This window comes from Diadema setosum, chromosome 13, assembly GCF_964275005.1.
Source record: "Diadema setosum chromosome 13, eeDiaSeto1, whole genome shotgun sequence".
In the NCBI taxonomy this organism is placed as follows: Eukaryota; Metazoa; Echinodermata; class Echinoidea; order Diadematoida; family Diadematidae; genus Diadema; species Diadema setosum.
This window is the reverse complement of record NC_092697.1, coordinates 38,354,859-38,426,947: the sequence shown is the minus strand read 5'-3', so window position 1 is coordinate 38,426,947 and position 72,089 is coordinate 38,354,859. Positions and strand designations below refer to the sequence as shown.

Genomic DNA, 72,089 nt, shown 5'->3' with positions numbered 1-72,089 from the left:
TCATTTCATTTTTGTTTATTTCTAGAATTTTTTTTTTTGATGTCTCAGCCTTTCCGGGATCAATTTTCGTCAAGTGTTGAATTCCTCATGGAATTACATGCTCTTTCATATTTCATAAGAGGTTTCTCATTATCTTACCAAAAATGTTAGAAAAATGAAATTAAGTCTCAACCAACGCTGTACTATCCCTTTAAAGATTTACATTATTTGTTCTGCGTGTGTATAATTGTTCCGTTCCTTCCTTTAGTTAAACAAAAATGGTTACAAGGCATATTATGTTCAGAGGCCGTTGTCCAAGTCAAGCGTTTTGCTTCTTGATAACGGTCTCCTCCACCTGTACACTTAAAGATCTGAAATGATACTCATGTATTATTTCACATGATGATATATTTGTAATGCGACATTTTGTTTATATTTTCATGACTTGTGAATAATATGTTCGATATTGTTATACTTATCTTCTGTTATGTACAAGTGGAGAAATAAAAACTTACTGAAACTGAAACTGAAACTAAAGAGGCCGGTGGCCACCCCCCCCCCCCCCGATCCGCCACTAGATAGAGTAAAGGTCTGCTGCACTTCCTGACGAGTACAAAGTACAGTGCACATCACGTTTACACTCCATTCAAAAACCTAGCCACAGCGACTCTTCAATATTATATACCCATCGTTTCCTCCTACTCCGACTGTAAACAAAATTTGTAAAGTTGCTGGTCTTCAGGGGATTAACCCTTTCGTTACGAGATTCTGAAACCCAAAGAGACTTTTGAACAAGATCCACGAGGTTTGCACCGGCAATGGGTTCACTGAAATGAATGGGGACAAGTGAAAGTTATCTTTTGTGTGTGTGTGTGTGTGTGTGTGTGTGTGTGTGTGTGTGTGTGTGTGTGTGTGTGTGTGTGCGTGTGTGTGTGTGTGTGTGTGTGTGTGTTTTATCTTTTGTTTTTCCTGGAGAATGGGATGCCGGATAAAATGCTGGAAATTATCATGGTATCAACTATATACTCGGGGTAGGCTCTCCAATACATATAAGCGTGTCTTTCCCAGGGGATCAAGACACTCATTCTCCTGAAATGGCGCGTATGTGTTGTCACGTGGATCGCAGAGAACGTAAATAGTGACAGTTGAAACAAAAACATCGTCTCCAAGGCTGTTCGCATCGGGTGAGGATTCGAACCCGAGACCTCTTGAATCCAGAGCCTCATTCCATTCTGGAATGCTCCTACGCTGGCGGGGAGTATGGAGTCAGTGGTCAATGGCTTGGGGGTCAGCAGAATCAAGGTGGACAGAGAATGCCGGGAGAACGAGTAGAACGATCAGTCCGAGAGATCGAAGATTAGCTTTGTTGTGGAAGATAACGTCAATGACTGTGAACTATTATCATCAGCGACATCTCGGCCCCATTTCATGAAAAAGTTAGGATGGCAACTCTTGCTCGAATGCCAACTTCCAGTAGCAACAGCCAATCAAGAAGCTGAATTCTTGCCATTACCATGACAATTGCCATTCCAGCAAAAGTTGCTACCTTTTCAACTTTTTTATGAAATGGGGCCCTGGATGATAACAAATATCAGACTAAACCATGTTTAGAAAATTTAAATCAGATAAAACCTTCATCAGCTGGGTGGATTCACTGCATCGCACTCTCCTGAGAGAGGACAGTGTGTTGTCAAACTCATCTTTAGAAATCAATTATCTTCCCAAGATCAGGATGACCAATGATATTGTGCGAAATTACAGCATCATTTATAGATGGAAGTTTGAAGATGGAAGAGGGGGAAATGGCATGCAGAACATTTTAAGAAAATTTGCTGGTGAGGAAAATAAGAAGAAAGTTAAAAATATATCAGTAATCAAGAAACATTGGCAGTCTGTAACTCTGTCATGACGTCAACTGAAAATTCAAGCCACCTTGAAGAGAGACCCGTGGCTGTCAGACCACATATCCGACCCGCTATTCTCCCGTAAAGCCGTCAAGTGACTAACGTGGCAGACATGAACTTGGGGGCCCCCTTCCGCCACCATCTCTTTACTCGGCTTTCCTGGGGCTTGCCATGCGACTGAACACGTGCCGTCAGGGTCGGTTCAGCTCCTTGGAGCTGCTCAAACTCATTTCTTTAAAAAAGCGGCGAAAAAAGTAAATAATATACAGGGAATAATTTTCGGGACTGATTTCTGTGTGACCCTGTCGGCTGATGATGCGTCATCCTTCAAACATTACAGTGAAACAGATGCACAAGACCTCACAGCTAGGATTAATTGTACAGATCGCCGTATGAAGACATAGTCGGGCCATAATGCAATTAGCCTGATATGAGTTATTCGGTTGTTACTTTCCATCATATTTCAAGATCTCCAACATGAGCAGTCAAAACTTTCGACAACAACAACAACAACAACAACAACAACAACAAAACGGCTAAAGCGAACTTTCAAATACAAAGGGTTGGGAAGTTTGTATAATAATGTACTTAACTCAAAGAATCAAGGAGAAGAATAGGAGGAAGGAAGGAAAACAACCTTTGTTGTGTTTGTTTGTTTGTTTGTTTTGCTTTGTTTTGCGTGTATGTACTTGTATTCTCCATTAACAATGTTTGGAGGAGACGATACTTCTAAAGAATGATATAGGTTCAAACGTCAACCAGGGTGCCCACGTTGCGTCTGGCCCGCGAACGTCCGCTCGAAGCATCGTAAGGGCCCGGTGACTGGAGAAACATCATAGATCGTGCGAAACACGAAATAGAGGGGAGGGGGAGCGGAATGTTGCATGGAATGGCACGTGATCGTAGGATTGGGACATGAGTAATGATACTTATCTGGAGCTGATTGTCTCGTTTCCTTTCCGACATCCGCATTTGACATGCTATGTAGCGGAAAATAAACAGAGAGAATGGCAAAATGTGGCCATAGAGTGGCCAAAGAGTAGGCCGATAATAATGATATTAGGGGATGCTTTGTATAGTCTTGCGGGCTTTTATTAATTTTTTTTTTGTGCATTAGTTTGCGTTTTCTTGTTGCTTTTTTTTTCTTTGATAAGACAAAATGAACTTTGTCCCATTTTTTTTCAATCCTGAATTAAAATCGCTTTTGCAGGTGGCACATGAACTTCTTTAAACGTGACATTTCAATTTGTTCTATTCACTGTAATCACTACCAAACACAATCGTAGACGACCTCCAACAACCAGAAGGCGCGAAAGCATTGTTTGCCCATGCAACGCGGCACTGACATGGAAGGTAGACGCTGAATGTTTCTCACATTCTAAAAAACTAAAAGTAATGATAAAAATACACGGTTGCAATATTTTACAATATAAGCTGCGCTCGTGTGGAATCGTTTGTTAAGTTTGCTGGTCTTAGCTAGCAGACTAATTAAAGTTTGATCGCCGAACACACGCATTGCAAGAACTCACACTTACTTATCACCGGATAGTGTTGATATACTGAAGTCCATTGGTTCTCATTGAATTACGAGGCAAAGTAGAATGCAATTGACCAAGAATTTAATCAACCGAGAAATGAAGGAGTGCAGATTAAAAAAGGATAACTATACATTGTATTACCTTAACACTTTATCAACAATGAAATCACGAATTACCATGATGTTATTGTTATAGTAGAACTACTAATCTTTGTGTCTGCTGAGGAGTCAGTGGAGACGGTATTTGGTGATTTACCGGTGATGGTGATGATTAAAAAAATGTCATGGAAACCATGACAATTTTCCTCTTCTGTCGTGGCGTGCTCTAAATTCCAAGAGGGACGAAAGAGTGAATTTTTAACCACTTTCCCCCATGAGTTCAGGTATAATTTCACCACAGACATGACTAACTTCATCGCATGGGATCTTAGCGGACATTGCATTAAAGCAAAGAGGTCGTAGCTGATAATATGTGAGTCAGGATTGACTAAGGATTCCCATTTGGCGACATATCCCCCATAATACGCAACTGCGCTATCTTCTTTTCTATGACAAAACGTGACTTCTGTAGGGGGCCCCTTGTGATTTGTATCCAGACTAGGCGCCGTACTTCCGGGTTTTGCTCTGCGGCGAGGGGTGTGTCGGGGGTGTGTAGGGGGGCAGAGGCTATGAATGAGTGGGGAGTGAGTTCGGGGGCAGTGAGTTCGGGGGCAGTATGTCAACAATAAGTACTACGCAGTGATAAACACAAGCGGCTTTCTAGTTTTGTTGACAAGTGTCGTCGTCGCTACAGCCTGGGAGGTGGTTGTCCATATCAAACAACAATGGAAGATTGTATATGCGTATATTCTCCTTTGTCTGTCCACATTCATATATATTATTATTATCACTTATGAAAGAAGTGGATTATTACTGTGTGTTTATGTGTATATGTATCTTGGGTACTTGTGTATACGTGGCTTCTCCATTCGGTCATTAACTCTTTGTGTGCTTTAAGTGTCCTCTTTTTTTTTATCACAGAATTCCCATGACATTGTGTACAATGTCCAAAGTCCCTGTGGCACAGAAAGGGTTAATGGCCGAAATGATAAAAGATTGTGATCGCCATTCCGATGTCCTCCTGTGTCGATTCTTTGTTTGTTGTTATTTTTTTTTCATAATCTGAGTATTGTGTTGGGGGGAAACAAGATCAATTTCTGATTCAACTGTCTACCTATCCACAAAAGCAGCAATAAAGTGGATAGCATTCAGGTGTTATGGAGACAGGATAACAATATGAATACAATCCTCATGTAGATTTGATCGGTGGCTATAGGTTATATAGTGTGAGGATAGCTATATAGATAGATAGATAGATAGATTATTATGTAGATAGTTAGGAGGGTATATGTAGATAGATTATATAGAAATATAAACAAATAGAGAAAGAGAGAGTGATGTAAAGAGACATAGGGAACGTTCATTTTTCCTGATGCCCACGCCCTTTTAGCACCTTCTAACCTTTTGAACTCCCATCGTCTGAGCCGCCGTGAGTAACACGAGTTTCGGGCCCCCGTCTCCTCGCTGCGACACTCGGAGTTAGAAGGATTAAACCAGGCTGCCAGCTAATGCCCTGTAATGCCCCTTTGCCGCTCTATGACGAAACCCGATTAACACTTCCCCCGCTAAGTTGGCGCGTTGCCAAGTGAATTCCTGAGACAACCTCCAAAGCAGTCTCTCAAATCAGCCCCCTACACAGAAATTTCCCCCTCCTAGCATTCACAAATAAAATCTTGTCATTATGAATACTTTGTACGTAGGCCAACTTTCCAAGGTGGCAGCTTGGCCCAGTGAAATATCAGATGGACATAATTATCGTATCAAAGAAATACTCTATGCAAATTACCAAAACAAACAAAGTAATACAAGTGACATAATTTGTTCAAGTCAAAACAAGACTCTATTTCTTACATGCATCAGCAAGAAAAACGCGGTTTGCAGAAGTCGATTTCAAAATCTTTATGATCTGAAATGGCATACAGCTTTCACTTACGTTACCGACTTTATAAGGTTTGACTTGACAGGTCAACTTGCATAACCACTCTGTGGTGAGAAGTATAAACTATATTCAGTATCATTATCGCTGTTGACATATAGGTTGATATATCTCTGATTCACACAGAACATAATCAGGTGGTTGTCGTTTTCATCGAAAAAAAAAATGATTACGATAGTAATGGTAATCTCGCCATGAAATTATCACCCAAAAGCTTTCAGATGTTGTGTTGATATGGACCACCGCCAAAATTCAGTAAGGGGGTAACGTGACATTCCTCACGTAAATGTAATCTTTGAGGGGGGTTGCTGAACCCCCGTCAATTCAACACCGTGAACTCTGACAGTCTAATTCACCAATTCAAAGTCATTCATTCATATCGTATATGAACCACACCGGTGTTTGACGTACTATAGTTGGCCCTCTTCCAATATCCAACAAAATGTATAGATTTGACCAAGGTAGGAAACCGAGCTGCATAGTAGGCCATATACCTGATTGTAACATAATTAGAAATCTGAATATCTGAATAGATGCAAAACAAAAACAATAAAAGCGTCAAGAGGAGTCCACGGGGAGCGTTGGAAACAGTTACTTTGATATCTAATAAAAAAAATAGTCTGAACATTTTCCCCCTTGCAAACCAGACTGCAGTAAACATATTTCTTTTTTAACTGAAATAACAAAAAAACATTTTTTTTTTAAAATGAGTTCCCGAATTACAATTTTTTGAGGCTGTAAAATGTTCCGTCTTGTATTTGTAAACGGAAAAATAATGAGGCGATATAAGGAATGTTTAATTTTTGAATTTTGCATCTAGTCTATGATATGTAAAATGGTGTATTATACAAGATCATAAAATCAATACGAGGATATCAGGTTCTGTTCACTGATCAACGGCATTTTTATGCCGTGATCAAACAAACAAACACAAACACACACACACACACACACACACACACACACACACACACACACACACACACACACACACACACAAATAAACAAACAAAAATCAACTGTGCCGGCTCACATGAATGAGTATACAGCGGGTCTTCTCTGACGACAAGTGTTATGGTGATGATGGCGACAGAAATGTTGCAAATTGCTTTCGGCTTGTTTGCTAAACCCTTCCCTCTGACGTCATGCATGACACCTCACAGTCATGTGACAGTGAAAATATAACGAGAGAGAGATTATCATAGTCTGATATTAATGGGTATTTTTAGATTGGCCTAGGCCAGACAGATCTCAAACAATAATTTTGGCGCAATGACAAGAGAAATAGAGGAATCAATTCCGAGCTAACATTGACCAAGTAACCCTCAAAATGAACGATGAGTGTTCCTGAACATAACATGTTGGACTGCGCAGGCTGTCTCATTCAAAACGTCCATGGTATACAACAGACGATATACGGCCGTGCTAATACATACAATGAAGTCATTTTCATACAAGGAGCCATGATTATTCCGGTTCTGCTCTTGGATGTAGACGAGACGAAGCCCCAATATAGTTTTCGAAAGATTTGGTACTAATATAATTTGACTAACGATTCATAAGCAAACTGACGAAAGAATCAATACTATGACCTCCTCTTTAATAACAAAGATTGTGATTCCGGTCAACCAAGAAGCTTGCATGACGTTTGCTTGACATGGCATTAAAAAAAAATGCTGGTGATTTATAGTGTTCCATGACATTTGCTCCTGGGGCAATTGCTCCCATGAAATATCTGCATGCTAAGCCAAACATGGATTCTACCAACAAACATAACCCTAACCCTAATCTTAATCCTTACATCAAACTAAACCTAAAACCCTATCACAACCCTAACCCTAACCCTAAGTCATTGGAGAAAATGAGACCGGAGCAACTGTCGCAGGAGCAAATGTCTTGTCACCGATTTATAGATGTGTAAAAACGCGGTGTATTTATGAGCTCATTACCAGAACCTCGTGGAAATTACGGTAGGCCTAATCTTTGTGTTTGACACTATATAGAGGACCGTCGACGCTCAGTCGTCTTCGATCACAGCTTTCGATCAAAGACTTCGATCACACATTAATTGTGGACGAGTTTCGTCATCATCATTCTAATCCATGAATGCCTCTTTCGTGCAATTCTTGTGTATCCCTTGTAGTTTTGTATATCTTTGATCAAAACCTTACTCTGATACAAATTGCGTCCATCCTCTTGCTGCTAGAGAGGATAGGGTTGGGCAAGCTTGTCTATATTACTATTAGGACAACCTTAAGCATAAGATTTGAATACATAATGAAGTTCCCTTGTTGAATATCTTAGCAATAGCCATTGCAATGCGACAACCCTCATGTATAGGCGGGAATTCATGTTCCCACCCCGCTGGGCGCGAGGAAGCGGGCCGCTGGGCGCGAGGAAGCGGGGAAAACCAGCCATGATCATGATAATGCGAGGCACAACAGCATTTCCCATGCTCGACATAGTGTTACAAGACAAAACACGAAGGCAGCACTCTCTATGTACGATATCAATAGGCCATTAGTTCCCCTTGATTAATTGCCACCTCTGAATAATAACTTATCGTCCTTGAATTTCTATTCCATTAATTCATGGCTATAACTCCTCCCCATTTACGTTTTTGGCCCTTCCTTATTCTTCTCGAATCCTTTTTTCTTTTTCTCCCGTTGCAGCTCTTTTTCCCTCTGTTTGCGTCACGGAATAAAGTGCATTCACCTGTATCGAAAGAAGTTCTCCCAGGCGAGCAGCGTCACACAAACGTGATCTTTATTACCTCTTCAAGATCGAGTGATTCTGCAATTTTGCCTATATGCGCTGGATCTGTCATTCATTTTTTTTTTTTTTTTCGGCCGAATCACTGGAGACATTATGTCAACATTGAAATTTATAAGGAAATAAAATTAGTGAGGTATTGTGTTGAATTACATTTCCACACCTTGTTCCAGTTGGTATACATAAACTCTGCAAAAACATACGAAAATAACGCTTGAAGTTAGCAGTAGATAAACATCTTGCTTTGTTCTGCATGTAAAAGACTGTTATTTATGTATGTAGATTGTGTATTTTTTTCTTTTCATTTTACTCATGAGCATGTTCTGTATTCCCACGCACTGTGATATCCTTTATATCTTTTGTGTCATTATCTATAACAATTTTAATCACTGGTCTGTTATGCTGTTATGGACTCTCATAACCCGAGAGGTGTCAATAACATTCCACAATTAAACAATCAAAATTGAATTGATACGAGAAAATCGTGGAATTTCAGATATTTTACCTGTTTATGATATGTTTTTACTGCATAAGATAGTGATATTGTCGATCCCACTATATGCAAATACGATGTGGTGGGTGGTGGTGGTGGCCATGTCATTAAAGGGATGGTCACAGTACTGGTAGAGATGAAATTGGGCTTTTAACTTTTTGCGAGATACCAAGAAAACACTTATGAAATAGTACCATTTTAAGAGGAATTCGAAATCTATTTGATGAAATTCGGGTTTGGAATGACTGAAACATCCAAAAACAAAGTAAAACAAAGCGATCGCAATAAAGTGTGGGTCCCACACGTATTAGAATCGCTCTGTTTTGGATATCTCAGCCATTTCAAAACCAATTTTCATCAATAAACGTTGAATTCCTCATGGAATTACATGCATTCTCATATTTCACAAGAGGTTTCTCATTATTTCACCAAAAATGTTAGAAACCTGAAATTAGGTCTGAACCAAAACTATACGATCCCTTTAAGCTTCGGGCTCACTCACTGTAACGCCATAATAATGTCATGATAATGTCATACAAATCAAATGTTTGGGTGGAAGAAAAAAAAAACAATCCTACGAGCCCGACACCCACAAGTCATACGGTCTACGAGTTCGACATTGGAAAAAAAAAAGGTCCATGGGTCGTACAGCCCATATAAGGTCGTCAATAAGGCCCATGAGTCCGACACAAATAAAAAAGGGCCCAAGAGGCCGACACTTCGTAGTGAGTGGAAACTACTGTCAATGTTTACATTCGCTATTTATGTTCTCCAGAACTATCCCACCTCCTGACCTCCACAATACCTTTACAATCTTGTGTGTGTGTGTGTGTGTGTGTGTGTGTGTGTGTACTTAGTGTTTGTGGTTAGTTACTTCATTTACATGAATGATTTCATTCCACCATTGTACAATGTATTTGTTTGTTCTCATGACATGTACACGTTCTTATAAGTGGAATATGATTTATCATTATGATCAAATATATTCAAGGGATATACTAATAAGTATGTTGGCATATGTCAATATTTTCTCGAGAAGAATTCACCAGTGGGACTGATTTATTGCTGAGTTGTTATCCATGTTGAAGAAAGAGATTGTTTACAGTATTTTATGTTGAGAATTGATTTCTTTGTGTTTTTTAATTGTATTTGTATTGTTATTGTTTATGTTATACCCAAAATGGGTTAATTCATGAATGATTTGACTGAAATCAATAAACATCAAGGAAAAGTTTTTAAAAAGTTAGCTGTGTACACCTTTGGACAAAATTATGAAAATAACAATATGGATTAATATAATCAAAACGAATATACGTTCATAATTGACATAGAATGCTAAAAGATTGATATCAGATTGAACAAAAAATGTCATTATTGCATAAGTAAATTGCCCATGATTACGTAACAAGTACAGAGCAATTTCTCCAAATTATAGGATCAAATACTCAAGGCAGTCTTTCGTTTAATACAAATTACCTTTCATTCTGACCTTTGAAAAAAAGGTCTCTACATTGAGAGCAAACAGAGTATATTCAAACATCTATATGCGTTTGTTTGTACTGCATACAAATTTGAATTCCAAGAAAACTGCACTCCACGTGACCCCTTTTTCATAATAGCAAACAAACGGAAGAAGCAAACTCTTGAGCACTTACACACCACGGGTTCAATTCCTGATGCCAAATATTACAGCGGACATGAAAAGCTGTTCTCATGACATTGTTATGTTCGATAACGCCTGCCGACGAAATTGATTTCAGATAACACCTGTCTTCATCGGCGTACTCCAGGAATCGGGGTGATAGGGGGAGGGGAGCCGTTGGAGGAGGAGGTGACAGATCATTTCCCGACACTCCATGAAAAGTAGGGTGCAATCCCTTAATTTTTAAGCAAGAATAAAAAAAAAAAACAACAACAAGCAGGCAAACAGGATCATGAATAACATGAAAAGGCGCAGATAACAGCTTGTTATGAATAAATCATGTTTACGCTATATATTCACAATGGCAGCAATCTTGTTTTCTGTTATTGTATATAAGCAACCTGTTTTTTTTTTTATGCTCATGAAGTCTCAGCAAAAACAAGTAAAAAAGAGGAACTGCATTTGGAATAAGCCTTCGCCCGTGAATTATAATCATTGAACATAGACAAAGAACGGGTCACGAGAACAGTGTGAAATGTGGGTTGTGCTTTTTTGTAAATTTGTATTGTTTCTGGATTTTTTCTTCTCGTCCTTGTTTTGTCTCATTCTCTCACTATTCCATTCTGTACTTGAATCAGGAATTTCAAATATTTGCCTCTCGGAAAAAACACGAGAAACAATGAATACAGAATTCACGTTTTGCTGTTTTTCTCAGCCTCAACGCTTGGCTGAAGATGATTCGAGGTGTGTTCAGTGCTTCTACATGCCAAAACACTGCAAAATATTTACATTTTGCAGTATTCATTTCTCTGTTCGCAACCTGTAACTTCACTGTTGTCGTATCGTTTAATTACATGTCATTATATTCCGCAGGGTGCAATGTCTGCTTTTAAACTGGGCAAATATGTTAGCGCCCTCTACTGTTCAAGTTTTACGTTTCTTTATTGTTCAAACCTTGTTAAGGCACAAGAACATGGTAACAATCTCGAAGGTTTATAAACAGCGTAACATGTTTCAATAACAAATTACTGCAATGAAACTAGTGGTATACAGTACGTGAAATGCACTGTTGACATGAACAACATTGACTCTGCAGAACAAAAAACAACAAATGATTGATTTTCGAAATTAATCGCACAAAAATTACTGTTGTTGTTTTGAAGAAAGGAAGAGAGAAAAATGGGACCCTTTTTTAACTGAATTACTGAACGATCTATTCGTTACACTATGTCTGTCAAAATATCAGTTTATCTTACACTGACGCCGTGGAATTCTACCATGATTGCGTAGTCAGACTGAACGCAGACTTACCCATCCACGTTCTTTTCCACGTGTGAGAACTCACAATATTATTACAATGTCACATATCAGACAAGTGTGTATTTCTTTCATCTACCGAACATCTGTCGAACATCGAGACCTCCACACCTATCTTACTCCTGTCTGTGAGCACACCTGACGACAAATACCAACAAACGTTACCCTCTGCTCTAGTTCCTCCCTATCCTTTCTTTAGCTGACGTCTGGCGCCAAAGCACGCCATTCAAACGCCTGCTTATGACGTACATACAGTTGTCTCGTTTTATGCGCAGGCACTATAGGCCTACCCGCCTACACACTTTAAAGGAGACCTCCGGATGATTTTTAGACTTTTATATTCGAACATCTATAAATTGGTTATACTGGGTACAGAGTTTCAGAATGTATAGTGATTGGGATGAGGAATAAAAAGTTTTAAAAATTCATGTCAAATCACAATGAACAAGGATGATGACATAGAGCATCACATAAGAAGAAAGCATGCATAAAATTCTACACAGATAAGGTTGTTACGCGAGTGGTATTGTAACGAATTACATTGCTTCATTACTTAAATATTTTTATGCAAGCCTCTTGATATGTCGTCATCCTTGTTCGGTTTATGGGTTTGTTTGTTTTTTCAGAGTATTGGCTTATCTGTTCAAGGACCACAATAAATTCCACAAATCGATGGCACCATCGATTTATGTATACTACATGATGTGAATTTAGTATATAAAATTGTCCAGACCCTCCATTTAAGCCAAAGAGCCGCACTAGCCAGGGACATGACAACCATTTCGCTGCATCCACCGCTGCTTGCTGCCTCATGAACACTTACAGAAAAGAAAAAAAGTTCGACAAGCAAAATGTCTCTTGCAAGACAACAAGTATGTAATGTACCACACCCACTCTGACAGTCATATTTCAGTTATAAAGCGTCGTCTTACCGCGTATCTCTTTTAATCCAGTAATATCCCCTCAGAATATGAACGAGAAAAAAACCCCACAAAAACAAAGGCAAAATAAAAACAAAATACAATACAATTATTAATTTTTGTATGACGATAGAGGTTACAGGAGCTCCCTTGAATGAGCATATTAAAACCTTAGTTTACAATCATGTTGTCATAGAGATATTAACACATATTTCACATATATTACTTAACTTAAACTAAACCAGAACACAGGAAGGCGGTCTCCACTCCACCCCCAACCCCCACAAACACACACACACACGCACACAAACACACACACACACACACACACGTACAAATAAAAACACACTGACACAGCGATCAGTGCAGAAGGCAAGATGGAGCTTCTTTTTCTAACAGAAATAACACTTTACCTATTAGGTAGCCTATATAGGCCTACAATGAAGGGGTACGCTGTCTTGACCCCCCCCCCCCCCACATTATACCAACCCCAGATATTCTTGTGACTTTATATGCTGTATGTTTGTACAAAATATAAAAGAAAACACTATTATTGTGGGACCATTAAATGATCATGAACACAAATTACTATCAGGCTATTCACATATAAGTTCCTTTTACAGTTCGTTATTCCGAAGGTTCGTTAATCCGAAGCTTCGTTATTCCGAAGGTTCGTTAATCCGAAGCTTCGTTATTCCGAAGGTTCGTTGATCCGAAAATGTGAAAAGGTTTGTTAGTCCGAAGGTTCGTTAATCCGAAAATGAAACAAAGGTCGTTATTGCGAAGGTTCGTTACGGACCCTATTTCATTTCGGATCAACGAAACTTCGGAATAGCGAACCCTATTTCATTTTGGGATTAACGAACCTTCGGAATAACGAACCCTATTTCATTTTCGGATTAACGAACCTTCGGAATAACGAACCTTCGGAATAACGAACCTTCGGAATAACGAACAGCACCCATATGTTCCTTACACGCAATATAAAATTACAATGTGTGTGTTTGTGTTTAATAGGTCATAACTGTCGGGTCGTTGATGTTTTCCTGACCCAAATACCATTCCACAGGATTATCATTGATTTCATCGATTCTGAAGTTTTTGCGACATTGAGTAAACAAATAAAAACGTAGCAAATTTTGTGTTAAATCCCAATGTACCATATCCCGATGTATCTTTTGTAAAAATGTATGGTCAGGTGTTGCTTTGTGTAACAGAAGGCCAAATAGTCCTTTGAAATTTCACAAGTACCAATGACAAAGTTTATGCTTAACGTTTTCTTGTCTTTGGTTTCCACAGAAATCGTAATTACCGCAAAAATTGATAGCGCCCAGATATCATAAGACCCTTAGTGATTCACTGGAATTTCATATTAAAGGACAAGTCCACCTTCATAGACATGTGGATTGAGTGAATGCAGCAATATTTGTAGCACACATCAGTGAAAGTTTGGGGGAAATCGGACAATCCGTTCAAGAGTTATGAATTTTTAAAGTATCTGCACAGTAACTGGATGAGAAGACTAATAGAGTGTATGACGTCACATGCGTAAACAACGATATAAGGAAAATATAAAGAGAATTTCACAAAATTTTACTTTTTGAAAAATGTGCTCATTTCCTCGACTCGAAACTGACTTAATATTAAGGGTAATATTATTTCCCCTTGCTTTTGGAAAGAGGGAAGTCAAGTGTTCTTCTATTCCCCGAGAAAAGTGAAAACATGTTAAATTTTCTTTATTCTTTCTTTATATCGTTGTACACATGTGACATCACAAGCTATAGCAGTCTTCTCATCCAGCCGCGACTGAGCAGAAACTTCAAAAATTCATAACTTTTCCGATTTTCCTCAAACTCTCGCTGATTATGTTCTACTAATAGTGACTAGACTTTTACCATGTTTATCAAGGGAAACTTAAAAGCAAATACCTGTAGTGGAGTTCTACTGGCAATTGTGATTAATTTTACTCTTTCTTATTTCCATGGGAAAACCATACAATTATTCAATAGAAATGAAACCTTTGACACACAGAGAGAGAGAGAGAGAGAGAGAGCGAGAGAGAAATATATACACAAAACTATGATAGGGTTCAAGCAGGGAGATGCATGGGAGAAATATAGGACTGCTTCCGATCTTGCAGGTTATTGACACAACACGGAATAGCAGAGGATGTTAAGACAAGGCACTCTAGAACATTCTTTTTTCATAAATTAAGAAATCGCATCCGATTTGTGCATCAAGTTTCCTATCTGACTTCCTTGCCAGTTTACCTCCCGGCTATCTCGCGTCCGGTTTGTTTCAGCTAGATCAATTTTCTCGAGAAAGATCCTGTATTTCGCTTCCTATAAAGTTTTCTGCTTTGGACCACTGACCTTGCCCTACGTGTGCCATGAACAGTTCAGACGTTGTCTGTTTAATCGCAGTTACACGTGGTTCATTCATCACCTTCATTTCCCTTTTTATTGTTTTAACATAATGTGAAATACCGTGTGATGGAATGATTGCAAAATGCTGGCTTAATTACTTGATAGTATACAGTACCTGGAAATTCCAAATTGGTTTGACAGCTGGGCTAATTGCAATACAATGCCAGATACACCTCGAGGGATGAAGGGATATTGGTCCAAAATCACGGAAACTTCATAATACGTATGAACTCTCCTTTCCTTTAACGTGGTTTCTATGCCTCTAATTCCTTTCTGTATTTAAAAGATGCGTTTCTAGAATGTTGAAGTTGCTTGCAAACACCAGAGCAATGTCATATAAATCGATGTATACAGGTCAGGAAATACGAGCTTGCTTGAATATCGAAAGGAAATAACGATTTTATGTTCTGCAAACGCAGACCGTGAAAACAAACATTGATATCGTATAAGAATTGATAGGACATACATGGTTAATTTTAAATATTGCAAACGCTTGATGTACGACCGTTAGACTTAAACATACAGTTAAACAATACTCAATATTATGATGTACATTTTGACAAGACAAACTAGACAAACAATCATAATGAAAAAAAAAAACAAATTGTGTGGGAAGAAAGAGAGTTTCATTAGACTTACAAAGCGACATAATTGTCGGAAGAGTATTGTTAATTGTGTCATCACATGACCTTTTTTGGGGTCATGCTGTCGGAAGTTCAAAATCAATGGAATGTTGATTTCTCACACCGTTTTGCCTTTAGTTTTACACCGAAATATCGACATCATTTTTTGTACCAAATAATCGATTGTATTTTTTTTTCCTCCCTAGAAACAGCTGTGGTGTTGATATTCGATGAAAAATGGGCGGGTATATCAATCAATACACATTCTGTGGGAATTTTCCGTTTGCCTTTTCACACGCAGTAACACGAGTGCACACACTTGACCTGGACAATGTTTACACATTGGTGGCGCTATTTGGAAGACGCAAAGCGTCGCTTGCGACACTGCATTCAACAAACCTTTGGTCAATACCGAAGGTCACCCAATCACTGTCCGTCATAATATGGGGCGATTTTGTTTACTTTCATTTGATTTCTGTAGGTTCGTGGGCAAGACCTTACATACAACGGACACTGACTTTGTCATACATGACTTGACAAAAACATTCAAAACTTTAGAATGAAACAAAACTCCAATCACACGAGCGTTTAGAACGATCGACATTGACGATTGGATGGATTTTTTTTTTTTAAATCTTAAACTGATATAAAATAACTGCGTTGTTGGGACAAGCTAATTCTTATATAAAATTATTACGTAGTTAGTCACTTCTTCAGAACAAAACGATGCAGGTGAAGACTTCTGTTCATTTGGTACAGCTCTACACATATACTGCACACAAAAACGCTGGGGGAAAGCTTTCCAAACACTTTGTGAACCGAAAGGGTTGGGGTAGAACCGTTATTTCCGATGTGTTAGGAAAGGGCAGCGTGTGGTGGTGCAACCAACATTGTTTGATTTCAAATCGACGCAATGCCAATACATGTATTTTGATAAGTGTTTGAACGCAAATACTGTGTCGCCCCCGTTTTACTCATAAGTGTCGTGTGCAAAAGCGTCCCCAGCCCCCGACGCGACTGGGGGAAAACGGAAATCAATCACAATCAAATAATAATCTAATCATAATAAAACATCCTCTCACCTCCTTGTCTTACACCCATTTACGTCATAATGTCTAGTCTTTGTATGCATTCCCGATTAGGTCACCAGTATTATCTTTCACCTATCCAGCCCCTTCCCGTGGGAACGCACATTCGGTTATATATTATCTTTGTATGCAATATCTTTATCAATTCCTGGCCGTTTCTTTCTCTTCTGGCTCTCTCTCTCTAAATGATTGACTACACCAGCATCTCACTAGGTGGCGCTAAAGCACAACTTCTCACTATCGTTATTGTGTGTGTGTGTGTGTGTGTGTGTGTGTGTTCCTATTCTTCATCTTTGGCTTCTCATTATCATCATTTAACATTTAATTCCGTTTCCTGTCACAACTACAATCATTATTATAATTGCCATTTTATCTATCATCATAACTGAGTACCTTTCAATATACAAAAAAACTAGAAATGTCGCTTTGGCGACTGGTATGCCTCCGCCATAATGCATGATTTTCCCAATAGGTCTAGATAGTACATGTGGACAATGTGTGATTACATTTTCACAAAATTGGCAAAATATTGAAATGACAAGTTTGTCACAAATGTTTTGAATGTTCACCTTCCTTGACCTAGGTTTAATTGGATGAATAGGAGAGCATGTATCTAGGGATTTAAGGACTTTAACTCGACTTTGACCCATTCATACATTTAGGCATTGAGTAATTTTCAAGTTACAGGTGTGAAGAAAAAGTGCAATTTCTGAATTGAATAGTGAATTGTTACCATTTTCATCTGGCCCTTGACCCTAAAATTAATAAGATAATCACTTTCAGGTAGAACATGCATAATATGTACTATGTTTCAAGATAACTTGAGCCACTTCCGAGATATGGAGGAAAAAGTTAGTTCAGCACTTTTACTTGATCTTTGACCTTTTGACCTTTGAGGCAAAAAAAGAAGAAAAAAAAAAACTTTCCAGAGAATTTCTATTAGGTTACACATGTATGCATACACCAAGTGTAAAAAAAAAATAACCCTGCTGGCATTGCATGATAGGAGGGAAATAGTAAACTTTTGAAGTGTTGCACTTGACCTTTGACCCCTGACCTTTGACCCCATGAACCCTACATTCTCTAGATAATCACTTCCAGTCAGTATATGTATATACTATATTCCATGAAGATACCTTGAACAATTTTCCAAGGTATGGAGAAAAAAAAAGAAGTTTTAATATTTTTACTTGACCTTTTGACCTTTGACCTCATGACCCAAACTTTCACCAGAGAATCTTAATTGGGTAATACATGTATACACTAAGTTTCAAGAAAATATCTTCAGGCATTCAATGGATATGGTGGAAATAGTGAAATTTTATGTATTTGACCCTGACCTTTTGACCTTTGACCTTTGACCTCATGACCCAAACTTTCATCAGAGAATCTTAATTGGGTAATACATGTATACACTAAGTTTCAAGAAAATATCTTCAGGCATTCAATAGATATGGTGGAAATAGTGAAATTTCATGTATTTGACCATGACCTTTTGACCTTTGACCTTGAGCATGTGCACCCAAAAGTTGATAGGCACAACTTCACTTCCTAATACACATACATGCCAAGTTTCATTAGGATACCTCAACAGGTTTTGATAGTTACCTTGTCCACAAAATTCATTACGGACGGACGGAAGGACGGACGGACGGACGGACGGACGGAAGGACGGACGGACGGACGGACGGACGGACGGACGGACGGACGGACGGACGGACGGACAACCCGAAAACATAATGCCTCCGTCACCACTTCGTGGCGGAGGCATAAAAATGCAAAAAATCATATTCTTTAGCTCTGACTGACGTCAAATGATGAAGAGAGCAATGATAATGTCATAACTATTTTGTCGACTAACATAGAATACGGCGGTACTGGCGGGAATGTGTTGAGGAAAGATGGTGATGATGTTCTCTGGAAAGAATGAGCCACGAAAGCGAGTGTGACTGAAGGAGACGTAAAGGAGACGGGTGGAAGAAGAGATTGGGAAGGTTGGCTAGAGGAAGAAGGGCGCCCCCAAGTGGGCGAGATGGGGAGACGGTGTGAAGGCGTTTTGCTGGTAGAGTGAGGTAAATCCAACCACCCCCGTTATCGGGACCGCCCTGGATCATAACTGGATGATGATGATGATGATGGTGATGATGGTGATGATGGTGGTGATGGTGATGATGATGAAGACGATAATGATGATGATGATGATGATGATGATGATGATGATGATGATGATGGTGATGGTGATGATGATGATGATGATGATGATGGATAAATCACTCTTCGTCAATGTGTTTTCTGCTTTTACTGATGGAAAGGTATAAAAAGTACCAACACAACAGAATGCACAAAGACTTCTCAAGATAGAGTAACCTAGGTCCAATGTGGCTCAATCTATAACACTATCCACAAAGATCAATTCAAACTTATTCCTTCCAATTGAATCCAAGCCAGCAAAGTCAGTTCCGACATCGCAACTTCAACATACCACCATCTGCTAGATATCTTACAACCACATGGATAATCAAAATCTATAGGACCTACTAAACTATCATCTAAAGGAGTGAATACTGGTATGTACATGTGTACACTGTATAGCTTCTCCATATACAAGATCACGATTGAGAATGAAGAAAATTCTTGAATAAAAGTGGATTCTACCCCCTCTGAAATGTATGGGTGTAACACACACTAGACTCAACATTATTTGATGTCAAATATTAACTTTTATTGCAAAATGTAATTTGTGAATAACATTCACCATACACAAACAAATGAAATTTGATGTCATTGCACAGATGAACAGAAGAGACTACACGATAAAAACATCATATATGCAGCATAATAGCAGGGCCAGCGGAACTTGGGGGGGGGGGGACCCGGAAGTGGCCCCCCTCCCTTTTGCAAACATGCCGCCAGCCATGTATAGCATTGATGAGCACGGCTATCACTGAAAATGTTTACAGTGTACGTTGTATTTGGAAATTTTAATGTGTTGACCCACTGAAGGGACAGTTCTGCTGCAGTGGAAAATACTGAAGCACATTGGAGTACAATATCTTGAAAATGCTAAAATGTGAAAATATTAAAATACACCTGTTTTTGTATTGACATCAGTAGAAACTTATGTGCTTGATTGTACAACTGTGCATCTACTTGGAGGAGGCTTAAAACCACAAATTAGATAACTAGTATAAACGCCTGTTGCTCCAGTTATCTGTTTATTCATCTGATGAAGTCTGTGACACCACTCATTATTGTTAAGCATCTGGATTTTTTTTTAAAGTCGTTAAAATGACCAAGACTCTCTCATTAAAAATTAAAATCAAAATCAAACTGAATTCTGCACACCTGCCATCTCTTGGCACAGTGCCTTAGGAAATATTATTCCTAATATGTAGATGTACTGCAGCATAAACTTGCGATGCTTGATTAGTCTGTCAAACTAGTCATTAAAGAACTTCAATGACTTGAAGAAAAGCATCACCACCATTACACTCTCAGTCCTCACAGAAATTTCCTTTTAAAAACCTTATTTCAAAGCAATTTATGAGGTTAAAATGTTATATTTGAAAGAAAAAACTTTGTATGTATTTTTGTTTAGATAACTATTTCAGTAAGTAAATTTCCCTAGAAAAAAAGAAAAGTTAGCATTCATGCAAGCAATAGGGAGAGAAAACAAAGCAGGGTAACCTGGAAAAACAGAAAGACAGGCAGAAATAGATTGAAAGTTCTGCAATTAACATCAGCTCTCCTTAGTACCATTTTTACTGTTCGGTTCAGGTTAAGTCATGAGTACATGTTTCATGTGATGCCCTTTGGAAGAAAAGGTCTTGCCAGGCACTATCTACTAGTCACCTGTTTAAACACAATGGCAAATACAGAACCCGTTTACTCTGGTGGGGGGGGGGGGGGGGACAACCTGGAGTGACGGTGTCGTAGCTGCCGTAAGAGAACACTAACTATGGGAGGATACTATGGTAGTACACAATTCTGCAACAACTAATGCAAAAAATCATCTGATATGTACTTCAAAAACAGAAAAACTGACAGGTGATTTCAAGGCAGAGATATGAAATTTGGCATTAGGTGACAAAAATGTTGTGGCCGAACAAATGATTCAAGAATCCGTCTAACTATAAAATGGATAAAAATATATTCTGAGTACTATAGGGTAAAGCATATTGGCCTTTACTGCAAAATAAACATCAAACAGAACATACTTTATCATTATTCTTGACTATTGTATTTGGTAAGTTGACAAATTGCAAAATAGATGTACTATGTATGCCTACGCACATTTTGATTTCTTCATTTGCAGCTTGCACTGATAAAAATTGTTCAAATTTGGGCAAAAAATAGCATTGTTTTCTCTCTGTATGTTTTGCTCACTCAATCATAAATTTTGGTTATTTTAGACACAATCTTATAATACAAACTCAACATTTACTACTCTGGAATAGTCATAAATCTTGTCAAGCATAGTTAAACAACAGTAGAGTCTATTATTATAGTAGCTGCACAATATAAATGTCCATTATTATTATTATTATATATCTCTGAAACACATACAAATACAAACTTGAACATCACAGAATTTGAGTCTGTTTCTCTCACAAGTCATTCTTCTCCAAAAGTCATGGAAGAATATTTCTCCATTAAAAAAAGCAGAAGAGGATATTGGCATATTCCTTCCCAGCCAATCAGTTTATCCCCTTGTTATGAAGTACTATGCTCCATCTTCATACACATCAGGGCTTGTCATCTAAGACTATGGTATGCTGCCATAGTAACTTGTTGCCATAGTAACTTGTGCAAAGGAGCACAGAGATGAATTTCTTCCTCCACAGTTTCCCTAGATCAAGTATGGCTTGATGGAAACAAAAAATATTGAGTTGTATATCCACATTCAATAATTTACTATTTACTCACTTCAGTTTACTGTAAAACAAGAAATATTCAAAACATCCAAAACATCCGATGGCCTTTTCCGCAGCATGAAATTTTTACGATTAGGCACTGGCATTTAATGCATTGAGTATACAAAAACTGTATTTTACTTTTGCGAATCTTGGCTCCTTGTGAAAGTTTCATGCATGCAAAAATTTCTGGTTTCAGAGTTATCATGCTTACACAAGGGGCCCGTTGCATAAAAGTTACTACATGTATTATGGTAACTTTGCCATCCAATGGTAACTACCATGGCAACAATACTCAACAGCCAATAAAAATCAAGAATTTCATGGAAGTTGCCATTGGATGGCAAAGTTACCATAATCATAACTTTTATGCAATGGACCCCTGATTTACTAGCCCAATGGTGGAAATGATTTATTTGAAGATCATCAATGATCATTTGACAACTTTACTAGGAACAAAATATTCTTGAGACAAAGTATTGGAAGCCTACTGACAGTCTCTCTGAGTGTCTAAAACATGGCACACTGCAAACAATCCACCCATGAATGCTAACTCTCGGATATATATTTTGTGGAAACCACAATGACTTCCATGAGAGGATATAGCACTTTATGAAAATATGAAACAATGAATACTTGTGTTAAAATGATGATGAATGAACACAGCATTCTTATTGTTTCCACACAAAGCAGTTACAAAACTTGTTAGGACTGAATACAACAGTATTACATTCCTTGTCATATAGGCTAATTTTGATTTATAAGGAACTTTGGCAAAAGCCTCTGTATAAACAGATTATATGGCACAAAATATCTTGTGTAATGTTTGCATTTAAGGTATGCTGCTGTAAAGTAAAAACTGCTTGAATAAAGGTTATTAAACACTCCGATGGTGTGAATATTTCATGAGAGCCTCAAATGATGTTGCAGTTGATAGAATGCAGCATCATTGCATGATTGCACAATTCAGCATAATATCTTTAGTCGCATCACCTTCTTCCATAATAGAATATCTTAAACATAATAGGGCTCAACATCAGTGGTGGCTGGGCGGCCTAGGGTCACTAAAAATTGATATCAGGCCACCAAAATTCCAAAAAGGCTACCTTTCAGTAGCCCAACTGGGCCATCAAAATTTCAGATTTTAAGATTTTAGAGGCCTGAACGCGCCACCAGAGAGTTCGTGTTGAGCCCTGTGTAATACATGATTTTGAGAGGACAAGCATTCAGTAACTCCTTTATTCAAAGAATTCATCAAAGACAATCAACCCTCCACGCATTACCTACCACCAATAATCACATGAATGATTGGATCACCATCATCAGTTCAATAGGTCAATAACTATCAGTGGATCGTTGAGGGGACAGGTCTGTATGGTAACCACCAGCCCCACCCCAGGGGAAGCGGACAAAGATGAACCAGGGGCATCACACGGGGAAGATGCCATCTGTAGTCTCAGTCTCAGCTCTCACTGGATGCTGCGACCTTGTAACGTTTGGTTGGTGGCACCGTGCCTTTGACTGTCGTCCGATGAAGCACCCTCAGACCAACCTGCTCCACAGGAAGCTGGGTCTCGGGTGTGGCTTCATGGCCCACAGCCAGGTTGTCTGAAATGATGAAGTCTCCAACCTCCCACTGGGCAAAGACAGGGATAAAGTGGTAAAGAACAAACATGAATGGGCTGAGAAGATGACAAATGCACTGTTTTGATGCCCGATGATGATGATCCACAGCATTTGTATGGCCCCATATATCTGTTATAGAAACATTCAAAGGCACAGATTCCTCCAAGAGAGTTAGCAATTGAATGCCTGGTGAAAAATGTGTGAGTTTTGAGTGAGGCTTTGAAGTGATTCAGTTTGTCAGTTTCACAGAGAAAAGATGAGAGGGACTTCTATAGGCAAGGAGAAATATATGTAATGGTAGAAGTCCCACTGGGGATGATAAGTCAGTCTCAAGCAAGGGAAGTCCATCTGGATCAACAGCTTCCTCTTAAAGTAATTAAACCCTTGTTTGTGTTGGTTTTCACCTATCTATTCCTTCTAAAGGGAAAAAGCACCAGGGCAACAAGCAACATTATGGAGCACTGGCTTGGGAACAGTTTCCACCTGTCAATGGTTAACTGGTTGCCTCTGAAATATTGTGCTGATATATACCATAGATTCCTGGCAGGGCTCATCCAGCTTCTGTTGGTAATGGGTTAATTAGGAAATGAATGCAAAGAATTATTTATGCCTGGCCTGTCTATTGTGAATTAATTCAGACTTGACATTAATTGTGACAATGAAGAATCAGTCCAACATCTATGGAAGTCAATGTATTAGCCATGGTCCCACCCATACTAGCCTGAGTCTGCTTTTAATTTTAATGAATTATCATTCATAGCCATTAACCACATCAGCAGCAGCAGTGGATGTAAAATTGCTCATGAGGCTGGAAGTAGAAAGTTACCTTTTGATTCCAAATAAATTCATTACATCCTGGACAAATGATCATACCAATTTACATTTGACATTATGACTCCTTAATTTTTGCTTACATTGTATCTTCATCACATAATGTCATGTCCCAAGAATATTGATGGCTACCATTTAATGTCTGAAAAGAGAGAGAGAGAGAGAGAGATCTATTTAGGGCTAAACCTGAAGCTATCATGGCTGAATGACAAATCAACCTGAACACCTTTTTTTTTTTTTTTTTTGATTTGGGGATATCTGCCCGATTTGTTTTGTTGTTTTTTCATCAGTAGCTGAAGAATCTCATACTGTGGACAAAACAGCATTCTTTGCTGTCTTGAGTCAGCTCAGATACTTCAAAATGACAAGAAATATGACTCACCTTGTGCGAGTACTGTATGGCTTTGTTATCTTTCACAAACTCGTGATGTATCTCCTCCAGAATCCTTGCTGTCTCCTCGTAATCAGTGAATCTCTCTCGCTCCGTCCCATAGTCCCAGATGAAAGCTTCCGTCATTCCAAGATGGAAACACATCGTCTGAATCATCAAGAAACATTCCACATTCAGCAGCTACCTAGACATTCAGATTGTCAGAATACTGTACTCTGAATGGCAGTAATGTTCCTATGCCATTCACATTCCATGATACTGTCATACAAATTATTTTGAGCACTACCAATAAGGCATTCATAGATTTTGCAAATTGTATGATTTTAAACTAAAATGAAGATACTATTTCAGAAAGAGAAATAAATAAATTTCAGAATGCTAATATGAGCTACCACTGACCTGCTTTTGATGAAGATTCATTCATTCATTCATTCATTCATTCATTCATTCATTCATTCATTCATTCATTCATTCTTTCTTTCTTTCTTTCTTTCTTTCTTCATCAGTGGTTTATACACTGTTATTCTTGGAGGCCCTGCAACAGAATAACACAATACAACAGTTAATGCAACATACACAAAATAACAAATCACGGACATCCCATTATGCATCATAATATCAAAAACAATATCAATGCTGTATATAGAGTCTTTTGATTTATAGGTTCTTTGAACATGAGGGCTATTACTCTCAAAAGGCCCCAGAAGGATGAACATTTGACATCACTCACCTTCAGGAGTGTCTTGGGATGAGAGTAGACCAGTGGATGGACCAGGCCTCCCCGGCGGTCACTGACCATGTACAGCCTTTCCCATCTGGCCAGTTGGTCACTCGGAAGTCCCATCAATATTTCATGGAGTGGAGCAAAGACTGTTTATTTGAAATTTGAGCAGGCAAACACATTCAATGCACATTAAGCCTTTCAGAATTTGAAGATGTATCTGTATAGGAACTTGCATCTTCTTGATCTGTGGCAAAAAAAAAGTAAAACTTGCCAAGTCTCTCCTTCACAGGTACTTAGAATAGAGTTGACATTATAATTTAGAAATATGAAATTTTGTAATTACATATCCTTGCTCTTATCTGTCTTCAGATGATAAGAATAACAGAAAAAAAAACAAAAAAAATAATAAATCTTTTCCAGGTTACCTTGTTCCTGAAGTCATTCTACCTGGTCGATTAACATACTTATTATCCTTGCTCTGTTACAGACAACATCATCTTGTAACTATGGCAACTCATCCATGTCTCTCTCATAAAATAGCTGTTCATGCTAATATTAAAGCCTACATCAGCTGGTTACCACAACAACTGACCTGTGTCACCCTTAAGTGGGACGGCATGCATGTAGTAGAGTGAGTAGCCAAAGGGGGCAGGCTGGAAGCTACCGTCTATGTGCCATCCAGTCCGACCCACTCCTCTGCAACCCTCGCTCTCAACATTGGACACTCGGAAGACATCGGGGTGGGGGGACCGAGGGTGCTTGTAAAAAGTTGACTCAAGCTCCCCAAACCAGTGACTGATCTCAACATGCCTCTCACCAGATATTGGACTTTGCTTCTTGAAGATCAGCAATCTGCACTTATTGAACAAAAGGACATTAAAAAAGAAACAAAGGAACAATAAAAATTACTGGCCTAACACATAAAGGTGGTCTGAACTGAAAACAAAGGTTTAAGAGCAAAAGAAGCATATCTTGTTCTTGCACGCAATCATTATTGGACTTATGCTTATGTGTGTGCTAAACCACAGTAGAGAAATAAAAAACTGCTATAATCATACACTCAATGAGAAAATGTATTAAAAATGAGTTACTTTTCCCCCGAGTATCATGTATGTGGGTGGGTGGAGCATGGGATCAAATACAGAGGTGAACAATGGCAATGATGATTTTATTTAATTTCAAGACACAACTTGTTATCATTCTTTGCTGTGTGTAATGTGCTAAAATAAACACTGCCAAAGTTGATCGTGCATATGAAATAAAGCATAGTTTCACGTTCTTTTCTTTTTCCTTGCTTGTACTAATTCTGTAACAAGACACTTTATATCTTATTTACTTTGGAATTGAGATTGAAATGAATACTTCTAAACATATGCCAAGAATTCAGTCAATCCATACAAATTAAATTTGAACAATTTGTAGACAATTCATGGTATGTGTCAGCAAAGTCCATAACAAATATGCTCAAGGTCAACTTTTGCAGTGGGGCATGAATTCAAACCTGTGCTCTGTGACATCTGACTTGACCTTTTCAACGACCTCTTGAGGAACAGATTTGCCGAGGTCAATGCCGGTCACCTCTGCACCCAGACGACGAGGTATCAACTGGTACGGCACTCGCAGCATCCTTGCTGTAGACACCTTGTCGCTCAATACTGTATTCAGCAAGGCTGTTTCTCTGTATAGTAATACATGTAGATGATGTTAAACACACAAATAACGGGACAATACACACATCTTACAATCCACCAGTTAAAGGGTGTGTACAGTTCTGGTCGGGGTGAGGATTTAGCATTTAACGTTTTGTGAGATATCCAGAAACCACTCTATGAGATGTCAAAGAGCATGCAATTCTAAGGGGTATCAAAAGTTTATTTGATAAAAATCAGTTTTGAAATGGCCGAGATATCCCAAAACAAGCTGAAACAAAGAGATCCTAATAAAAGGCGTGGCCTGTCGTCTTCTATTATTATCACTTTTTTGGATATCTCAGCCATTGATATGAAAACCAATTTTCATCAAATAAACGTGGAATCCTGCTTAAAATTACATGCTCTTTCATTTTTCATAAGAGGTTTCTCATTATCTTACTTAGGAATGTTCAAAACATGAATCCCCACCTCAACCAGTACTGTACAGTCCCTTTATTAACTTTACTTTAAACACACACACAAAGCAGGTGTGTTTTCCATTTCAGAGCTTGTTCTTCCTCTTCCTCTGGCTACTGCAAACAAGACTCCACAGCTGGGATCCGGATATACGGATATTTGGTTGAATGCGCAAGGTGTCTAGCAGTTAGTATAGCACTGTAGCAGTGCATTAAAATGCCCCCCCCCCCCACCTGCATGAAAGATGAAATATCCAAATCAAATCCCGAAATATAGGCCTATTACGAGACTCGACTCACTGCTCGTAAATCACCTCCTAGCTCCTTGTATACAAACATTAACAAGTAATTAAACTTACGAGTAAAACTAAAAGGCAATAACTTTATTGTAGGTAGTGATATCACGATCACCTTGACAAAGATTCGGGGCATCTTTCTGCCCACTTAAACTAACTAATAACGTTGTGTAAAAATCTTCAAGGTTGAAGGAAGCAGAGTAGATTTCTACGTGAACCCGCAAACATACCGAGAAATAGAGGATGCGACGGCTAGCGGCTAGAGCCTATCGATCGGCTGTGATTAACTCCTAACCTACTACCTAGCATTAAACTATACATAGTAACGCAAAAGTCTATACATGGGACTGTATTAATCTATTATCGCGACATGACACAGACTACTGGTGATAAATGCTTCAAATCTCATTCAGACACATTCCTAATCGAATGAAATTCGATTCGAATTCGATTCGAACCCTATCATAATGATTTTAGGTCTTACCGATCGCAATCTAAACACTGCACATACGATACCGACCGCGACCGGCGGGAGTACTAGCTAGCAAAGCTACACTTGTCGTACTGTGTATCTTTTGCATGCATGCTATGCGCATGCGTATGCATGCACACTACCACACATGCACAGATTCTGCAGATAGGGAAATCCCCCCTTTACTCTATCTCTTGTAGTAGAGGGAGGCTCCCATCACAACCTTTTGATATTTTATTTAACCACAAATTTCACACACACAAACGATGCTGTTACTGATGTTATGCTATATCTTTGATATTTCCCTTTTCCCCCTCTTCATATTTGCAACTACACTTAATTTAAATCATAAATCGCGTTTGTTGGCTGTGTAATACCAAAAATAAGCCACAAACACAAACAAGCTTGAGCAGGTTCAGAGAAGTGCAGCTCGATTTGTCACGGGCGACTTCGAAAGATCTAGCAGCGTCACAGCCATGCTGGATCATCTCAAGTGGCCTTCGCTGCAGGAGCGTCGCTCCCAAAATCGTCTGCTGATGATGTATAAGATCAGATATCACTTGGTTGACATCCATTGGCAGACTTACCTGACCCAGCTCTCAACATCTACCAGAGGACACTGTTCCCGATTCACTATCCCCCACACCAGTACTACAGCGTATGCCAACTCATTCTTCCCACGCACCATCCGGGACTGGAACAGCCTGCCTGTTGATCCTGCCACATACCCATCCCTCATCGCCTTCAAAACTGCGCTGAGGGAACTCTGTAGGATGTAACTCTTCATCCAGAGATTTTTACTCGCACCTGTAACCTGATTTCAAATTTCTGTTGCCCCGGTGCAGCGTATGCGCATGTTCTCGCAGTGCGTTCATCCTCGACCATTTGAGGGCAGCACTTTATCGGAAGAAGAAGAAGAAGAAGAATACTATTATGTGCGCTGTCGCCAATTTTACGGGGCATTATCAAAGCATAAAAAATATGCGATTTTATATATATATGTATATATATATATATATATATATATATATATATATATATATATATATATATATATATACATGTATATATATATATATATATATATATATATATATATATATATATATATATATATATATGTATATATATATATATATATATATGTATATATATATATGTATATATATATATATATATATATATATATATATATATATATATATATATATATATATATATATATGTGTGTGTGTGTGTGTGTGTGTGTGTGTGTATTCCTTGCTTAGCATGGTTACATTATTTTAGACCCGCATATTTATTTACACTTATAGTAGGAGATGTAGTATCATGTCAAGTTTTCAACTCAAATTTTTTCTGATGTATTACTTGTAAATACATGTATGTTCACGTTTCATATATTTTCAAACTACAATTTGTAGAGCTATTCATTGTACTGTAATTCTTACGTTTTTAGAACATTTGTATCAGACAGGTATCGGATTTGATTAGCATTCATGCTATTTTCTAGAACCTTTTATCCTGTACTCATGCATGTGTCTTTTGTAATGTATTATGCCATCTAAACATGATGATAGTTAGATAATAAACTTCAACTTCAACTTCTAATTAATCATTCCTAAGGGATAATTAGATTAGGGCCTATTATAGGAAAAAAATAGAATAAATGGAGGAGGAGGGGGAGGCGAGGAAGAGGAGGGGAAGGGAATGGAGGAGGGAATGGTGACTCGATGATGAAGGTTTCAGTTTTTTTCTTCTGTTGTGTGTGTGTGTGTGTGCTTTGTTCACGTAGGCCTATTAGTTGTGGTCTCTTTCATTGCGTGTAACTACACTGTAAAAACATCGGTGTTAGATTTAACACCTTGGGTGTTAAATCTAAACACCGATCAAGTGTCAATAGAGGACCACACCGACAGGTGTTGAAAGTATTTTGTGATGGTGTTGAAAAGTGTTCACCTGGCACTTCGTGGTGTTAATTTGACACTGTAGCTGGTGATATTCTAACACTGCGTTGGTGTTAATTCAACATTGACACCACATGGTGTTGAGTTGATATTGCTGGTGTTAATTTCAATGGTATAACACCCGCCCAGCTTCAATAAGGGACCACACCAACTGGTGTTACTGTGGTGTAAATGTTTTCACACCTTTTTTTCCCAAAATCAAGTACTTTATCGGAAAGTTCTTGATCGTTTTGTTAAAATTCAAAATCAACAAGAAAAACAGTAACCAAGTAACTAGTCAAAAAACATTTTCATACATTGAAGTGACACCAGGAGGTGTTAATTTAACACCAAAAATGAGCACCGAAAATCTAACTCCAGCTCGGTGTTTCATATTTAACACCGGACTTTTTGCAGTGTAGTAGAGCTAACTATGCCAGCTTTGATTAAAGAGCAATCAACATTATGTATGAGTATGATAATGTGTTAAATGCTTTATTTTAGAATGACATGAAAAACGAATTCTCATTTAACCCTAAACCTGCCACATTTATTATAATCATCTCCGCCGGCCTAAGTGCCAATTTACGTAACTCACAAATTTGTGTTACCTTCATGAAAATATCTTGAACATCTCAACAACAACAACAACAACAACAACAACAACAACGCCAAAATGTATCTTGAAAAGTGGCATGCACATACCTCGTTAACTACGTTATTCACCGTAAGTGAATCTCTCCATCTCTCTTCCTCTCTCTCTCAAAACTCACAAGAAACCAAACAAAAGTTAAAATCTCATGAAATAAATGTTTGTTAATGGTAAAGAATTTCATCATACTTTTCGAGATATTTTATAAGCCCCCATTATATTTCCCAGGAGAGAGAGAGAGAGAGAAAAAAACCCACCCCTTTTATAAGAAATATCCATGGCAGTGTATGTTATATCAGATGGGGCCTACATCCCCTTTTTGTAAATTTCTCCGGCAGGATTTCACCTTCCGAAAAATACCCTTTAAGGGTTGGGGAACACGTATGCGGTCCGGGATGGGGGGGGGGGGGGGGGCTGGTGTTGGGTTTTTATGTTGATTTTTATTTGACTGGCTTGAATTTGTTTCCATTTTGTATTCAAAAAAAAAAAAAAAACGAGAAGCAAACATAACTGAGGTGTAATAATTATTACATATACAATAACTTTTTTTGGTCATACAAAAAATAATTAAAACGTATATTCTAGCATCTATATAGTACACTCGAAACAAATAATAAATATTAAAAAAAGCAGTGGTCATGAGAATCAAAGTCACATTATAAAATGAGGCCATTCTAGCATATAACAATGACAGGGTGTCTAGCCCACCAGAATGGTTTAAAGAACAATATACTTTTTATCGATAAGAAAACGATTAACGTGGACTATTCACATTAACAAGGACTATTATTCTCCGTTCGATCCTTGTCCATGCACACATCATGACAGGTGGCCACATTCCGCGGTGAAACTCATTTATGAAATGTCAAGTCATGTTAATGACACAAGCTACCTAACCTAGAGCTACCTTGGCGCAATGGTGCATTTCAAGTCAAGATGACACTGTTTTAAAGCCCACCTGCCACTATGCAGACGATGAATCATCAGATGTATGCTCAGGGATATCTTTCAACAGAGGAACGCGTACAGGCAACAAATTAGTGAAAATGTGAGACTGCTGTATAGAAAAAAGAAGGAAATCCCCGAAAATGTGAAGGTCAGCAAGTCATGTGTGAGAGTCTGAAATTTAAATCTCGTTCATTGATAGTAACAGCAATAATTATCGTAAGTCTTTTCCATTGTAACGCATAAAAAGTATGCCTTTGCTAAAAGGAATTTTAAAGCTCTCCCCCTTTTTTAACAGAAGAATCCACCGGAAATGCATTGATTACATTAACTTTAACACGCTGGTCAACATGCATCTAAGATGTGCGGACATTATTATCATGAAGTAAATTAGCAGCAACGTAACGAGGAGCATTATTTTAGAAAATGTCATATCACCAATGACACAGTGACGAAACGGGCATTAGTTAGCAAATGGGTTTTAGCCTCCGAATTTCAGTATACTATAGTACCGATGATGATTGATTAGGGATCTTTAAATAAAGAAGTCTACGCAAGTGCTCCATCCATTGCTGAACAATATTAATGAAACATAAGGCTATCAGCAAGACAAGTCACGTGAGAGAGTGTTATGACGTGCAGAAAATCTTTAAAGGGATGATGTAGTTTTGGTTGAGATGAGGATTAATATTTTAACTTTCTTGTGATATATTATAGAAACCACTTATTAAGTATTAATGAGTGTACAATTCTTAGATATATTCAAAGTTTATTTGATGAAAATCGGTTTTGAAATGGCTGAGATATCGAAAAAGAAAATAAAGCAAAGTTTTCCAAGTAAAAGCTGGGTAACAGCTTTTATTACGACTTCCTTGTTGCTGGATATCTCAGCCATTTCAAAACCAATTTTCATCAAATAAACTTTTGATTCCTCGTAGAGTTGTATACTCTTTCATATTTCATGAGAGAATTCTCATCATCTTAAAAAAAAAAAAAAAAAAAAAAAAAAAAAAAAAAAAAACCTTAAGCCCCATCTCAGTCAAAGCTTTATACCATCCCTTTAATGCCAGAAAAAAAAAACATCAAAGAAGAACACGACTGCCTGTCATCACGATCGCATAAAACGAGTCGCAGATTTGAACAATATAATGAATGCCATATGTGTGCCTAGAGCAAAGTGTCTATATTTTACATATTATTTTCTCTTCGTTCCATCCCAAAAATTATAAGCAGGTCTTAGTCATAATGAAAAGTAAGGTTTTTATACATCATAACAATAACGAAAATATCGGAGGAAATTTCTCTATAAATATGACGGTCGTGAGATGAGGACATTCACACATCCCAAGAAGGAAGATTTTGAAGACTTCGTTGGCACGTGAGTATCATCCTCATTTTCTTGTTTATAAGATTTCAATATACTGTATTGTCCTGTGTCAAAATCACCCCTTGGACCCAAATACGTTATCTTTTTGTCACTGCAAAGTGTATGTTGAACCGACATGGCATCGAAATTTGTAATTTCATCTCGTCAAACCCCACGTGCTTTTGCTATTTGTCTGTAAATGAATAGTGGTGAAGGGTTCTAGTACTGTCAACAACGCTAAGATCAGTCCCGTAATTCGTTATAATAACAATGATGTGTATGTGTTTCGCAATCGTTAAACTCTGTTTCTTCACAATGTGCCGTTTACATTATTCTTTTGTCATAGAAAAGAGTGAAGTATGTGATATTGTTTATATTCAATCTATGATAATTGGCACAAAATGACTTTGTCGCATGCAATTATTTGATGGTTTTATGCAATATGTTCAATCTATGATAATTGGCACAAATGACTTTGTCGCATGCAACTATTTGATATAATGGTTAGTGTTTATGCTATTGATAATCTTTTCCATTACCTGACTGCATGCTATGTAGAGTTTTTGGTACATTTCTCTATCATTTTCTGTTCCGACATCCAGAGTCCTCACCGAATCCAAACCCAAAATGGCCAAGGCTTTGTTCTTCGTTCTCGCCGCTCTTCTCTTTGTCGCCGCCCTCGCCGAGGTCGAGATGGACGAGCAGGCCGAGCTCATCGACTACTTCATGGCCGAGAAGAGGGGAATGGGAAGGAACATGAAGAAATACAAGTGTAAGTGAAAGAATCATTCGTATTATGTGGAGATTTTCCTCTTTATGGGAAAAAATCTCTTTACAGAATTTATTGTATAACAAACAACGCTATATGAGTGTGTGCTGCTTTATTGTATAGAGATACATATCGAAAACGGAAGTAATACACTGGTTCATTCCTATTTATGGAGCCCTAAAGCTTCTTGAAATGAATTTAGCCTGCACTTTCTTGTGGGTCTTCATCAGCTCGAGCTTGAAGAATAGCCGGCTATTTCTGATCCAAAGAATTAGCCCGATGAGACAATAGCCCGCTAATTTTGCAATGAAGACCGAAATAGCCGGCTATTCCTATCGGAAAGTAAGCCAAAGAAATCTTGGACTTATTTGCAGAATAGCCAGCTAAGTCGCAGAATAGTGGGCTAATCTTAACGCGTGTTCATCAGCTCGAGCTTAACATCGGCACTGCATGCGTTGCGCACCACGCAGGAATGTAGGCAGTCGGGTGGGAGGGTGTTCATAGCATTGAGCTTATAAACCTGACTGTGCCTGAAGCTCGAGCTGGTGAAGACGCGATTGTACATTTCAGCTGACTTCGGGCTTATTTCTCTGATCCCCCATTAGCGAGCTATTCTTCAAGCTCAAGCTGATGAAAACCCAGCATTAGTATTTTAAAATAGTTCTAAAATACGAGTTAAGGATAGAAACAACCACTGTAAAAACACATGTTTCTGAATAAAAACAGGTTAAAACTTCTTCGTGAAGACGTTTTCCCACCAGCTAAAGCTACATCTGAATGGGCCTAAAACTGAGAGTCGCAGCTTTGTCGAATCAACTGATATCTCTGAGTTATCATCATCATATACTACTGCCATATACTATGAGCCATAGGGATGATTTTTGATAATCTGATGAACAATGGATAAAATACTTTCATTTGTTCGATGTCCAGTCCTAAAACTGTCAAACAATGCTCTATGGTAAGTAATTGTTTATGCAACTGTTATATTCCATGCTGCTGAAGCAATTCAAGTCGGAATGACGATTTTTCTTCTAAAATTATTCATTTCCTATAAGGGGTTCAACCCTTAGGAGGTTATCATGAAATTATAGCCACGAGTAGAACTGGTTTCGAAAAAAAAAAACCAAAAAAAAAAAACCAAAAACGTATGTTGTAACATAATCAAAGTCTTGCGCATCTAAAGTTCATGAAAAATAGTCAATGTTGATGTAGCCTGTATACACTCTAAAAAGTATCATTTTGAGCAGGAATCGTTTCAAATGTTGACTTATGAGATTTCCAATCAAATTCTGCTCAAATTTTGAAAAGATTCTATTCAGATATGATCAGAATCATATAGTTAAATATGAAAAAAAAAATGACCAGACCAAAATGGAAACCTTGTCAGTCCTAGTCTGAAATGATTCCTATCTGAAATTGATTATTTCGTTTGAAAGAGTGTATCAAAGGTCTGTATAGCTGTTGTCATCATTCACGCATACAATTATCTAGAATGCTAGCAAAAGAGAGTTGGGGTAGAGCTTACCAGCACGAGATGCTGCAGCTTGCCTCTCGCTGCGATGGCTTGAAAATAAGTGTCTCCTGCGTTATTTGACCTTCCTCGCTAACATAAAGTACGATTTCATATGGGCCTTCGACAAAGACATTACAGTGTATTTATGTTGTATATAAAATAATGTATGACAGCAGACATTCCATTTTGAAAATTTTCAGACTGCCAACAATTCAACCAGGACTGCTGGTGCAGCCGAAGAAGTGGTCAAGTCGTCTTCTGCAACGGTTGGTTTGATACTAAGTATTTTTTTTTTAATTCCTTTCCATCTCATCCTCGTTTGTGCCAATTTCTTTCTCTCCAATCTTGAATAATCCCTCCAGCCTAATTTTCCCTTCAGCAATAATAGGCCTACTGATCAACACAGAGATAAAATATGTTATTGTCCATTCTCAGGTCTTTCCCATCTTGTCAACATGCATGTATTCTGTAGCAGCACATTAATATTGTCCAAACATTCAACACTTTTCTCTCCTATCTATATAATCAGGCTACAAATATTGACTACCGTTAACCCTTTAAGGTAGGCCTATAACCTACTATCTTGTAACTAGCTGAACATGTGGTCTTGATCGAATCTTGATCTTATGATCAGGAGTTTTATATCAAATTATTGATCTAAATAGTCAAGGAGTGTTATTATGCAATGCGGAATACATCAATCTTTACACCAGCAAGCAAATATATATAATATATTGAAACAAAGAAAGGGAAAACTGACCAGAAACAAATGATAAATAGTGAAGATAATTCTTTGCTCAAAGTTTTCACTGTTTTATATATATATATATATATATATATATATATATATATATATATATGTATATATATATGTATGTATATATATATATATATATTTATATATATATACATGTATATATATATATATATATATATATATATATAATAACAGTGAAATTATTATTATTATTGTTATTATCATTTTTGTTATTCCAACCAATGCAGGAGCTGGCAGCGGAGACAGCATCTAAGCCGCTTTGTGGCCACAAGACACCAAGGAATCTCATGGACTATACAGACTGTATTACTCACCATGTTGACACGATGTGTAACTAATTCCAAAGCAATCGCCTCCTTAATTTGAATTGTATGATTGAATTTTCCATGGAACAAATAAAGCAATAAAAAAGCGTGCAAAGAAATTGCAATCTCCTTATGTGTTTCCATGCGTGTTATATTTCATAAGGACAGTTTATCATACTCTGCATGTTTTGAAAAGTTTCGGGTATGTAACATTGTTTGACAATGCAAATGCATGTTGACTTGTACTGATTCATATATGTACCCTGATCATCACTTGGTGGCAAGACAAAATGTGCTCTGGCAGGATCTAATTTTTATTTTTATGTTGGCACGTATCCAAGAAAAGATTGTAGAAAATCATTATGGAGTACATGGCTTCTCTTTTAGAAAATTTATTCGTCTATATCGGAAGTGATGTTGAGGGTGTGAGTCAACACAAGTCAACATGAGGCTATACGTGAGACTGGTTGAGTAATGAGTGAATGAGATGACACAAGATTTTCCATTGTATTCAGACCAAAAGAAAGAGCAAGAAAGAAAAAATATGTTTTTTTTATATACCAGTGTGTCATTCATAATGCAAGTGATATTTGTATGAAAGGTTTGAGTGTGTATGATGCACACTATTCAATTAGTAACGCCGCAGTCAGAACCCCACAAAGGTTGAATAAATTCCGATGTCACCCATTCACACACAACCATTCACACACAACTTCAGGTAGCCCTGTTTATGAAATTGAATGCGTGAACAACTCTCATCTGTTATACCACTCGGTCAAATACCTTCAATTTGACAGCCATTAACCACTGATTATGAATGGCTCAAGATTGCTCCAAGTATGGAGCTATTTTCAAAGCAAAAAAGTTTACAAACATAAAAAAAATGCTTTGGAAATAAAATCATAACAGTGACTTTGATGAATCACATTTCTGTCACTTCTCCATTGAGAAAGGGGGAGATGTTAATTGATTACAATTGCTGTTATTGGTAATATAGGGCTTAATCATGATCGTCTTTGGAGAAAGAGCAAAGCCGAAGCGAGTAGACAGGTGTACGAAAAGGTGTGAGAGACGCGACGAATGGACAACTGGAGATGAAGAGGGCAGAGTCTCGTGACAAAATAGTAATGTGAGGAAAAAAAAAAGATACTGAAAATATTTACTGTTAATCTTGGGATGATCCTGTCAAAGCTGCATCTTTTATATCGAAATCTTTGAAATAAAATTCACTTAGTCAACAGGGTCTGAATTTTCAAGAAAAACTTGCCACAGTGCGGGCAGGATCGAGGCCAATGTGCGTGGGATGTTACACTATTTTCCGTATTTCAATCATGTCGCGGCTTTCCGGCCGTGCTTGCAGGATTGCAGGGTCCCGTTGCATAAAACTTTTTTAGCAACCTTAGAAAATTCTGGTTGGGATTTGCCCAACCAGAATTTTTTAAGGTTGCTAATCTAAGAATGTAAAATCTGTTGCATAAAAACTCTGGTTGGGAGCTTCCAACCGGAATTTTGTGATTTCAACCGGAAAAAAATCCGGTTGGAGTTTTATGCAACGGGCCCCAGGAGGTGACGTATGCGTGTTTAGACCCGGTGTTTAGACTACTCCAAAAACTGTAGAAAGAATGGGATGCCCTCTTGCCAGCCTGTCAGGTGACCAAAACAATGACATCCACGAGTTTCCTTCACAGTCAGTTCACCCACGTAATAGCAAGGCGTCATACACTGTGCCAGTGTGTAGCAGCGGACCGAATAAACATGATAAAGATGAGGATTGCCAATCGTGCCACTCACTGCTCTAACAGTGCAAGTAGCTGATGCGGTTTGACAGCTCATTCATTCACTACACATTTCTAGCATTACTGTATTTCGGTCGTGTTGTACGAGTGAGCCAGACAGAAGAAAGTATATCGAGTATTCAGTGAAAATGGCCTGTCTTCACGCATCGAAAAGTAAGTTGCAGTGGATTTAGAGAAAATAGCTCTGCATGATATTTCACGTTTCTTCAGGTTATTGTTTCATACAGTCTAGCCAATGCAATGGCAATGCAAAATTGCAATGGCATCATAATGTAATATTTTACTAGTAGAACTAAATTTACTATCTAGTATTATGATGTAGGACCTATGGTGGTCGCTAGTGCAGTGCAGGTGCGACGGCCGGCTAAAACACACAGCCGTGTTCATGTGTTCATAATCTAAATATATGTTCAAACTATGGAACAGCAACCACAATCACAACGGGTATGATTGCTCACACTTTATATAGATCTAGACCGGGTCTATTTTGCCTTGTAGAATCTACTCTCACTCTGGAAGATACTATTTTTAGACTCTAGTATTTTCTGCATTGTATAAAAACATGTGACATGTCATTGTCGAGTTGACCCAATGCACATTGTACTTGTAGAATGTACATAAGTTTCTATAAATTTTACATGTAAATTTAGGTCTAGAACTCTATGAATTTAGTAAAACCTAAGTAGACTATACTACGAGTAGTCTAGACCACCATCGACCACCGACTTTTAGATCGACCACCCTCGCGCAATGACTTTCTTGCATATGCATGGGACGGGGCGCAAGACGCTGGAACATTCAAACATGAATACAAATCCAGAAAAATTAGGGGGATACAATTTACAGGTAAATAACAGGAAACAGGAGGGAAAAGAATTGAAGAAAATCCTCATTAGTATACTAAATACACATAATTTATTGTTAACACATATTTGCCCATTCACTGGATTTACATGCTTTTCAATGGGAAAACAGGCAGTCCGTTTAAAAAATGAACTACCACCACTTCCCCAGGAATGCACGAAAAAAACTCCTGTGTGTTTATAGACAGAAAGATCCGTCTGTCCGGAGGACTCTTTTATATTTTGCCATTGACGCTGTCCTCCGTATACGGAGGGGATCCGTGAAGCCAGACGTAGTCTCCGCGGAACATTCCCCGACGGACAGATACAGACCGATCTTTCGGTCAAGTGTGTTTATTGCCGAGATTTACATGCGTAGGATACGGAGCAACAATCTGAGCATGGGGTATTAGGATCTGCGGTATTTCTCCCAAAGTGAGATGAAATTGAGGTAAATCTGTCAAATATTTTTGGTGAAATGGTGGTTACAAAATAAAGGCAGTCGATGAGTACTAAGTAGGTCTATTAACCATACAGATTCAAGATCGATGAGCATTTATTTCATTCTTAAATTGAATGTTTAATGTGTTTATAATTATGATCATGATTGGACTTTTGGAAATCACTGGGAAAAGTGATTGATGATAGAGTAGTTTATAGACCATGATCATCGCTGCCCCTCGTGTGTCAGTGGACTAATTTACTTGATTATAAAAAAGTTGATGTGATATGTTATCGGTTAACGCAGCCCTCATTTCCACCACTGATGTTCTTCCATGGGATCAGTAATTTCTGCCTATACATGTTTGCATTCTGAAAATCACCAGATTTCCCAATTATACTGATACTATAGAAGCCTTTGGGCAATTCCGCAGTTAGGTGGACATGACATGAATAAAAGAGATGTGCCTCTTTATCTTATTCTTACTCTTTAATTTAGGTATCAACTAATACCATGGATGTTCACCAATCATTCAGGTCTCTCAAATTCAGTAGATTTAATTTTTCGTATTTATTGGTTTTGCGAGATCTAAAACCATCATTTAAAATGTACAAGTGGGACTGGGGATGCTGAAATTCACTTAAATGCAAATTACAGTGGGTTCCTTTGAAAATTTTTCCCCAAAGTTTTGCTAAAGGGTAAAAGATGAATACATTTAAATACTCCAGAAGTCTTGTGACATTTTGTCAATTACAAAAGGGTGAAATGACCTGCAGAATTACTCCGGACAAGTGTAACGTTACTAACCGTAACGTTACTGACCATGCTTTTGGGGGTCTAGCTAATAAATTATCGGTCGAACTGCTAAAAATATTTGTGTGAACATTTGTCATGATGCAATAGTTGAAATTAATGCAACACTTTGTTTGAAGTAACCTGAATTTTTGCACACTTTTTGTTACGAGACATTGATTTTTTTGTCATGTCCTTTTTTCGTAATGTTACTAACCAGCCCTTTTAGTTGCCATAACAATTCTAATATCTATTGGATTATATTCATTCTTTGCTATATCATAAACCTGGGAAGGATGAACATGTTTTTAATATGACTTTGACTTGAAATGAATAAATGGTGATTTAGTAGTAAAAATAAATATCAAAATTTGTTCTAATGTAACGTTACTAACCGCGGAATTGCCCCTTTTGTTATGTCATCAAATTCCAGCTGGGCGGCGCCTCGCCCTAGCAGAAACTAGAACATGTACTTTAGTGCATGTATGCAAACCTCAAAAAATGCGCAGCCTGAACTCCCAAGTTCATTGACCCTACCTGCCAATTCCTTCATAAAATCTATAAAAATTCACAGATCACTTCCAAAATTTAATCACCTGTTCCTTGTGTCATTCGTAACCTTTCCTGTAACTTTCATTAAAATTTGTTCACAAAACTTATGAGCTATTTTAATAAACCAACAGCAATAAAAACATAACCTCCTCCCTTGGTGGAGGTAATAATCCAATCAGAATCTTACTGTACCTTAGCAGATAGATGTACATCCCTCGTCACTCAAATCTGGACACAAGGGACATTGCACTTCACTTACACTTGCAATGTGAGCCAGAGCACATAATTAATCATTGTGAGCATGTTTGCATGAAACTCCAGTTTGCCAGGGTGTCCTGGCTGGAAAATTTCTACTTTAAAGGTGCATGGTCCCGGTGTTTTAGTCAAATGCGTACGCGGGCGCACGGCGCAAGTTTCCTATAGAGACCTACGCTATCGACTTCTCTTTGGCGCTTACGCTTTGGCCCACTTTCCCGAGTCCGAAGAAGTCCGATTCAGTGTAGTCAGTGGTCCGATCACAGTTCGGCTCATGAATCGGCTGAGGGGGATGACAGCTTTAGCAAACTTCTTTTGTGATGTCACAATAACAAGCACATATGCACGCACCCTGGCATTACTACAGACTGCGCAATGCGCAAAGAAGACAACAAAGGCAACGTTACTTAGCAACACCTATGCACTTTACTCTTGATGACAGCTCAACTTCGGTAATCTTTGTGTCAATGCTAACGGTGATCGGCAGTATCATCAACAGCGCCATCTACACTACCGGGACTACGCCCCTTTAAGACCAAAAGGATGTTATGGGTTTGAATCTCTGTGAATGGTGTGACCTACAATCGAATATTGTACATGCACCCCACAAACTGAACTGTAATGCCTTTGGTTGTTATTCTTGTCTTCAGCTTACTACAGGTTTGTGATTCTCTTCTTCAACTGCATGCTGACCTTTGGAACCTATTTCTGCTTTGATATGCCCAGTGTTCTCCAAGGTGTCTTTCAAGGGGTGAGTCAGCTTAACTGCAAACAACAACAACAACAACAATAACAAAATAGCAACAGCAACAGCAACAACAACAACAACAACAACAATAACAATAACAACAATAACAATAACAACAACAACAACAACAACAACAAAACGAAACACACAAACATAAGAGTAGGCTCCCAGACAAATCTGGCTCAAAGCCAATCATTTCATTCAACATCTTGAATAAAAAGCTGTGAATAGAGTGATGTGCTATCCTTTTCAGAGCTGCAGCAATTGTTGCATCACAGTACATCACGTGACATCACAATTTGGATCAGTCAGGTGTAGAACTTTATTGATATCTAGTTACTATTATTCCCTGAACTGTACACATCCTAGAATCAAATCAGCAGACAATGATGGCCGCTTGAAATTGAGCAGGAAATCTTGATTGATACAATGGTAATATTATTTAATGAATATCTTGCGTGAAGTGTTTTGCTGAGTTGACAACTCTAAATGGAGACAGAACTACCGTGGTTGTAACAGCCTACATTGGTAGTCTTGAAATTGTTGTGACATAATCCAGGATGGTCCACAAGGGGTTAGTGCATACCCTCCACTTCAACATGCTCAAATTCTTGTGCAACAATCCTCAAAAACTAGCAACGTGCTATGCAACATCCTCAAGAATTTGCAGCATGCTCAAAATAACATGAATTCAAACATTTGACAAACATGTGCACAACTTGAGAATCATCATACTACCTAGTACGTAGGTAATCTGTACACAAAACAGGAGACAGAACATTGAATGTAAGCAGCACAAAGAGAAGTAAGCTGCAAAATATTGCACGCTACCTTCTCCCGATGTGCGCTCTGTGTACAGACAAATTCCACAATAATTCTCACAGTCAGAGCTTGCAACACGCCTGGAAAATTTTCAAGTTGTGGACCACCCTGCAAAACATCAGTATTCTGATATCTTAAAGTTCATTGACCTCTGAGGGTCATCAGAGGTCAAATCTGACTTCTCTCCCAATGTTAAAACTGTAATGAGTATGGAAACATCTATGGACTATCCTTACATACAAACTTATGTCAACCTGTGCATAGACTGTGGATGTCCAGGGTGGTCCACAACTTGAAAATTTGTGTTACAATGGAATTGCCTTCTTATTCCACAGGAATTGCCTGTGTATTACTCAGAGCATTGACAATTATTAGCAGGTTTCTACCTTTTCTTTTCATTTTTCATACATGTGTGTCAATGCTTTTCCCTGTATGTGTGATTTATTGTATTCTTTTCTTCTCTACAGAACATCACATGCACAAATGCAACCCGCGGCAAAAATGAACCTGAATGCGAAGAGGGACTTGGTATGACCTATGTACAGTACAATCTACTCTACGCCATTTATGCCTGGACGTAAGTTGACTTACACCGTGCCCTTGTGTAACTAGTACAAATTTGATGGAAGTTCCTGTACATTGTACAAGCCAATGAGAGTTTCCCCTTGTTAAATTTGCCAATGATTTAGAGGCCTTTACGAATGTGACTACTGTAAAGCATGAAATATTCACGGCATGAAATTTTTATGAACAGCAGCCTGAGGGCATGAAATTTTTATGAATTACCTCTGGCATAAAATGCATTATAGTAGAGACAAAACCTTTGCTTGCATTTCATTTCATGATTCTTGGTTCTCACAAAACTTGTGAAATTAAAATGCACATGAAAATTTCTTCTTTTTTTTTTTATGTGTGGGGCAAGTGCAATGAATAGGCACATGCATTCAAAGTACAATCATGTGAGACCCTTAACCACATGTCTATTAGGGATAGTGTGAGATAGGTGGCTTATAATGGCCTCTTGATGCTATAGAAGATGGACATTTTCAGGACCTGTAGGATTGTATGGCTATGTTGACTCTTTATGAGTCATGCTTTGGGAAAATATTCTGTGTTTCAAATCAATGTAGCTTTTATAGCTTTTTGTTACCCTCAACATGTTATGAGCAAAGTTGTAGAGAAAATGCCAAGCTTTGCTTTGCTGGAAATTGTTTGACATATCTCTATTTGTTTTTATTTCTAACGACCGATAGCTACATTATTGTAGAGGCATGACTTTTGCACACAAAAATGTGACAGAAACTTAGAGTTTACTCACAGATGCATTAGGAACCACGGCTTGATAGTCAATCACCATATAAAATGCAAGCTACCTGTGACAGAAATGGAATCGCAAGAAATGCTTTCGTTGTACTTTGGCATTTGGTGATTTCATTGACCTGTTTGGGATGGTTTGTGCATTTGAGCAGAATATGCAAACTTGGCACGCTATCGACTGACTCGGGTGTGTGAACATGGCACTTAAAGAGTTCAACTTCTGATCACAATGCTGAATCTGAATTGTGTAGAATATATTTCATGATGGCCAAATCAGTGTATTCCTTGTTTTGTATTTTGTAACAGCAATGCTGTGGTAGTCATTGGTGCTGGTGTCCTGATAGACAAACTGGGGAACAGAAGTAAGTAATAATGTTCCTCCTATTTTTAAAGTGTTCTGAATTGAGTGTGCCACTTATCTGTTCACAAGTACCAGGTAGTTTTTTTTTTCTCTCATTACATATCTAGATGCTATTATCTTAAAATTCTGGTGAAGAAATCATAATTGAGGATGACTTTCTAACTGTTGATGCAGATGTTTTGAATTTATAGTTTTATTTTATTTTATTTTATTTGTTTATTTGTTTGTTTGTTTCTTTCTTTCTTTCTTATTATTTTATTCTATTTATCTTCTTTTTTTTTGGGGGGGGGGGGCATTTCACATCATAGTACGAAAGGAAGAGCACTGCACTGTGTTGTGCACATCCACAAATAGAAAGTGGCTTCATCATGATGGTCTTTCCTTATAAATAACTAGAATCACTCATCATTCCTGCCTTTCGGAAGTTAAAATTCATTGTTTAATAAGAAAAAGTCGACTGTAGCAACTTTTGTCATATGTTAGAAAATAATGTTATGTAATGACTGGACAATTCAGTAGGAGTGGTAGGCTGGTTGAGGTTTATGTTAGCCCATGAATATTGATCTCATGAAAAGGCCCACATTCTGATGCACTTGACTGTGACTCTGGCTTCAGCTTTGGCTAGTATCATGACTGTTGATGCTATCAGTAGCACAAGGGGTTTTAAAAATGGCTGCCACGATTCAAGCTCTATCAAAGAGATTTTTCTCCTCTCCACCACTAGAGGGTGAACTATACAATGGTGTCAGTGATTTCATGGGGGCTGCCATTACCTACTTGAATAGTAATGATGGACTTTGCGTAATGAAGTAACATTTTTACAGCATGTACAGTATTACGCAAATTTTTGAACTTTTACGCGAGTACACACTTCTAGATTTGGCTGCTCCTCGGTTGCTCGTTTGCTAGTGTGTTAACATGAGGGATGAGCCCACCACCTCGTCTTCCAAGTGCTCCCCGTGCGCTCACAAAACAAGAGTACAGGGCGTACATGTATGCATACTCCACACTCTAGCAGTTATTGGGGAAAAGCTCTTTGAGCTCTATTTATCTGTTTTTAACCGATCTTCTCCCCTCCCTTCCCCAGTTGGACTGTTCCTCTTCTCAGGTCTCTGCCTCCTGGGATCATGTATGTTTGCTTTGGGTGCCATGTTTAAAGGATCAGCTGCCATGTTTCCTGTCATGCTCCTTGGCCGTCTTCTCTTTGGATCGGGCAACGGATCATTAACAAGTAGGAAAATACACTTAAATATTGGTGATATAGGAGAAAAAGTTGGTTTGAATTTCACTCAGGTGGATTTCGTGTGAACTTTGCTAATGAAATGGTTGCATGGCTTAAAATAGTAACCATGATGACATACAACATAGACTAGTGATGAAATTATTTCATGTGAATGAAACTTAAAAAACATTTAGAGATCCAATAGAATGACATTTTTGACAACATTATCTTGGAGATTTAGATCGTGTTAGAATCTAGCAAAAGTTTGGATATAGTGGCATTATAGTGCTCCATGCAGGACAGGGAATAATTTTCCTGGTATCGCATCACAATTTGCTCTGCATTTTTTTTATGACTGCTGTTCAAAATTTCTTGTGTGCAGCAGGTTTTTTTACATAGGACTGTACAGAACTTTTAAAATATTTTCCCACTGATCAAAACTGCTAATCAAATTTGAGAAGTAAAATTATTCCCTGCAGTACAACGTGCCTCGGCAGGATATATCCTGAAGTTTTTTTTTTCTTTCTCAATGATCTTCTTGTTTTGGTCAGTAAATTTTGTAAACTTTTAATTTTAATGGCTGAGATGGGCAAGTGGTTTGAATACGTCATCAAGAAGCTGTTATTCTATGTTCTGGTCCCCAGTTGTTCAGAATAGAATCACTGCCTTCTGGTTCAAGGACAAGGAGCTGGCCTTTGCCTTTGGCATTACTCTGACCTTCTCTAGGTTGGTAAGTACAGTGGTCACCGCTTAATCAGGAGGGGTCAGGAGATAAGTTTTTCTTCCGTGTGAGCAGGGATCCCGCTGAAGCAGTTCCCCATTATCGGATGGCCATAATTGTATTTTAACTGATATATGGAAGTCCACAACCGGCTCACCATTTTCTGCAAAGGGTACCGTATTCTGTTTCATAAAGCGGGTTTTTAATTTTTTTTTTATTTTAGTATGCTAGGATATCATAATAGTTTTTTGTTTCCGTAGCAACAAGTTGGTTGCAAGCAATCAGCTGTGAGGAACGATTAGTTGATATTTGATATTTTATTGATTGTCACAATAGCAACTGGTAGAATTGCATTTAATATTGCAAAGCCCTGTTTGAAATTGGTACATGACTATCATGAGATAATTATTTAGCAATGATGATGATAATAAATGATGATTACTGCAGCGATGGCTAAGATAATGAAGAAAAAGAAAAAAAGGAGATGGAACAGAAATCTCTTTGTTGTGTGGTATAAAATGAGGAGGGACTTTGCTGGTGAAAGCTAGGATTCTTATCTCGATAAATCTGTGTCATGGAGTAATGACAACACTAAATCCCTGGTTACAGAAAATTAGCAAGGTACTTTATTTGGATAGCTGCTCATTTCATGCAAGAAGAACACATTCCATTCCTGACACAGTCACAGCTGTATTTTCAAATCAGTGTCACATGATCCAGGGGTGTCATCAGCATTTGGTCAGAGCATGTGACCGTGACTGCCAAAACTTTGCATACAATTGAGAAGTGTGAGACCTAATGTAATTGAATCCGTGCAATGTTTTGCTTTCTACCCTTTGCTTGTCTCTATGCCAGGGGAGTGTACTGAATTTCTTCTTTACCAAGGAGATCGAGGACCAGCATGGACTCCTCTTCACACTTTGGGGCGGGGCGATCCTCTGTCTGACGGGATTTGTCTCCGCCCTCATTGTCAGTTCACTGGATATAGCTGGAGTTAAGCAACTCGGACAGGTGAGTGAAGGAAGCTACTCTGGCAGTACAAGCGATGTGTGTGCTTGTTAGCAGTTTATTCATGTTGGGAATTCGTTTAACAAGCATTTCCTTCAAATTTGGGTTTATAGTGATGAGGTTTTTTGTTTGTTTGTTTGTTTGTTTTTTCAGATGTGTGTATAAGGAGGCAAGACACCCCATTGCAAAGCACAGCTTGCATTTAGCACTGCTTAACTATTCAAAATAAAACGAAAATGTTTGAAAACTCAGTGTGATATGCAGCATATCATAGGGATATTAAAAGTTAAGAGATGGCTGACAATTCTAGTTATGATGATGATGATTATATTTCATAGGTGTCTCTAGTGTGATTTATAAATACCAGCCTCACATTTCCTCCAAGCAGCATTAGATTGATGAGAATGGATAACAAGCACATACATCTTTATATTTGATAGAATCTGAATACTAAAGACACACATAATTTTGGCACCATCAAATCTAGTATTGATGTTAACCTGTTCCTCCCGCAATTCTCTAAGAGCCGCCAGTGCCCCCAAAACGAGATTCTTTGTGCAGGTTGACAGAGACAGAGAAATCCACTTAATTGATTACGGGTCTCATTGTTATAATGAGTGCCTAATCATTGATTTATAATCTAACAGAAATTGATAGCCCGTCAAAATTACATCAAATTTTTGTTCTTTTGCAAACACTTTCCTTTACATTTGTACTCTGAAATTGCAGTATTTATCTGTAGTCTTTTCTAATTTTGATTCAAGCTGGCATGGCAGGTAATTAGAATTCCACATGACCATTATTTTTTATTACTTCAAATACAACACAATACATCAAAGTAGCACCTTCTGACTTTGATGTGTGTACAAATGGCCATGAGGCAATCAAACAAATTTGAACAAAACTTTCTCGCTTGTTAACCTGTTGAGGACGAGTCCCGAGTATACTCGAGCAGGTGTCTATGGGAAATGAATGTTGTAGCAAAATCAGTCCATCCTCAGTGGGTTAAAGCTACTACCACAGTTCTCCTGTACACTGTACTTGTCTTTTCCATATTCTGCTTCTTTTCTTACTAATTTTTCTCCCCTTCAATATTTTTTTCCCTTTCAGGAGGAAGAGGTTAAAGAAAATTCCAAGAGGGTCAGAGTTTCTGACATCATAAATTTCACCCTGCCCTATTGGCTACTTGTATTTTCCATCATGTTCTTCTACAACGGTGTCTTTCCCTTCGTCGCAGATGCAAGGTGAGGCAAATGATGGTGATAAGAATAATAGTAATAGTAGTAGTAGTAATCATAATGATAATAATAATGATGATAATAATAATAATAATAATAATAATAATAATAATAATAATAATAATAATAATAATAATAATAATAATAATAATAATGATAATGATAATGATAATGATAATAATAGTAGTAGTAGTAGTAGTAGTAGCAGTTGTCATTATAATGATAAACTAAGAATAACAATGGTAAGAAAGGGTATTTCAGAAGTGCAGCTGCTATATTTATATACACTTCTGCATTGCAATAAAAGTGACTCCTGTCAGTTTTATTTCTTTGTAGACTGTGTACACCCAAAACAATTTCAGATTTCAAAACAAAAACATCTTATCAAAATGTACATGGTATTACCAAACTAGATAGACTGTTTAGATTGTGTAGTTGGAACAATACTAGGGCTGTACTATGGCCAGAGAGTGGACTGGGGGGGCATGTGTGGGGGATGTGTTTTCTCATTAGTGGCGTGTAGTGTTTGGCAGATCTGTACAGTTACAAGTACAAATTAACATTCCTTGTCTTCAGTCCTATTCTCAGCCAAATTAAGTATATTTTGTAATAACGCTTTCAGGAAAAAACAACACTCCATGTAAAATGTAATGAATGATTGCAAAGTCTTCCTGGCATACATCCATCCATACATATGTGTAGATACATACGTACATTGATACATGTATTATGCATATGATTGTACATACAGTGGACTCCCACTGTAACAAAGTTCTCGGGACGGGCAATTTTCTTTTGTTATATCAAAATTTCATTATAACCAAACAAATATAAATTGAAAATACATAGAATGTATAATGTTGCGGCCTGAATTTTTTCCTTTGTTGTAACCGGAATTTCGTTGTAACCAGAATTTCGTTATAACAGTGTTCGTTATAACGGGAGTGCACTGTACATGTGCACACACATAATAGGAGTCAAAAGAACTTCATTTTACTCTATTGGCCACTATTGGATAAGCAGTTTTCAGCAGTTTTTTTGCTACATGCATGAATACATAAATTACATCAATTTCAGAGATGAGCCGGAGCTGAGAAGAGGACACCGTATTTTATCATAATTAATGGTCTGATTTATCTTTCAGTAAATTCATCCAAGACAAATACAACTTCACCGAGGAGTCTCCTGTCCCTGCCTACCTAGCCGGTGCAGTGTACGACGCCTCCCTCCTACTGTCTCCTTTTCTTGGAGTCATCATTGTGAGTTGATCATCAAACGAATGACATATTGACATCGTGCCACATCAACTTGCTGATTATCACATGCATTTCATTTTGCTGCAGGCCAGGATTGTATGTTGCAATAATTTCAGAATTATGATAGCAGTTGTGACACGTGTGTGTAAGCGATAAATAAATGATATGTAAACAACAAATAGATGAATTACTGAATTGAATAAATGATGTGATGGATAAAACAGGAATCAGTCTGCTACTTCTGAAGAAAAGTCGTCATCATAAATGTGACATTGTTGTTGTTGGTTTTTTTTGACTTCTTGAGCTCATAATAACGTTGTGGATAGTAGAAATTTCCTTTACCTAGCAGACTTTCAAGGATCAAAGAATAAGCAAGACACTGAAAAGAAATGTTCGCGGAGGATTGATGAAAAAGAAAGAGAAAAAGAAAAAGAGAGGTCACGCCACTAAACTATAAGTCAGCAGTGCATATTGTACACTTCTCCCTTCATTGTCAACTCTTGTGCAGAGTTATTGTTATGCTTGTACCTTATGTGAGTGCATCACAAAACCAACAAAAAGTTGCCAGACCCTATTTCATGTGAGGACTCAAAATAGGTAAAATGGGTCAACCTAGTCGTATTGTGTGACAAAGCAATTCTACATCATACTAAAATTTGGGATCATAAGACAAATTTATCATCTTTTTTGCAGTTTTTCTAGATTCACTTTCTTCCCCCTCAATCTACTGTATATGTCATATAGGTTCCTTTAATACATTTCTGAAGAACCCATTACACACTCCTCACTTTTTATAACTTTGATAACTTTCAAAATGATGATGCTATTGAGAGGTCAATTAGTCATGAATAGAATATACTTAGTGAGTGAACAAACTTTCAGCTTAATCTGATCATCATTTCATTGTGATTGTTATAAAGTTTTATATCCTTTGTCCTTCTTTTTTCTCATTCATTGAATGGAGCAGTACTGGTTTAGATTTCTTGAATAGACCCTAAACCTCAAGCCTCTTTTCTCAGTAAACATTTTTTCCAAGGGTGTACTTTCATTCCATTATTTAGATGGGTGAGGAAAATCCATTTGTATTGACTTATATGTCATTTTAAACCTTATGGCATCCTCTTCCACAATCTTCTCTAAGATGAAAATCCCAGTTTTGTGACTTTTGTTGTTGTTGTGATGCAGGGTCAATATGTCTGTGAATAGGAAAATCTTGTTACTCGTTAGACAATACTTTCTGCTTTTCCATTCCCTAGGATATATTTGGCATGAGAGGAATTCTGGCCCTGAGCTGTGCTGTGCTGACGATACCAGTCTTTGGTCTCCTGGCCTTCTCCTATGTCTACCCACTCGTCTCTACACTCTGGCTGGGAGTCACATACTCGTTTGCTGCTGTGAGAATTTTTAACTTTGTTCTTTATTGGTTGTAGTTTTCATCAGGTGCCTTACCCACCAGTCCCAGGGATATGATTTGAGTTTTGAGTAGTGGTAGTGAAGTTGTATTTTTATACTAACATAATGAATGAAATCTTAATGTACTGGTTTTTGCACTGTGTTTTTAAACACAGATTTTACAAAGAAAATACTTATTCAAGATATGAAAGGGAGGTTATATTTTTACAACCTGCTATAACATAACACAGGCTTGTCAAAACCAATGAGCAATAGAAATAGTGTTTTTGCAATGGGGTTGCGGGGGTTCACATAAAATGCAGAGCTTGAAAGCGTGACAACCCTGAAAGAAATCTATAATATGTATTTTTACTTGTAAACTTGATAGCTTTAATTCATCTGGAAAAGGCAAAAGCAGCTCCAGTTGTACAAATGCACAACTTGTACCTTATACTTCTATCCATCTTTACAAAGTTTTAGTAGGCAATTTACTCATAAGAGTAAATAAACTGTATGAGTACAATGTGTGCTTGTACATGGTCTGTAGCTATAACATAATCACGCTATCCACCTTTTCAAAGTTTGAGTGGGCAATTTGCTCTAATAAGAGTGAATACACTGTATAATACAAGGAGTATAGTACATAATGTATGTGCTTGTGCATTACTTGTAGGTGTTACATAATTACACTTAAAAAAAAAAATAATACATGTACCAGCCATAGAGCGTTAATGTGTGGCTGTGCTGTAGGTAGAGAACAGTACCTTGCGAAATGTACTGCAACCAATCTAGGCTTTGAGCTGGAAGGAAAGTCTCCTCAATATGATACTTGGGTTATCACCATTAGTGAGAAAGCATGCAGGTATATCATATTCAGTAATAATCTGGCATTTCATAAAACTAGTAGAGACAAGTGTTTATTCGCTGTTTTTAGTTTGTCTGTTTGTCTGTGCCCCATTCTAATCATGATTCAGTGTGTGAGGAATTAGAAGGAAACAATGAAAGAACTGAAACTTTTACCCAGTTTCTTTTTTTCTATCTTTCAGGCAAGTCTCTGGCCGTCCATCCCTCTTGTTGTTCCCCAGGCAACGATCGGCACGGCGATGGGCATCGCAACATCAGTCCAGATGATAGGCATCGGGGTTTCTAATGTCGTCATTGGAGCCATTCTTGGGGACAGAGAATCGTAAGTGACTTCTGCCGTGGTAGCTCCGTTGTCTCTTCATCTAATTCTGTTCTGAATAATTCCCCTGACACAATGCTGCATATTTGTAATTGTTTGTATATGATAGGAAAAGAAATTGTTAATACATTAAAAAAAAAAAAAAATGTGTATGAAAATGTTGTATGAGTTATTGAGTTGAGAAATTGTATGGCACTCAGGCCAGCCAGAATTTTTGTTGTAATTACTCCATACTAGAGTGCACTGCCACGCCACCTGTTTTAGGATTTATATGAATTCACTTTATTGCAGTGCAAGTTCACATTATTACTATATACGTTGATGCAATCGAATCAATGGAGAGCCATTGATGATAACAACCTCTTCCACTTGTGCCGATTCTCCTCCATCCAAAGTCACATTGTTTGATTTATATTCTTTGCTTTGTCAAAGTTTCTTGTAATGGGGGATTGGGGTCTTTGACTTGTTATAGGTCTTTAAAGTTAGAGGGTGATGTTGTTTATGGTCAACAATGATAATGGCAGGAATTGCCTCAAAGGTTAAGTTGTTGTTTGGGGAAAGTGAAATAGGTGTACTGATGTGCCTTGACAATCCCTTAGAATTGTCACACCTGTGGTATGAGTGTGAGGGATTTGTAGGATTTTCTGGGAAAGATAATGTCTGCCTTATCCAACAGAAGGGATACTAAACTTACTGTTTTACTGTCTTTTGATAGATGCTACATTGTACCTAACAGAGCATACCTTGCATTTCATACAGTACCTTCCAATTGAGACGTGCCCCCTGTTCAGATGCAAGCCATTTTATACCAAAACTCGATAAAGAAGCAACATATAAAGAATCATTGTATAGCTGACAGACTGTTCAGACACTAATCTTGACCGTTCTGGAAAATGCCATAGATATGCAGTTTCACACTGGCATGCTGTTATGGTCATGAGTGACAGCTGTGGGTTCACATTTTGTGCGCGCGCTCCCATTAAGCCATACCCAGTTACACCATTCTATGGTCGCCATATGTTCAGATGCACCATGGACACGATGAAATGCCGATTCGTTATTGAGTTCTAGTTCGAAACAATTCTCTGACCGTCGTTTCATTATAAGTCGTTTCGTTAGCGTTCAAACGTATAAACTCATCGTATAGCTATACCGTTTTGGTTTAGCTATGCCGTTCTAGTATAAATTTTTTGCGTCTAAACACCCGGATGGATTTCCTGTTCACAAGTCTGCCTCTTTGAATCTTGTCTTAGGTTACCCTACAAGGAGACCATACAGCACTGGACAATGACAATGATCTACCTGTTTGCCAACACACTGGCCTGTGTTGTCACCACATTTCTACTCAATGTGGTGGACACTAGACGGGTAAATAATCCTTATTTTAAATCTGTGAATATATTCAAGCGTAAACTACTGTATGCACCACATATTTAGTCATTTTCTTATTTTCGTGAATCGGGACTTCTTGACAATTTCACAAATGGTTAGATTTGCAATCATGGAACACAGTAGTGAGCGGAACTCAATGCACACATGCACATCACATCCATGTTGGGATCAGCATTGATAATTTTGTGTGTCAATAAATTTGCAAATATCATCCGGAATGTGAAATTTGTGAAAATAAAATCCTCGCAAAATATATGGGGAATACAGTATGTTAATTGCTATTCCAGGCAGATAATAAGTTTAATTGTAGATAATGAATGTTTCAACATATCCCTTTATTTTGTTTCCCAAAGCTATTATCAGTTCTCACAGGTTGTTCTGTGGTTTTAATGACACTTTGTAATAAGTAGCCAATGTAAAAGAGTATTTAAAAAAAGATATATAAATCTATTCACGAGGAACATGCTGAAAGTACTTTATTCAAGTCGGGATTCTACAATCCTAGTCTTAAGATAATAGTACACATTTTGACCTAAAAAGAGAATAATTTTGCATCACCCTTCCTTGATTAGAAAATTCCTTGCACACTTGATTCACAAAACGTGGATCAAGATCAACTTTGTTCTGGTTATATTAAAGAGAGATGCGAATCTTGACAGAGGTGAAGTGTAGGTTAAGTGTATGAGATGTACCCTCTCATAATTGTTATCATGGTTGCTCACCATGAATGTATGATTACTCGTACAGGGACGTGTGTTGAATCAGAGCAGAAAGCAGCGCATCGAGGCTCACCGAAGATTCCAAGAATCCATCACACCGATCATAGAGCCCGCCCTCGTGCCCAACTTCACAGACGACGACTACGATCAAGACCCCCTATTGAGCCCCCCAAGAGGCAACATCAACAGGGCCATTTAGGTCTGGAATGACTTTTTAGCTACAACTTATTTCCATGATTGCCATATTTCAGGAGTGACTCACTGTTGATCCTATCTAGAGGTTGCAGTGTTGAAAGTTGGCATTCAATCGTGTGTTGAAACAAAGAGCACAATTTCAGAAGTCTCTGTCACTGCTTTTTTCTCTTGTTTTAATGTCAGTTTTCACACCTGCCTAGTTTTTTTTTTTTTTTTTGAATGGGGATGAGGGGGAAGCACTGCCTTGCGTTATTTATTGTAATACATCTTTTTAACACTTGTCTGTACTTACTTCAAACAAATGTACTACATTATTTTTATACCCCCGCCACACGTAGTGTGAAGGGGGTATATAGGAATCATTGAACCTTAGTCCAAGTTGAAAAAAAAAGAAGAACAAATGTTTCATGCCGGAGTTGGACTTTTGTCATGGCACTGAAGTGTAGAATGTTCTCAATGTGCAATAGAGAAAGTTTTGGAATTACTCAGAAATATGGTGAAATTGTTTATGATTTCCAATCTAAATGCGTTTTTTTTCCCCATCAGAATTGGAAACACATGTCAAAGAAAATCAAGACAAAGTACTCGACAAAACCAATAATTCTTTGATGAATCAAAGTATCAGATAAGGTAGTATAGTTGATTGATATTAAATAACACATCCAGCTGCGTGGAGGCACAAACTTACTATTCAAAAGCAAAGTTTGTTGCATTTTTTTTCTCAGGTTTCTGAAGCAAACATGGATAGTGTGTCATTTGAGTCCTATACGGTGTCGGCATACTGCATGAAATTGTGTGACAAAGGTGAATATTTAACTGCTGACCAACTAGTTTGTTTGGCAATGTAACCTGTGCCAAGCTGCTGCTATGCCCATAGCAGACACCGATGTTGTTTTAAAAATAACCCATTCCCTTAAAAGTATAAGAATCCCAGATACTTATACACATAACGGACCAGGTTCCAGTGTGCCAGGGGTTAAAGGTCATGAACGTTGTGAGTGAGGGTTTTTTTTGTGAACACATTTTGTTTTGAATTGTATCATTACCTTCTAGTATTTTAGGTGATATATCAACTATTGATAGTCTACACAACCCCATAATACCACACATTCCATACAGAACTCTTCACAAAGATTTCAGAATTCACCATTTCATAGACTTGTTGATCAAAATGTGTAGACACTGAATAACTATGATAGCAATAGACTAGTACTATCCCTGTTCAATTCCCAGTTCATATTTGTATGTATACATGTCTACGCAAAGCTGTGTAGTGGAATGCTAGCAGCTCACATATACCACTTTTTTGTATGTTCAGTTCTCAGAGTGGGTGCTTAAAGAAGCAGTGGTACTGAACATTTGATTTGAGTCAAAAGAAATTTAATTCTTAATAACGTTTGTCTTCCCATCAGTTAGTTTCTAAAGGCAGCTGTTCACCTGGAGGCTTCACTAACAGTTGAAAACCTTGTCAAAGCTGTGTTTGTTTCATAGTAAAGTCACTTGAGTTACAAAGTACCTATCAGTACAAGACCATTCACTTGAAGAGTGTACTACCACTCCATATTTTACATGTGGTGTATCTGTGGTTTCTTACTAGTACAGTTGAACCGCAAAAGACATTTGAGCAAGACATTTTCTTAATTACGTGATACATGTAAGTTTTTATTTTGTGCTAGGTACTGTAATAGAAAAATACTGGCATTTTGACATATTTATATACACATTTTGATACAAATGCATTGTTTAACATGTACAGTAACTGCTCATATAATTTGTTTATGCATGTGTGTTGTTTGATGAATGCTTGGGTCTGCTGACAACATGGTACATATGCGAACTTGGCATAAATTATGGTAGTGCAACATTAACCTTTCTGTGCAGAACTTCAAAAAATGGTTTTGAAATGGCCAATTTTCTTTCTTTTTTTTAAAAATCTGTGTATACATGTAATGCTGTTTCTTTATGTGTGAATACAAATTGATGTAATGCATTGGATTTTGTTGCTCTTTAACCTGTTGAAGACGAATCCTGAGTATACTCCGGTAGATGTCAATGGGAAATGCCTGTTGTAGTAAAATTAGTCTGTAAGTTCATCAGTTCTGATTGTGTGTATGTTGTTGCTAATTCTCCATATTTCAGATCAGAAGAAGTCAGCCCAGAATACACTGTGTATGGAACATCCAGAAACTTCTACCATTGTACACCCATACAAAGAAATGGCATTTGTGTCACAATAATGTTGCACAATAGGTGGGTTGTATGTGCACTTTTGTATTTTATATAGCATCCATCCAGTAAAATGCTACTATATGTTACTCATGGTAATTTTGGTTATATTGGATTGCTTCTGTATCTATTTTTACTTGTTTTGTCATCAAAGCTGATGACAGTCGAGGAACATGAGTCTACTCTATCTGAAATAAATGATTACAAAGTTACAAGAGATGTCCTTTTACACTGTACATCCATGCTAACCCAAAGTTTTCTCAGACATGGACCTAATGCAGGTGTATGAGCAGACACGAATCTTGGTTGAATAGAACAAAATTCTAATGGAGCTTGCACGCTATATGGAGAATTAAAATTTAAAGCTTAATATATGCTTCCGAAAATAGCAATGCAAACGTACTTGTCATATCATGTAATGTCATTTTTAAATCTATCTATAAATGAAGATAAATCTAAGCTGATGACCCGTTGGCATGGTGAAGTCCTTTTGACCATGATGCTCGTTATACTTGATAATATACAACTGATGTACAATTCTAAGTGTCAGTAGCAGTGCTGAATATAAAGAGGGTCAGGGCAACTTGGTTTTCGGCGTATGAGCTTTGAAGCCTGCTCGCTGGGATTGATCCATAGCTGGTCCCTTGATCTACCAAACAGAGCGCGTATGCAGTACCCATCGTTAACTACGCTCTACTTTGCGTGCTTAAACCTGTTGAAGACAAGTGCCGAATATGCTCAGGCAGGTGTCTATGGGAAATGCAATGTTGCAGCAATATCAGTCCGTCCTCAACGGGATGATTATGACATCTGAGCCTACACTCTAACCCTTTTACGCACAATGCGCTGAGTAATGATATGGCACTCATTGTCAGCAGTTGCCCTGACTCTCTTTATACACATGGTATAGTAGGAATTGTGTGCATAAAGTAACTATGGAATTTATTGGTGTGAAACCCATGAGGCAAAACTGAGTAGATTTAGACTAGTTTCCATAGTTACCGCACATACACTATTCCTGCTGACGCATGAAAAAAAAAAACATGTGCATCATCTGTTTGATAGAACGGGGAAGCATTAGTTTCAGATTTTTTTTTTTTCTTTAACCAGAAATCCAATTTGGATCATGTAATCTGATGGCAAATTTACTGGTACTCGGTGTATTTTCTCTTGGTTTGCCATAGACATTAAATTTGCTGGATGCATGATTTACTAGCAACAAGGTATCTCAGAGTGCATGAATGCTTGCGACAGTGCACATCTTACAAGTGAGCAATATCACAGTGACTATCGTCAGTGAGGCAACATGCAGCCAGCTAAAAATCAACACACAGCTGTGGACCATTGAGATTACAGGATTTTCCCTACCCATTCTGCAGTACTGTAAAAGTGGATATTTTCGCGCAACTATAATTTTTCGCGCTTTGCCGGGTGAGAAGAGTTTCGCGTGTTTTTGATTCCGCGGATTCAAGACACCAAGTACATGAACATATGGCAAGCAAAAATATTCGCATGCTTTTATTTTCGCGCTGGCTTCTGGTTGCATGAAATGCGCGAAAATTTCCACTTTTACAGTATACATCTGTATGCTCTATCCAAAGCAAAACAATGAGGTGTCGGTAGTTTGTTTTAATATTGAAAACAAAACAGTTGGTAATTTATTACATCGATCAAAAGAAAACAAACAATGTTTTTCTTCAGGACCAAAGAAGAGATTTTGTTAGTATATCCTTAAATCTCTTTGCATGCCTAGCTGAAATCCTTTTTTTTTTTCTTATTTGTAGCTGATGGCCAAACCATTGTTGATTTCTTTAAGAATTTGTAGATAAAGGGTAAACGGAATGTATGCAAATATTTGACTTTTTGTGTCTATTTATATCTGTTGTATATAAACATTAATATGATCATTCTAGGTGCCAATCTTGCTGAATGCATTGTTTATACAGACATACTGGTAGTATTCTATCCACCTGCTGCACGTAATCTGTAGTAGACAGTCTGATTTTTGATAGAATGCATTCATTATCCCCACCAGGTGGAGTCTAGTTAGGACTAATCCTGAACAGGATTCTTCTTTTCACTTGAATACAAACTTGTTATAATAACATGACATGTGAGGGGAGGGAAGTATTTTTTTTTTCTTTTCTTTTTTATTTGAGCCATATGTCTGATGGAATCAGATACCAAACTAGAATAAACGACTGAGGCTTGTAGGAACAGTATATCTGTGTTTTTCCTGAAATGTTAAGTGAGCTTATATTTCTCATTTGGAAGGGTATTTTTCTCCTGATAACATTATTTTGTGTGTGGTGATGAAATTATTTGTCTCAAGAATTTGCTGGCCCAAAGAAGGGGGGAGGGGGGAGGTGAGTGAAGATAGAGAAAGAGAGATGGGTAGATTGAGTACTAGAGGGAGAGAGAAACATCAGAGGGAGAAAAGAGAGAGAGAGATAGAAGAGAGACAAGGAATGACAGTAGTGCATAAATTATTGTTTTATGCACATCAGCTTTCTCTCCCTCTTGCTTTGTTTTCCACAACTGAAAGAAGAAGTAGAATAGTTGAAAAAGAGAAGAGGGTATGTTGTACGTATATTATTCATTAGATTGTTCATCTAACTCTGCGACGAGTGTACCTGATAATACTTGGCATTCTTTGAAAACACATCAATGTGTGTATATTCAATCAACCAAGCTGCTTAATTGACCCGTTGTTGGTAGAAAACTGTAGAAGACCGATCCACACAGATAGAAAAAGAGGAAAAAATCCCTCTTGTGTTGATGCAGCATCTCCTGTCTGAAGCACCCAGTGATATGTAATGGATTTGAAAGAGGTTGACTTCTTATGACTGTAATTCATTTTTTATTTCATTTGACAAATGATATTGTATGTGAATATTTACATCCTGTTGCAATAAAATCTTCATGAAATGATAATGAACATAATGTATTCTGTTGTGTTCTAAATGCGTGGTACTGTTCTCATGATTTTTTTTTTTTTAAATGTAAAGAATACTGATTTAAATCCTATTGTGTTGGAATTTGAAGGACAAGTTCACCTTCAATAACATAAGGATTGAGAGAATGCAGCAGTATTAGTAGAACACATCAGTGAAAGTTTGAGGAAAATTGGACAATCGATGCAAAAGTTATGAATTTTTAAAATGTTTGTGTTGGAAATGCTGCATGAGGAGACTACCAAGGCTCATGATGTCATATGAGTACAACAATATAAAGAAAATGTAAAGAAAATTCAACATATTTTCACTTTTTTTCGCATAATAAAAGAGCACTTGACTTGCCTCTTTCTAAAGGCAATGGGAATAATATTACCCATAGCATATGTCAGTAACGAGTCAAGGAAATGTGTACTTTTTTCAAAAGATGAAATTTTGTGAAATTCTCTTTATATTTTCCTTATTATTGTTGTACGCATGTGACATCATACACTGCATTAGTCTTCTCATCCAGTGGTGACTGCACAAGAACTTCAAAAGTTCATAACTTTTGAACGGATTAATTGTCCGATTTTCCTCAAACTTTCAATGATGTGTTCTACTAATATTGTTACATTCTCTCAATCCTTATGTTAATGAAGGTGAACTTGTCCTTTAAGAGATGCAAAAGTATAAAGGGAGTGTTTTTCATCCTTTTCTCACGGATATGGAAAGTCCCTCGTATGATGATGCAAGGTTTGGTTAAGGGATGGTATAGTTGTGGTTGAGATGGGGCTTGAGGTTTTCAACATTTTTGATGATTATTTTGTGAGAAAATGAGAAACCTCTCATGACATATATGAAAGAACATGTAATTCTAAGAGGAATTCAAAGTTTATTGGATGAATGGTTTTGAACTGGCTGAGATATCCAAAACAGAGGGATCCTAATAAAATGTTAACTCACCTTTTATTAGGATCATTTTGTTTTACTTTGTTTTGGGATATCTCAGCCATTTCGAAACCAATTTTCATCAAATAAACTTTGAATTCCTTTTGGAATTGTAATGCTTTTTGACATTTCATGCAATGGTTTCTAAGTATCTCGCTTAAAGTTAAAAGCTGAATTCTCACCTCAACCATTACTATAGATTCTACATCCCTTAACCGCTAGTCCCTACCACTCTCGATTGATCTGATCAGGAGACAATTATAATTGCTAAGAATCAACATTCAAAAGCAAAAACCATCTATGTCAATGCTTGAGGCAAATTGTATTCATGCACACAGAAACGCGCTTTCTCACTCAAGGGTACAGGTACGGTATACTTGTTATCTTTCATTTAAATTTGATTTTGAATCTTCTTTTGTATTACTGGTACACTAACTGTTTGTCTTTAATGAAGGTTTTTTTTTTTTTTCTTTCTTTTTCTTGATTTTCGGATTAATGGAACCATTTCATTTGCAGATTTGTCTAGTGCTTTTTTATATTCGGATTGACTCTCCACCTTCCTTTTTCGGACCATCTAACCTTTGGAATAACGAACTGTATTCAAACTAACTTTCGAAAAACGGGAAAGCGGAATGAAAATTTTGCGAGAGCTATACATTAGTGGGCGTTTTTTACATTTGTGGGCGCTGTCGTTTTTACATTTGTGGTTGAAATTTTTTACATTTGTGGGCGATTTTTACATTTGTGGGCGATGTATTTTTACATTTGTGGGCGTTTTTACATTTGTGGGTTCAACAAGCTATCTCCTTGGTTGTACGATTTGCGCGCGAGCGCGACTCGACCATCTCGCGTTCCATACACTTACAAGAGTCTTCCTCCCGATTACGTGACGTGACCAACCCACAGAACTATTTATATCTGTGGACCAACCCAGTGCTACGTGCTGTGGTATCCGATGGAGATCTTGTAGCAAGACTTGCCGGCGTCAAATTTGTTCCATTTCCTTACCTCTACTTGTCTTTAAGCAAAAATGGCGTACACGTCAGAGGTTGTATCTACGACCCCATTCCCTGGACAGAAACCTGGAACCAGCGGCCTTCGGAAACCGACGGGCACTTTCCAGACGCCCAACTACACGGAGAATTTTGTCCAGAGCACGCTGGCGGCTATCGGGGACAAGCTCTCGGGGGCTAACCTGGTAGTGGGCGGGGACGGTCGATTCTTCATGCGGGAGGCAGTCGGTCTGATAGTGCAGATTGCCGCAGCGAACGGGGTAGGTAACCAAGCCATCGATTATAATGATTAATGAAATAATCGTGAAATAATGTCACCTCTCATTCCAAGGGAGTCTCTCCACTTAAGTACAATAATACTGCAAGTCAGTGGAGCTTGGCTAGAGCTGAGGAAGGCACCACGCACGCTGTATGCGCTGATAAAATAATGAATGACATGCAGTGAACTGAAAGCAATAATGGTGACCAGCATTTGGTGATACCATCATGTTGTTGATACTTTCTCTTTGTGTGCAGATAACGTCAGAAAAATAAAATGCTCCTCCAGACAGACGGATCTTTCTGTCGGGGGGGGGGGGGGGGGGCACCAAAGTTGGAAAATATGTGTAATATAACTTGGCCAAAATGTAGACCCTATGAACATGATGAAGTAACTTGTTAAAAATGTTAGGTCTAACATTAGCATGTCAATTTGTTGTGATTGATTGATTGATTGATTGACTGACTGACTGACTGACTGATGATTCAATGATTGATTGATTGATTATTGATTGATTGATTGTTTGATTGATTGGTTGATTGATTGATCGATCGATCAATCGATTGATTCATTCATTCATGCAGTCTTTCATTTATTTATTTATCTATTTATTTATTTATTCATTTATGTATTTTTCTAATTTATTTTTCAAATGACAACATGGGTAGTCAGGATTTAGCAATATTGTTGTTTTTCATCATTCATGCACATCTTTTGTCTCCCATCATCCTATGTACGTGTACACATTTTCAATTTCTTTATGAAATATAGGCAGGGTCTACCTCATTTAGATTCTTCTAACAAGCAGCAGCTTCCTTTGATCAATATAAACAAAGGTATATTCACAGTTCTCACTGCTCCAGACAATATTCATGTAGATCCTAGCTGTATTGCAAGGTAAAATACACAAAACTGCTTTTCAAGAAAAAAAAAATGTCATAATCAAGGCTGATAGGATGCCATGTTTGTTAATGTCAATACTGAAATGGTCATTATTTGCATTCTATTTTCCCAAATTTGATCAGGATTCTATGGTATGAATTCACACTGTCTACCTTGTGTACAACTTTCAAAATTGTTGCACACATGAACTTGGCAATATAATAATAAAAAAAAAAAAATGTTGAAGACATGTTCAAGTGAGCAGAAATCTGTCATAGTGAGTTAATAGATGCATAAAGCCCTCAGTAAAAATGGGAAATTCTACTGGTCATTTACAGGTCGGAAAGCTGATCATCGGACAGAATGGACTGTTGTCCACTCCTGCAGTCTCCTGTCTGATTCGCAAACGCCAGGCAGCGGGTGGAATCATTTTGACCGCCAGCCACAACCCTGGGGGACCCAACGGAGACTTTGGCATCAAGTACAACACAAGCAATGGAGGTAAGCTTGCAGAGAATACTGGACTGGTGTGTCTGGGAACACAGTGATGTGTAGAAAGCTGTCCTGAGTATTTATCTTGTGAAAAAAGTTTCACTTTTTATCATATTCTTTAAAAACATCTAGGATGTTACTCTGATGTACATGTACAAGTAGCTGGATTTTTTCACCCGTCCAGGCCTGCCTGTTTTGTCTAAGGATAATGTTATCATTTTCTTCAGTCCTTTGGCATTGCCAGGGATTTGAGCAGCAGCCCCCTCGAACAGTTACAATTTTTGTTGTCTCCCCCTCCCTTGCCAAGTTGTCTTGTCTTTTAATACACTACATGTATTAATTTCCTACCAGTGGCCATGCTTTTTTAGACCACATAGAATCAATTGACATACACTGAGGAAATTTCCTTGAAAGGCTATGTTGTACTATACATTACAAGTATTTTTGCTCAAGGATTCTTTTTTCTTTTTGTTCTAGTTCATAGACATACATTTATTCATTGTTTTTCTTGAGATTTCATGAAGAGTGTACGATCATCCATGTTTCCATTGAATATTTGTATGGTGTTACTTTCTTTCCTTGTAATCAGGATATCTTCACCTGGGATGTATGGTTGAAATGAAGTCAAGATAGTTTGTATATCATGCCATTTGCAGTGCTATGCATTCTGGGGTCATGTCACAATGATACATTCATTCATAATGGATGTCTACTATATGTCTATAACAGTGATAGCATCTTTGATCATAGTTTGCAAGCATTATTGTTTTTGCTGTTGATTGTTTGATACATTTAATAAGTACCAGTAGTCAGAAAATATACTCAAATTATGTACCAAGCAACAACTTGATGTACATTATCCATGAAAAAGTTTACAAACCTATAGTTTCTGATCCAGAAAAAAAAAAAAAATATATATATATATATATGTATATATATATATATATAATTTTTTTTTGTTTTTTGCATCCCCTCTCAGTGTTTTGTTTATTTGCTTGTTTTTAAACCCAATCACAGGTCCTGCCCCGGAAGCAATCACCAACAAGATCTATGAACACAGTGAGAAAATCACAGAGTACAAGATATGCCGTGGGCTACAGGTTGATCTCAATCGTATTGGAACAACAGAATTTAAAGTGGATGGAAGAACTTTCACTGTGGAGGTTAGTACCATGTTGTAAGGTCCATTTTACTAGTTACATCATGCATGTCTATATAGCTGCACAACAATGACAAAAAGCATAACCATTTGTAGCCATATCAGGGCAATTACCCTCCCCCCCCCCCCCCCCCCCCCCCAGGGCAGTTACCCCGGCTGAATACTTGTTAGTGATGAGGTTAGAGTAAATAGTAGGTTTAGGTTTAATGAGGTTAGAGTAAATATTAGGGTAAGGTTTAGGTTTAGGGAAGGGCAAGGGTCTGGGGTAATTGCCCAGGGGGTAACTGCCCTAGACCCTTTGTAGCTACTGCATAAATAAAAAGAAAGGAATATTTTGTATGTTATCTTTTAAACAAAGTGGGGGCAGGATATGAAGGGGGATTATCTGAAATGTTCATGTAAATTGATTTATTTCATTTTTTCTTTACTTTCACCTATATTCAGTGAGAAGTATCCCACCTGTGCAACTCTCCAGTTACAGTAGCAAACATTTGACTTGCCACGTGTTATGAATATTTGCACTTTTGATACATTCTGGTAGATGGAATTGTGTACAGAGAACTAAAGGTGTGTTTACTGAGAAGTAAAGGTGTGTTTACAGTCATCTATTTACTCTTGTATTATGACCTGGTCAAAGAGCAATCTTAGCCATGAGTCTTCTTCATGCTTTATAGCTCTACAGAGTCATTCCTGCTCCTGCAAGGTGTAGGAGATGGCACCCTGTAATGAGTCCGCACAAATTCCTATTCCTTACGCCTAATTCACCCTATGATGTGTGTTTCTGGTGCTGATTGGCACAGAAACCCAATAACATTGCACATGTTGTCCTAGGTCCCTAGCATTGAAAGACTTAAGCTTGAAGTTTTATGTATTTACATAGTGAGATAATCTAAAAATTAAAATTATATACATGCCCTAGGCTCAGTAGAGATGCTCAGCAGTTAGGATTCACAAAGACACCACTGCCAGATCTGTGAATTTTTCATACAGTGGCAGTTTTCTATGCAAACCTGCCTCCTCTGGCTATTTGAACAGTATTTTCAAGAGCTGATTTTATCACAGGATAGATATACTTAAGTTGTAAACACACATGGAATAATGTAGTATGGTATAACTTTTATGGTGACATTTTCTAGTAATGATCCTGTCTACCTTGAAAGTTTGCATGTGGAGTAGATTATGCAACAAAGTCAGAGCATGTCACCATACAATAAAAACAAAGAAGAAAAATACTTGGGTTCAGAAACATATTATCAGTCAAAAAGAGGGTAAACTTGAATATGAAATATTGATGTCCAAAATTTGTAAGGGTTTTGAAAGACATCAGAATGTTACATTAAATACCAGGATTAAAAAAAAAAAAAAAAGATAATCTATTCTGTAAAGTAAGTTTGTATCATATTAATCCATTCCCCTCACCTCCACCCCCAAGAGAGAGAGGGAGAGAGAGAGAGAGAAAAAAAAAAGGAAAGAAAAGAAATAACTGTAACCAAATTGTCAATCCTTGGAAACATGAAGTGGAATGATACTAGAGTGAGCATTCAAAGTGTGCTTTTATAGCTTTTATTCTCACTTTTTACACTAAAGATTATAAGAACTGTAAGCTTAACAGAGATGATTATATCTTTATTCTTTGGTATACCAGTAGTCCACATAGACAAGTAACATAACTTGTAGCTTACAACATGTTCTCAGCAATTTTCTCTTTCATTTCTACTCTTCATCCATTTCGATGTTTGATTCCAGGTGACAGACTCTGTAGATGACTACCTCAGTCTGATGAAAGATATCTTTGACTTTGCAGCCATTAAGAAACTCTTGGACGGAGGCTTGAAAGTGGTCATCAACGCCATGCACGGAGGTTGGTGAGACTTGAATCTTGTGAGCCTGCTACTCCATTCTACAGTGTAGAGATAATTGTTGTGCTGTTGCACAGTCAGTTTGGGTTAGATTAATGCGAGAGTTTTATTCTGTGATTCATGTTTACAAATTGTTTTAAATGCATTCATGATAATCTTTAATGGTGCAATAATGGCAAGTAAATATTATGCAAAATGGGCTTAGAGTGGTAGGCATGATTGACTTGCTTGTGATATATCTATGTGGATTTAATAAGGTGTGGGTGCAGAATGCACACACTGAATTAAAACGCAGTTGTTAAATGTACAGGTTGTAATCATGTAGTGTGTCCAGAAGAAGAGAATTTTGTTGTTGTTATTTTTGTTTTTAAGGCGCTTGTCATTCAATTATGAATATTTACGCCTAATACATAAAATTTATATACTGGTATCCTGTTTTCATTTAAAGAAGATGAATTCAATTCAGTAAGGGGGAAAAAAAACTATGCTGCATTATTGCCACAATTTTGGAGATTCTGAACAGACTGTCATCACACGTCATGGACCATTTCATCATCAGTTAATAAAGTAGCCTAAGCCCAAGTCTTGACCTCTTATTTTCCCTCTGTACCCTTGTGTCCCAGTGATGGGACCTTATGTCAAGCGAGTCTTCCACCAGGAGCTAGGGGTGGCCTTTGACTCCTGCCTAAACTGTGACCCCAGCGAGGACTTTGGAGGTCATCACCCCGACCCCAATTTGACCTACGCAGCTGACCTTGTTGACCTCATGAAGAAGGGCACCTATGGATTCGGTGCTGCATTTGATGGAGATGGGGTGAGAATGTTTGACCTTCATAATACTTTTTAAGCCCTGATTAGAAGGTGCTCTAAATGTGCTAGTATTATATTAGAAGACATACTCTCTGTGTATATTGTGCAAGGGGTTACCTTGACAACCAAAATTTATCATCCAAATCCTTTCTTGTTGCAAAGGGACATGTCCAGGGTATTGTGGTAATTATGTGTAGTCGTACTTCTAGTCATCATTGTTGTGTTGTTGTTATTGCGTTGTGCAGGATCGAAACATGCTGCTTGGTCAGAATGCCTTCTTTGTAAATCCCAGTGACTCTGTGGCGGTCATCTCGGCCAACGCCGCCTGCATCCCATACTTCCAGAGGAAACCAGTGGCTGGCCTGGCCAGGAGTATGCCTACCAGTGGAGCTATGGATAGGTAGGCATAGGGAAACTTCTCGGTACTGTCTCGCGTCGTATATGTGTGTGGGTAACTGAATGTATGTACGAGTGTGTTGTCCTTCTCATATTTTCCCGGTACACCAGTTCAATGAACACCGTCTGGGCGTTAGCATTGATACTCTCTTCTTATTTCCTATTATTGTCGAAGCCAGCGTATCTCAAAATAGCTATATTTTTACAAACGACTTAAGTAATCTACATTCAGTTATCTGGCGATCCACGTCCTACAAGCTTAGCTTTTTAGTTGATCGCTATTTTCCAAAAAAGAAAAAAAGAAAAATTGAAGTTATTTTCTGAAAGCTCGCGAAGTATACATGTATACGCATCGTTCCTTCTGATTATTGTGCATATGTTGATGTATGTAATTCATTTCGTATATTACATGAACCTTTTGTAAAAGTTTAGACAATATCATTTCATGATATGTATACTTTGTATTACGTTTTGATTTTCGTTGATTGGAAATAAACTATGATTGATTGATTGATTGAACATCACAGCTTAGCTCCATGTACGGAGATGAGCTGAAGTGTTTTAGGGGATGATCAGACCTGAAGTAGATATTGTGTACATTATTTATTTTTTGAGCATGTGATTTCATGAATTGGGACTTGTAGGAAGATCACCAGATTATGTGAATATGGTGTAGGAATGAAAAACATGACTGTATTATCCCTTCTCAAGAGAAAAGTTAGCATTTTTCCACCTTTCGTAAGGACAAGTGTTATTTGAGGCAATATTTGGCTTCCTGTTAAATTTGGAAATACCTGTTGACTTTGTAAAAATAAAGACTCTGTAAAACTTAACTCTGGTGTAAAAAGAAGGTTTGATGTTCAATGCACTTAGTATATTTTCATGACATGCTATGTCCCTCAAGAAAAATCATGTGCAATGTTTTTTATTCTCCTTTTAAAATGAATTCTACTTGAATTCCTTCCATCTCCACTATCAGGCAGAGTATAGGGCCTATAGATTGATATACCTTTAAGAAATTTGAAGTCTATATTTTGTTTTGATTTCTAGTACCTCTCTTGACCCTTTATTAGTCAGTGAGTTAGAATTATGCCTAGTTTTCTTTGATTTTTATGTTCTGCAGTGGATATTGAGATTGACAGGGTATGTGTATTGATCAGAACTGTGTCATGCCTTCTGCTTAAGAGCAATCTTTGTTTCTCATTGCAAGTATGCTCTAGTTTGGAGTCTACCAGCTTGATCTGTGTTGTTATGGTAACAGCACTCTTTCCCTCCGTTTCTAGGGTTGCTTCAATCGACGGGGTCAAAATGTACGAGGTGCCCACGGGTTGGAAGTTCTTTGGGAACCTGATGGACGCCGGCCGCCTGTCCATCTGCGGGGAGGAGAGCTTCGGGACCGGGTCTGACCACATCCGGGAGAAGGACGGCATGTGGGCGGTGCTGGCCTGGCTGTCCATTCTGGCCTCCCGGGGCCAGAGCATGGAGCAGGTGCTACAGGACCACTGGAGGAAGTACGGCCGCAACTTCTTCACCAGGTGGGCATGCTGCAGGCGCAGGCAGAAAGTTCCAGCAAGCTTGATGCGCTGTACCTCTCAGACGTGACTCACTCATGTTATCACCGTTCATTAAACATTGATCCAAATTTTGGTTGCTTCCACCATGATTGTCATATTGTGGGACATTTGTGACCATATGCTCATTTTCTAAATCTCTGCCAACAATATTGCTGCTGACTATCATTACCTTTGCATCAGTAAAGTAGTAACTGATCAGCTTTAAGTGCTTAATTATTGAATTGATATCTGCAATTATTTTTAGTTGTAAGTAACTGACTTGCAAAGTTCTTTCAGTAGCATTTGGTTAATTGTGCTTCAAACTAAACTGTAATACAGTGCACTGTCATTACACATACATAGTTTTAACAAAATTTTGGATACAAGGAAGTAAACTTCTGGGCCCTATATTATCATGAAGATATCTTCATACGCTTATTTGTTCGGATGTAATGAAATTTGCGATATAACAACAGAAAACTGCCACTCCCATGGACATTGCTATAACGTAGTCATCTGTATAAGTTCATGAAGCACCTGCATACAGACTAAATGATATGGCAAAACAGTGGAAAAAAACAATAGAAAGACTACCAGTGTACAGTGGGGATTAGGATGGTTATTGTATCCCTTTGAGGATGGTTTATTGAATCCCTGTTCATAAATAGGATATCTCTGCCACTTAGTGAAGAAAACATTGAAAAAAGAACAGTATGCTTAAGTATTGATGATCATTTTCTGTCACGTAGATGGGATTTCGAAGGTGTTCCTGATGAACCCGCCACTAAATGGATGGAGAACCTGCGGGACATGGTCTCTGCACAAAAGGTCAAGGACCTCGTTGGAAAGTCCTTCTCAAAGGGTGGCAAGACGTTCACTGTTTCCGAGGCTGATGACTACCGCTACACAGACCCTATTGAGAATAGGCTTACTACCAAACAGGTACTGTGTACATATCTAACAGCATGGGAGGATGAATGAATATTTCCTTGATCCTTGGGAAAGACCATCCAATGGAATATACTGAACAGAGAGATATGAAAGGGAATAGACTATTTTACAAAGAAAAAGAAAAAAGAGATATACACTGGTAAACATGAAATCAGTTTTATTTCTGATCATAATACCATCTGTGATGATATGGTATTTTGAAACCTCAATTTCTCCTCCTGAAAACCTACTTTTATTTCAAGTCCAATACTAATGAAATTTTGCTGTCCTTTGCATGTGATTTGAGTCTAGTTATCAAAGTAAACTTTAACTTAAACATCATTTCAGTTATTTGAAATTGAGACCGAAATTTGAGATTGAAACCGTAAAAGGTGACTTGCCAGTTGGATGCATTCTGATAGTCTTTCAACAGACCTCCACAAATTGTGCAAATGTATATAATATTATAACAACTCTACCTTTACAGCAGTGAGTTTGCAAGTTTTCATATGGCAAGTATCAAACTCATTATGAATACACCCCAACTGATGATTATATCTGCTTCTTTCCGCTCACAGGGTGTACGGATGATCTTCGATGACGGATCGCGGGCAATCTTTCGTCTGAGCGGCACGAGCAGCCAGGGCAAAACGGTGAGGATGTACATCGACAGCTTCGAGTCCGACCAATCAAAGTACGGCATGGACTCGCAGGAAGCGTTGCGCCCTCTGGTGGAAATTGCACTCGAAGTTTCACGGTTCAAAGAAACGACAGGTGTGGAGAAGCCTACTGTTATAACATGAACACGAGCATTATCTAGTGTACCTTTATAGTCTGAATTAAAATATCTGAGAAGATAGCTTTATAGGAGAGTGTATTATTATATTTTGCATGACCAGCATTTCTTTATACAAAGTATTAGGACTTATGTCACTAATCTTTCTATTTGAATTTGGGAAACTTTGAAGACTGCCCTCTAAGTCCTAGCAGCTTCTAACAGGAATTAAAAGTAACTAATCCCACCATGTCAGAAGCACAAAGATAAGACTTTATTAATGATTTGATCATCGTCTCAAATTCAGACTTTGGACCTGTATCCTGGGGATGCATGAAAGAATAGCAAAGATTGTAACCAGATGGCTACCAAGCTAATGGCTACTAATCATATCTCTCTTTGTGAATCTAGGTTAATGTGTGGCATCATTTCCATGAGCAGTGCATTCACTTCATGCGCCTGGGCCCCGTGTTTGTCAAGCAATTCACAGTAATTGCGAATATCAAAATTGCAGTAACTATGGCAATAGCTAGGCAGCAACCATTCGACCTGTAACCTGTTGAGGATGGTCTGATTTTGCTACAACACCCATTTCCCATAGACACTTGTCCAAGTATACTCGCGACTCGTCCTCTACGGGTTAACATCAAAGTTGTTGCCGGGATGATTGCAAGTATTTTAACTGACATTAATTACAAACCCTCTTGAGCCTCAAAGCCACCCAGTTGGCGATAAAATTGCCGTGAGGGCGCTCTGTCACAGAATCACGTACAGAGTCTTTTCCCTGTCATGGAGACTAGGAAAATATCTTCATAAAAATAATTTGATACAGGAAATAGTTGGAATAGGAAAATGTCCCTATCCTAGTGGAAGATTGTTAGCCAGGGACTGAATTCTTTGTTTACCTTTCCTGCAACACATAAATTTTGCTCTTATTTCCACATTCAGAGCTTCCAAATTCTCGTCTCTCTTTAGGTATCACTTTATGTGACTCTGAGAGACTTGTCATTCTGCACCTCATTCATAATAGAAACTTTCTGTGTTGTGATTTTGATAATAGTGTAATACTTAGAGAGGCTTCATGTCGGTATTCACCAGTGGACAATCTTATAGTTTGTAGAGGACGGAAGAGTTCTTGTTGGGAAGTAAAAAGACAGTTTGAGTTGGGACAAGTCAGTCATGCCAAAATGTTGATATTTGTTTATGATCATGGTAAATTCAATGAATT

General features: G+C 37.9%; 4 protein-coding genes across 4 annotated transcripts; 3 read left to right on the top strand and 1 right to left on the bottom strand.

The window, feature by feature from the left end:
- Positions 1-23,095: 23,095 nt before the first annotated feature.
- Positions 23,096-28,180, bottom strand: LOC140237294 ((3R)-3-[(carboxymethyl)amino]fatty acid oxygenase/decarboxylase-like). The gene is made up of 6 exons (XM_072317235.1): positions 28,109-28,180; positions 26,723-26,899; positions 25,814-26,073; positions 25,228-25,367; positions 24,489-24,644; positions 23,096-23,285 (listed from the first exon to the last, which is right to left on the bottom strand). The coding sequence occupies exons 2-6, from the start codon at positions 26,845-26,847 to the stop codon at positions 23,112-23,114; spliced, it is 855 nt and encodes a 284-aa protein (XP_072173336.1). The 5' UTR covers positions 26,848-26,899; positions 28,109-28,180; the 3' UTR covers positions 23,096-23,111.
- A 4,794-nt stretch (positions 28,181-32,974) lies between these two features.
- LOC140237230 (uncharacterized) lies at positions 32,975-36,464 on the top strand. Its single transcript, XM_072317173.1, has 4 exons — positions 32,975-33,014; positions 33,605-33,774; positions 35,488-35,553; positions 36,293-36,464. The coding sequence occupies exons 2-4, from the start codon at positions 33,630-33,632 to the stop codon at positions 36,316-36,318; spliced, it is 237 nt and encodes a 78-aa protein (XP_072173274.1). The 5' UTR covers positions 32,975-33,014; positions 33,605-33,629; the 3' UTR covers positions 36,319-36,464.
- Positions 36,465-38,202: 1,738 nt separating this feature from the next.
- On the top strand, positions 38,203-54,719 carry LOC140237155 (lysosomal dipeptide transporter MFSD1-like). Its single transcript, XM_072317096.1, has 13 exons — positions 38,203-38,319; positions 41,700-41,800; positions 43,087-43,196; positions 44,243-44,298; positions 45,385-45,528; positions 46,164-46,249; positions 47,096-47,251; positions 48,359-48,492; positions 49,631-49,745; positions 50,999-51,136; positions 52,181-52,320; positions 53,571-53,685; positions 54,457-54,719. Exons 1-13 carry the CDS (start codon positions 38,295-38,297, stop codon positions 54,625-54,627), a joined length of 1,491 nt encoding a protein of 496 aa, XP_072173197.1. The 5' UTR covers positions 38,203-38,294; the 3' UTR covers positions 54,628-54,719.
- A 7,038-nt stretch (positions 54,720-61,757) lies between these two features.
- On the top strand, positions 61,758-71,139 carry LOC140236749 (phosphoglucomutase-1-like). The gene is made up of 9 exons (XM_072316677.1): positions 61,758-62,006; positions 63,226-63,388; positions 64,397-64,542; positions 66,285-66,399; positions 67,021-67,211; positions 67,453-67,607; positions 68,887-69,138; positions 69,906-70,098; positions 70,665-71,139. Exons 1-9 carry the CDS (start codon positions 61,764-61,766, stop codon positions 70,887-70,889), a joined length of 1,683 nt encoding a protein of 560 aa, XP_072172778.1. The 5' UTR covers positions 61,758-61,763; the 3' UTR covers positions 70,890-71,139.
- The last annotated feature ends 950 nt before the right edge of the window (positions 71,140-72,089 follow it).

Bases quoted from the DNA above. Each gene is read 5' to 3' on its own strand.
- LOC140237294 (XM_072317235.1), bottom strand. From the start codon at position 26,847: ATGCTGCGAGTGCCGTACCAGTTGATACCTCGTCGTCTGGGTGCAGAG. The intron at 25,368-25,813 runs GTCAGTTGTTGT...TCAAATAAACAG, and splicing joins CCCACTTAAGGGTGACACAG to TCTTTGCTCCACTCCATGAA. The intron at 24,645-25,227 runs GTGAGTGATGTC...TTGATGATTCAG, and splicing joins ATCCCAAGACACTCCTGAAG to ACGATGTGTTTCCATCTTGG.
- LOC140236749 (XM_072316677.1), top strand. From the start codon at position 61,764: ATGGCGTACACGTCAGAGGTTGTATCTACGACCCCATTCCCTGGACAG. The intron at 63,389-64,396 runs GTAAGCTTGCAG...ACCCAATCACAG, and splicing joins GTACAACACAAGCAATGGAG to GTCCTGCCCCGGAAGCAATC. The intron at 69,139-69,905 runs GTGGGCATGCTG...TCTGTCACGTAG, and splicing joins GGCCGCAACTTCTTCACCAG to ATGGGATTTCGAAGGTGTTC.
- LOC140237230 (XM_072317173.1), top strand. From the start codon at position 33,630: ATGGCCAAGGCTTTGTTCTTCGTTCTCGCCGCTCTTCTCTTTGTCGCC. The intron at 33,775-35,487 runs GTAAGTGAAAGA...GAAAATTTTCAG, and splicing joins GAACATGAAGAAATACAAGT to ACTGCCAACAATTCAACCAG. The intron at 35,554-36,292 runs GTTGGTTTGATA...CAACCAATGCAG, and splicing joins TCAAGTCGTCTTCTGCAACG to GAGCTGGCAGCGGAGACAGC.
- LOC140237155 (XM_072317096.1), top strand. From the start codon at position 38,295: ATGGCCTGTCTTCACGCATCGAAAA. The intron at 41,801-43,086 runs GTGAGTCAGCTT...TCTTCTCTACAG, and splicing joins TCCAAGGTGTCTTTCAAGGG to AACATCACATGCACAAATGC. The intron at 43,197-44,242 runs GTAAGTTGACTT...ATTTTGTAACAG, and splicing joins TACGCCATTTATGCCTGGAC to CAATGCTGTGGTAGTCATTG.